The 72,089-nt window shown below is 35.3% G+C and overlaps 2 protein-coding genes across 2 annotated transcripts in view; one reads left to right on the top strand and one right to left on the bottom strand.

Moving 5' to 3' along the window:
* Positions 1-15,434: 15,434 nt before the first annotated feature.
* On the bottom strand, positions 15,435-20,035 carry LOC113108872 (adhesion G protein-coupled receptor E1-like). Its single transcript, XM_026272243.1, has 8 exons — positions 19,984-20,035; positions 17,338-19,131; positions 17,226-17,257; positions 17,068-17,145; positions 16,772-16,961; positions 16,050-16,166; positions 15,728-15,909; positions 15,435-15,620 (listed from the first exon to the last, which is right to left on the bottom strand). Exons 1-8 carry the CDS (start codon positions 20,033-20,035, stop codon positions 15,435-15,437), a joined length of 2,631 nt encoding a protein of 876 aa, XP_026128028.1.
* A 51,045-nt stretch (positions 20,036-71,080) lies between these two features.
* Positions 71,081-72,089, top strand: part of LOC113049368 (GTPase IMAP family member 8-like) — an 8,958-nt gene continuing 7,949 nt past the window's right edge. Inside the window, exons 1-2 of the mRNA XM_026211700.1 lie at positions 71,081-71,481; positions 71,591-71,854. The gene's annotated coding sequence lies outside the window, so the exon portion shown is untranslated. The remainder of the gene's footprint in view (positions 71,482-71,590; positions 71,855-72,089) is intronic.

Raw genomic sequence — 72,089 nt, 5'->3', positions numbered from 1 at the left:
ATAGCTGTGCTTTAAACATGTCTTGTCCCAGGAGGGCGTTTCCTGTGGAGCTAAAAGGAGAGACATGAAAAGATGTAAGCATCTGCTAAATACTGTAAAACAATGTACATTCAGTTTAGTAGACTAAATCAAGTACAGGCAGCTTTAACACATGTAAATTGTTAATAACAGTCATAAAGACTGAAGATTTATGTTCATGGAGAATAAGCTCCATCTAGAGGTGAAATTGGGTGGTAACCAGAATTTATTGAAAGTGCACGTAGGTAGTCAAAATTAGAGATCTGTGCAAGATGTTTAGTCCCACTATTGTCTCACAAAAATACATGACTTGCTTCTGCTCCCAACCACAACATTTAGCCCCAAGTTACAAGTATATATATTTATATATATATATAGATTTTTTTTTCAGTATGTCCTTATCAAGACAAAATCTGGTTACCTATGTCTCATATGGAATTTATGGAAGACTTTAATTTGTGAAGCAAGTTATCGCTGAAAAAACCTACACCTGCCCACTCTGATAACTCCATAAACTTGATTTATTTATGAGCAAAATGTAAAGAACATGGCTTAAAACACTTATAATAAAGTATGTGGATCTGGCAACGCTGCAAGAGCAGTGCTGTGAAGTGACCTTCCAAACATAAACTGTCATGCGAGGCTTTACTTCAAATTGGTTTTCGAGCTGTAATTAATTGGTAAAAAAACAAAAAACATATCAACTATTTTTGGCACCTGAAACTGTTCATAGACAAAATCATAGACACCTGTTACTATGGCTAGAGTGCTGTCAATCATTGTAATTTTGGGAGTAAGTCATATTCCGTACACACGCTAAAGAATAATTCATGGGATTCTCTCCCATATTCAAATGTGGTTGTTTCTTCTGAAACTTTACAGCGTATACATTTAACCTTAACTGATAATAAGTCTGCGGGCATTTTTGATGATCTTTTCCTTCCGTTCACATTGTTTTATTACAGCTGTTTTTTTTTATGTGTGTTTTGTCTGACACTGGCAGCAGGTATGCAATAAAATTACTAATTGAAGCCTGTACTCGCATCGAATCGGACACTGAAAGTTGACACATTTAAACTCCTTCTTTAGCCGACTCTGTGCTGTAAATTTCTGACCTCACTATTGAGGACACAATAAATTAGGATGATTAGAGTTCAAGATCAGGAAGAGGATCTCCAGCACCTTGCTGCCATTAGTGAAGAAACCCAGAATCCAGGAGCAACCAAGAACCACACATTGAGCCAGTGTTGAAAGACTATTTCATGTTAACTTTTTAATTTGGTATGCAAATTGCATTTTTATCAGAAAGCAGAAAGATTACATAAACCCTGAGAAGTTGTATATCCTTTTACTGGTTTAGTTAGTGTAGTATTGGTGGTTTTGGGAAGAGTAGCTGAGATCACAGTGGACATGGTTTTAATCGTGTCCTTTGGTGTGTTGAAGAAGTCTGGCTTCAGTAGATTCTCCATCGTGTTGTAGCTCATGAAAGCCACAGCAGCTGATCCTGTGAGACAGAAACAGAAACTACGGTAAATGCAATACTATGTAAAAACAATAATAAAAAGTAAGATAAAGTAAATATGGTTTAGTGGTAAAGGTATGACTCTGATGAGGTATGGTCTTTTTATTAATTTAGTTCACACTGAAACATTTTTCATACCTTCATTGTTGTTGTTGGCGATCTCAATGAGATCGATGTCCACAGAAGAATTTGACGTGTCGAGTCGAGGGATTTTATCTAAAGTGACCTACAGCAGCAAGAGTAAAACTGACACTGTCACTTGTGTCTGTCGTCTTCACTAGTATAGAAATGAGTTTCTCGCTGACTTTTAACAGACGGTTTCCATAGGAGGCTAGGTAAGCTGGGTTTACTGATGAGAATGACTCTAACATCATCTCTGAAGTGTTGAAGACCACAGTCAAAATGCTCATCAACATCCATTGATCAGATAAATAGTTACTGTACATGAAAACATCAAGAACAAGTAAAACAGCACTGCTAAGTAAATTAAATATTGATTTTGATATTGACAGATTTTTTTTTTTTTTTTTTTTTTTACAATCACAGAAAGCTCTTGATATTTAATGTTTTCATTTTGAAGATATTCTTCTGAGAAACAAAAACTAAAATATTTGTGTGCTGGGTAAATTGAAATATTCAGCTTACCTTGCATCGATTCGGCAGGGTGATATTCAGTCCTGAAACAAAAAAAATTCATCACTACAATATAGCTACAGTAAAATCAAACAGCACATTCCAGTCTAGAAACATGGTCATCTGCAGTTGTTGGGTTGGGTGTGTGGTTGGGATGGAGATGTTACACTCACAAAAGCAGAATGAGGGGCTATGATGGTAGCATGTGCACTATTACCAGTTCAGTTAAAGTATTTACCCTAGCAAGCATTCATATTGCACATAATTAATAATTCACATACAGCCGGGAAAATAAGTATTTGAAACATCAGCATTTTTATCAGTGCGGGGATTTCTAAGTAGGCCATTGACACAAAATGTCCACCAGATGTAGCCATCAGGCCAAATATTGAATTCATACAAAGATATCAGAACAGTTAAATTTACAAGTTGAATAATAATAAATAAAGTGAAATGACTATTTCTTTCAAGTAATTAATGTTTTTTTTTTTGGCCAATGCTTAGTCATTTGTCATACTTAACGTACTTAACACACACACACACACACACACACACACACACATATATATATATATATATATATATATATATATATATATATATATATATATATATATATATATGTATATATATATATATATATATATATATATATATATATATATATATATGTATATATATATATATATATATATATATATATATATATATATATATATATATATTATTATTCATCAGAAGTAAATTTCACAGTGTATTACAAAGAAAAAGAGGTGGATAGACTTAGAAACTTAGAAAGTATAATTCCAGCCATATTTTCGCTCCACCCATGAACATGAACCGAGTCATTCCTTCCAAGTCACAAACGAGTCTTGAGTCAAATCCCAAGTCCTCAAAGAGTTAAAGTTATTGAGATAATTAAGTAACTAATTAAATGATGATTGTGCATTAGTGATGAATACCTGCTGTTATTGAGCATTATAGTGGAATAAATGTTGAGGTTTTATTGGTTTAAATGATGCCACCATCATGGAGATCAGTCAACTGTGTCATTCATCATTATGCGCAATGCATGATGGACCTCTTAAAACAAAAAATACAAATAAGAATAGCAATAATAAGAATAAAACTTGCCTTGAGTTGAGTGCCCCACAGGCTAAGCAAGTGCTACCCTTCAGCACAACCACTACATTCAAAAACCTGCTGAAAAAAAAAAAAAGGTTTTGATCTCCAACTAAGCTCATGATGCTTTTGGGAAATGCAGCCTTGGACAGTGGATCTGTACTTCCCAGCATGCTTTGCAAGGGACTGCACTAGAAGTGTAAATTTAGGGACTGAGTGTTATTTTATGTGTTTTCATTTTTACCTAATCATGTAAAGAGGGTCTCACCTAATAGGAATTGATGTGTGTGGTCTTCTCCCAACTAGACTGACTGAATATTTGAGTGCATTGAGAATATTTCACAATTTTATATGACACTTCACTGCTCAGCTAATGAGGAAACATATTATAAATACTTTTGTCTTCCAGGTAGTTCAAAATTATAATACAATTTATACACAAAGACAGCACACATACCAATAAGTATTTACAATATATCAAGAGAATGCAAAATCACATTTTAAATATATTCATAACCATGTATATACACATTTTTTTTTTTAACTTTTAAAAAGCACAATTTCTCCTTGCGCTTTCTCCTTGTTAACATCTTAGATCTCCATATTTGCCATGGTACCTGACAACAACTTCTGTAACAGAAACCCAGGAAAAATGACAAAACTGCTTCTCACTAAACCTCCAGCTTGTCAGATATTTATGTAGATAGGAAATATAAATAAAACATAAAAGTAAGTTTCTCTACTGTAAAATGCAATACACATTTAGTTTTGATTTGAATATTCATAAAAAAAAAAAATGTTTCTGCACAGACTATTTGGGATCTGCATGTAGAAGGGTGTTTAAAGAGTAACAAACTGACCAACCAACCAAAATTGGGCTTAAACTTACATTTATTTACAGCTTAACTGGCTTTTAAAGGGAATGTGAGGTGAGAAAACCCTTCAGTAGAGACAAATCTATATAATAACATAACATTTTCCAAAATACAGGTCTTGCCTGCTGAAATAATACAGATTTAATTTCGAGGGATCTTAATACAACTTGTCTCAAAGGATGAAAGTAATCAAATTAAATGAAAAACTCATTGTTCACTGCTGTAGTCTTCAGGAACCAGACCGACATACACTTACTCTGCATTCCTGCAGTGCACTCAGTTTGCTCCTCCTTAATAATTCAGTGTCTGGTTATGGTTTCAGTTCACTCAGGTTGCTTGAGGCTGAATTCCATTTAAATGTTTTTCATTTCACCTTAATTTTCCTTTACCCTTCTTTATGGTTGAATGTCACATACCTGTGTCAGAAGCCCTTTGTGCTCGAGTGAACAGGTTTGTGAAATGTGAGAAAAAAAAAAAAGTTCATTCAGATTAAAAATACTGGATTAGGCAATCCATTTGCCAAATATCTGCACTTTGCAACTTGCTAAAGTGCATGCAAACAGTAAAATGAAAGCTGATGGTTACAGAGTGTAAGTTTGATAGCAACCAATCTATTATCATATAGGTGAGAAATGCAAATATCTCTTGGGTGTGAAATAGTCCCCCACTGATTACGCATGACTATATTCTAGTATTTAAAGGGATAGTTCACCCAAATAGCAAAATTGTGTCATTAATAACTCACCCTCAATTTGTTCCAAACCCAAAAGACCTCCGTTTATCTTCGGAACACAATTTAAGATATTTTAGATTTAGTCCGAGAGCTCTCAGTCCCTCCATTGAAACTGTGTGAGCCAGATAACGAACAACAGACTGACTCGTTCTTGAGTCAAGAACCGTTTCTTGTAAGAAGCGTCCGATTCTTGAACCGAGGAGCTGATGATACTGCGCATGTGTGATTCAGCGTGAAGCAGACCGACACAGAGCGTCTGAACTGAACTGATTCTTTTGGTGATTGATTCTGACCTGATTCTGTGCTAGTGTTATGAGCGCGGGTAAACCGAAGGATTGAATCAAGGGCAATCTTCGCAAATGACGCCATTACGTCTAGCGCAAAAGAACTGGTGAACCGTTTTCTTCAAGCGGTTTATTGAATCGAATTGTCCGAAAGAACTACTGGTGATCCGAACACCAATGCAACCGGTTCTTTACTCGTGAACGAGTCAGTGTTTCGTTCGTTATCTGACTTGGCTCGGTGCTCATCTTCAGTTCTCTCTTCACAGCAGTTCAGTCAATGTACTGTTTGAGTAAAAGAATTACTCCGTGATATTGGTTTGTTTGAACTCAGAGGGAGTGTCAGCCAAATTAAACAAGTTATCAGCTTAGGTCATTTGTGGATTAATGCGTATTGGAGACACGAACCGTTTAAAACGATTCAGTTCGATTTGGTGAACTGGTACAAAAAGATCCAGTTTCATCGGAAGAAAAGTTTTTCTTCTGGACATGGACAGTATACTGTACACACAGTTTCAATTAGGGCTGTAGTAGACACTCGAGACATTTTTCTGTCGTCTCGGACTTGTCTCGGACTCGTTGAATTTGCACTCGGACTTGTCTCGGACTTGGCCATTGGACTCGCCAAGTCTTCTAGTTGATCTCGACCGAGTCCAGCAAAAAAAATAAAATGAAAAATTTCTCCTTCAAAACAAAACCACATTTGCATGATGTCGCGACTGAAAAGGTGTGGAAAACGCTAGGCGCGCCGCTCTCCTTATTTCGTAAACACTGTAATCTAAGCTCGCGCTCCAGTGGCGTCTGCTGTTGCTGGGCAACCATGACCCGCTCTCCATGAAGACTACGAAGTTTCAGCAAAGAATAAATGGATTTCCAGCGCTAAACATCCCTTGTAGTAGCTCTGCTAATAGATTCATTTACAAAATGGCTATCCTTGTACAGCTATGATCATCTGTTTCTCCATCTTAGCTTTCAGTATTGTTCCGGGAAAGGATGTGCATGACCAGCGGTGCATTTGCTGCGACCTGAAAAGTTTAGATGTTTCTAATTTAATTTTTACCTGTTAGATTGTGTTTTATTTACGTCTACACCTAGATAGCCTTTTTTTATCAATAAACGAGTATTAATGTCTAGCCTTATGCAACAATTACATATGTACATTTTAAAAACTTTATAATTATGACATTACATATTTACATTTTCATGTAACAGCCAGTATTTGTATCTGTAACAATCACAACATTTTTCCTATCTGCATTCGAATACAACATCGTACAGTTACTTGATAAGACTGTTATGACTTTTTATATATTTTTTCGTAGTTATCACTGAATAAGTATGTCATGTTAAACTGAAATAATTATTAATTTGTAAAATAATATTTATCATGCAAGCAGAGAGAAGTCATGACAAACGTTTAGTGATCATTTGAACATGACTGAATCCATTCAATGCACACATTCTCATTACGCAGAACATTTTGAGCGAGTCTTAATGTTAATGAACTTCACTAAACAGATGTGTGTGTTCCGCGCAAACCAGCAAAAGGTAAATATGCAAACATGTAGGACAAGTAGACAATGTATCCGTATCGAAGCTGATTATTAGCCTACTCTTGAGAGAGAACTGGTTTGGTTTTTGAGAGACTGAGACGCGCAGCGCGGCTGTTTGATTGGTGAGCGCGCTATGCTTATTCCATTCATTCGTATCATATGGTAGCCTAAGCTTTCAATATTTGCCTTTTAAATATATACAAATAATATAACGTGTAGCTATGATGTATTATTAAAGGTAAAATTACTCTTGCAACGCTCTGATTTCTGAGAGATGCACAGAGAGGCGACAACAATGCGGTGTTTGATTTGCTCTCTTTTCACTCATAAAGTTTACATTCATTCACTTCTGGCGCTGATCCCCCTGGCTCACCTGTTATCTAGCAAACACCAGACTGTGTCAGCTTCAGCGAGTATTCAGTAAGAATTATTCCTTGTCCGTTTTTCGTTTTTTAAGCCATTATCCGTGCCATTCCGAACAAGGTATTCGGCTTCAGGCACAACCCTAATTATTACATTACATGTTTTATTTTTACATGCAACATAGATAAGGTCATATAGTAACAGCTCCACGCAATATTGTAATTCTAAAATTCACGTCATACTTGCAAACACTTTGTATGCATTATGGTTAATGCATGCTGGAGTAGTCGATTGTTTCCGACAGCGCTCGACTAGTCTATGCAAGCCCTAGTACAGTAAGACAAAAATTTTGTTGTATTTATGTGCGCATGTCCAGTAGAACCAAACATATCCATTCTAGCCTTGCTGCGCGCATTTGTCATATCCCGAGCTTTGCGTGTGTCTGTGCACTGTGCCAATTAGGCATAGTCATATACATTTTTGACCACAGATATAATGTCAACAAAAAATAAAGTACATAAAAATAATTTGACTTTACAGTTCCAAACTTTGTTTGTTTATCCAAGTTTAGCTCCCAGGGTCGGACTGGGGGTAAGACCAGTACTCATTACCAGGGCCCCAAAGGAAGAGAGGGCCCTTGAAAAGTATGAATCTGAAATATATATTTTTTACCTGGATATTTTCATGGGTGGGGGGCATGGGGACCCATCAGGACTGCCTATAGGGACCGGGATCTTGTTTAAGGCCCCTGTTAGCTTTAACCCTAATTATACACACTTGAACCAGCTAATCAAGCTCTTACTAGACACATTAATCTTCCAGGTGTTTTAAGGCCAGCTGAAGCTAAACTTTTCAGGACATTGGCCATCCAGGATGTAGTTTGGAGACCCCTGTCCTACAGAGTTTTTACTTTGCACATGCTTTTTGATCATTACAAATAATAATGTAAAATTATTTTCTTAGAATAAGAGATATGCTGTCTCTCGCATCACAAACATTATCAGTAGTTAAGTATGTGGTCTTGAAGAGGACCCTTTTTTCTTTCATTTGGACTCGGTCTTGGACTTGGACTCGAAACTTTTGGACCTGGACTTGACTTGGACTCGAACCTCTTTGGACTCGGTCTTGACTCGGTCTCGACTAGTCCTGGACTTGGACTTGACTTGGACTCGACAAAGCTGGACTTGACTACAGCTCTAGTTTCAATAGAGGGACAGAGAGCTCTCGGATTAAATCTAAAATATCATAAACCGTGTCCCGGAGATAAACAGAGGTCTTACAGGTTTGGAACAACATGAGGGTAAGTTATTAATTAAATAACTTTGCTATTTGGGTGAACTAGCCCTTTACTGAGTTTATAGACGAAAGGTTGTATAGTTCATAGTTGATAGTGGAAATTGGTACTGTAGCTAAACTTGAGTGTGACCAGTTTGTTCATTCAGTTTTAAAATGTTGAATTGAGTTCAGAAGCTACATATTTCCCCAGAAAACCAAAATAACAAATCATGTGGCTGTTAATTTTCTGTTTTGGTCTTGAACATCAGTGAACAAAACAACAACAACAACAAAACTAAACACTTCAAAAGTATGCCATTCCTTCAGTAATGTTAATGATAAACAAAATACCTTGTATTTTAATTAGTTTAAATAGCATTCACATGACAACACTGACAATTTACCTTACATTACACCTGAATGCAACTCAACTGAACAGTTTTCTTTAAAACATTTTTAATGTAAATTGTATAAGTAGTCTTGTGTCATGAAAGGGTTATTTAAATAACATTTGACCTCCTTAATGTTCTTCTGCTGATCTGCTTTGTTCACTTACGGGCAGATGAGCACCTTTATCATGCTGAAATGATGTCAGATGTGATAAAATTTAATACAGTCCATACTAATTACAGTCCATAAACATGTGATTTTAAAATGAGCCAATATAAGGTGATTGTGACGTCTTTTCAAAACGAAACTGAAAATCGTTATACTTTATAAATATGCAACACGTTACGGTCACTGTTGAGTCAGCATCTGCATTAACTGAGGAGTTGCTACAATTGAGCTCATGCCACTGGATACACACATAGTTGGGCAGACCGTGGGATGGTTGGATATCCTTGAGGAACATGCCAATTGCCCTCCTGAAGGAGCTTTTATGCAAATCACATTCTGATGCAAACAAGTTGGATTTGAGAATATTTCAAATCAGCTCAAACTGAGTTAAACTTGCTAGAGAAGTCATGGGTAGTGGGAACAGCAAAAGAGGATGTGAGGAGTGCATGGAGACTTGCAATAAGAAATGCAGCTGCAGCTGTCATGAAACCACCAGTGAATTTGAGGAGGAGGTTTGGTGGTATCCTGAAAAAACGAGGCACGTGGAGGATGCAGGTTCACCATGTAATGAAAACACAGGTTACACTGAAGATGCAGGTTCAGCGTGTCACGAAACACCCAGTTACGCTGAGGATGCAAACTCGGCATGTAATGAAAACACAGGTTACATTGAAGATTCAGGTTCAGCGCGTCACGAAAAACCCAGTTACGATGAGGATGCAAACTCGGCATGTAACGAAAACACAGCTAACATTGAGGATGTAGTTTCGGCATGTGTAACCTGTATGGAGTTTATGACGGCATTATGGGAGTTCCTGCAATCATGTACTGAATGCATTTCACAAATGTGAGTGACAATACCTTTAAATTCTCTATCATTGCTAAAAGGTCACTTTCCAGTCTGTCCAAATTTATTTAAAGTCTAATGACTGATATTGAGTTTTGAAACAGGCCATTTATGGGTGATTCGGAAAATATACGAAATACAAATAAGAACATAAAATATGAGTAATAGGAAAATACAATATGAATTGGAGCCTAAATCCAGGTTTATCTTAAATTATTCTGTAAATGATGTGTGTGTGTGTGTGTGTGTGTGTGATGGTGTCATGACAAACATTTGATCTCAATATTAAATCTTTTTTTCCCCAAGATCAAGTGAGTGACTGGAGTGATGCAGCGAGCTGGACGTGTTACAGCTCCTGAGGAGAAGAGCATTATCATCATGTGCATAAAAAAATAACACAATTCATTTCAAAATTCAATGTCTGATTATAGATCTAAAATTATGTGTGAGAGGAAGATAAATTAAAATTGCATTAATGTAAACTGATTGCTGTCTGTTAGTTCTTTGTTACTGATTGATGGCACTCATATACAGGCGTAGAAACAGTTCAAGTCATTGTTTGCACAGAAGAGTCTGTTAAAGTTGAACCAAAATTGACTATATTTAATTTCTTAATGATTGTTGCTGGTCTTTTGTGAATAATTCTCTATTAATGTATGAAATATGCAATGAAGTAAAGTCAATTAACAATAAATCTGCAATAAGAAATGCAGCTGCAGCTGTCATGAGACCACCAGTGAATTTGAGGAGGGCTTGGTGGTATCCTGAACAAAAGAACTACGTGAGGGATGTGGGTTCACCATGTAATGAAAACACAGGTTACATTGAAGATGTCACGAAAAACCCAATTACGTTGAGGATGAAAACTCAGCATGTAACGGAAACACAGCTAACACTGAGGATGTAGTTTCGGCATGTGTAACCTGTATGGAGTTTATGACTGCATTATGGGAGTTCCTGCAATCATGTACTGAATACATTTCACAAATATGAGTGACAATACATTTAAATTCTGCATCACTGCTAAAAGATCACTTTCTTTCCAGTCTGCCCAACTTTATTTAGCCTAAATGTGCAAAATGTGAGTCTAATGAGTGATACTGAGTTCACATCTACCTCTATTCTAGTATGGACCACTAGTGCGGGGTAACAAGATTTTTCTTTCTTTTTTTTTTGGGCTGTATCTCAAAAAATGCAAACATGCTTTCTAACTAGACTTATATAGACACAGAGCTCTGTGTATATTTATGGTCATAATACGGACAATATCCACAGGCTTTATACATGCATGGAAAGAGGTATTGAGTAAACTGATTGCCTCGAAGTAAGTTTAACTAACACAGAAACTCCACTGTGCTTGTGCTGGGGCTCTAAAATGGATTCTGAGAAATACTGATTTATTATTTTACTGTTTATGTTACTGGAATGGGCATTGCTGTCTCGATTGCACCTTTAACCCTAATGTTAGTTTATGTAGCATTTTTATGACATTTCATCATAAACATGTTTATCATAAAACCAAAGATAAACGGGAAATACCTTGTGCTCTTTGCTCTTGCATGAATGTATGTGATTAAGCAGCACGAGACCTTTTCAAGCTCGGATCACTATCATTTAAAACACTCTTTAAGCAGCATTTCATATATTGTGTGAGTCTAGATCACGCTGTTGCGCTTCTGGACAAAAAAAAAAAAAAGTATTTTTTTCTAGTTTCTGAACAATACATTTTTGCTGGACTCAAGTCCACCCCTGATAATGTCTACATTTAGAACACACTGCAAATAAATAAATGAAAAATTAAATTAAAATAAATTAAATTAAATTAAAAAAATACAATATTTATAAAGATAACAAAGATGACATACTGTTTCCCAATAAAAAAAGAGAGAACGGAAGAACAAAAAATAAAAAACAGCAACTAGAAGTGACTGCGTCTCTTTGATATAAGTTTATATATTTATTTTATTTTATTATTTTATTTATTTCTGGCTTCCAACAATTATGAAAACATGGTTGCAAACTGAGCTGCTGAAGACATGCGCTTACAGACAAATGCACAAGTGTCAGTCTTTGTGAGTTTTCTACATATATATATATATATATATATATATATATATGTATATATATATATATATATATATATGTATATATATATATATATATATATATATATATATATATATATATATATATATATATATATATATCTTAAGTATGGTGTTCGTGTTGTGTTGTGGAGATTTAGTTGTGTTCTGCACTACTGGGCCAATGTACTTAAGTGAACATAAACAGTAATCAAATGCTTGTTAGTATATTAGATATGTTCATTGAGTCTTAAAGTGACAGCAGCCTCATAAACCTACTGCTGTCTCTGTCTTAAGAAATTGAGAGAATCAATCCCTGCTCTTCACCGAAAAACTTAGATTACAAAAAAGATGAAATTACAGGTTCAGTTAGGTGGAGTTGGGGTTGGAGAAGGGAGTTGATTTTAGAGCAGAGATGCAATAGAACAGATGCTGCCATGATTTTGCGAATTAATACATGTTCCTAGATCAACATAACCGTCCAAAAATATAGACTTAACCCAATCCCTACCCCTAAACCTAACCCTATGATCCAGGAACATGTTGTACTTGGTGAAATCACGTTCACTGACTATCAGTTGATGCAAGCTTGACTGACGTAAAAAAAATATGAATAGGTGGAAGCAATTGTCACATCTGACAATCAAGTGTATTTTTCTTTATCCACAAACCAGTTCAGATGACAAATTTCCTTACATACAGTATAGAGAATAGAAAAAAAAAAATGCAGTGGAAATATGAGCCTAAGTCCATTAATTGTTTCCTTCACAAATTTAAATAATAAAACAATAGTATATCTAACAATTGCTTACATGCCCAGTGCATTTCATTGACCCCCCACAACATTATGTAACTCATAATGTAACAGTTATGTAACAGTTTTAACCCAATTTAACCACATGGACTGTGATGGCTGCTGTAACGTTAGCAGCTGCTGGTCATTGCTCACTAGTTTTTGTTCAGCTTCCCAACATTACCTTCTTAACTTCCTCAGTAAAATGGACCTTTTGAGTCTCATCCATCCCTCAAACTCAGTTAATTTACTTATATTGTAAAAATAATAGAACATGTGCACATACAGTTCTAAGAGTTATTTGTTTTGCAGTTTAAATACTGAATTGCTGTGGAAAATGGCTTGATTTTAAACTGGGGTATCCTCTGAAATCAGGTCAGTATGTTAAAAAGTTTTTCTTTTGTGGACATGAGAGAGAGAGAGAGAGAGAGAGAAAGAGAGAGGGGGGCACGTTTACAACTGCAGTTATTATTTATTTATTTATTTATTTATTTTGTTAATTAAGATATTTGTATCAAAATAAACAAAGATAATACAGGAAAATGTAGTTTATGATTATGATTAGTTTAAGGTTTACATCAATACATAAAAAAAAAACTTGTATTAAATGTTGTTACAAATGAACAGTCATCTAATCAATATTTGTCTAAGCTTGACAAAATAAAATATAAATGCATTTAACAGTTAACAATAAAATATGATCGTTTAGTTTAACAGTTTAAATTTATTACTAGCATTAATTCCATATTCAGCTTTAATGTTAAATAACAAAAACTATTAATCTGTAAACATATTTTTGCCCTCCACCACAAAAATAAAAATAAATTGTGTGAATAAAATAGTTAATTAATGTACATCATTAATATTGATAGCTGTAATATTAAGAAAGGTAAATAACATTTTAATATAATTTGCAGAAAGAAATCTGAGATTATAGGTCAATTCACACTAAACCAACAGACAGTGACATAATTGTTTGTTGGTTTTGCCTGATTAGTGCGTTATCGCTGTCTGCATCTGTTGGTGATGGTAGGCCTTTTTTTGCCAACTGAACATGCTGAATTTAATGTTTGTCGGGTCGAGGAACATCTGAGGAGTGATGTACAGTAATCTGGTGTAAAAAAGCATTATTGATTATATTTCCCCTAAACTGTACTCATGTATACTTTTTTAACAGTCATGAAGCCGTCAGATGCATATGATTTCAGATGCGGTAGATGAGTGGAGAGAGGCCACAGCAAAAGACAGCTGACGAACCAAACAAATGAAGAGACTTGAATTCTGCCCAAAAGATATGCTTAGAAAGCATCAAATCTGATGCAAAATGTTCTGTCTCTGCCTCAAAAGATCATTATCACAAGATCTGTGAGAAAGGGGAGAGTGAAGGTTCAGTCGAGAACATCATTTAGATCTAAATTAGTTTGGAGTTTGTTTAGGGAAAGTATAACTGCATAAAAACAACATACATACATACACATATAGAAATGGACAAATAAAGATGTTTGATTATATTAAAACATTTGTATCATCAATTGTTTTATATATTTCAATAAGGATTTTTTTTTTAATTATTATTCCATTTTGACCCCTTTATGCATTTGTAATGTATTTTTGGTTCATGCATTCTAAGGTTAACATGAGGTTGTGTTCCTCTGTGTTTTTTGGGACACTTTTGTTGTTGTTGGGTCTTCATCTGCAGCAAAGACATCTGAAGCACTTCTTGTACTGCTGCGTAGCCTGTACAAGAATAAAACAAGAGGAGCTCAGTGACTTCATGAGATCAATTTAACCTCTGAAACTCATAAACTAGAATAGAGTGAGTTCATAATAAACAGGTAAGAAAAAGTAGAGTTGAATTTCTGAAGTAAATATTGAAGATTTACTCTTCTTCCATATAGAATAAAAGTAAATTTCCTGTTTATTTCAAAAAAAAAAAAAAAAAAAAAAAAAAACAATTGTGAAATTCTGATGCTGGATTGAGAAAGCTGGGCCTGAACGTTGGAGACAGTTTTAAAAGTTTGGACTTTGAAAGGAGTAATACTATGCAGATAATTACTCAGACTTACCGCAGATCAAAGGCATTCTGTGTTTGTTTAAATTTGAATTTTTGACAGTTTGTGTTTGAATAGTTTTGGCTCATTTGAACATTCCATCAAAGGATAGGAAATAGAAAAGTTTCAGATTAAACAAACTGCCTCTGAGATGCCTTTCTAAAAGTCAAACACTACCAAAACAAGAACAGGACCTCAGTGTAAACAACTTCAAAAGTATTTTATATCTGGATTTATTATGGAATATGATGTAGTTCTGACCTCTCTATTGAGGACACAATAAATCAGAACGATTAGAGTTCAAGATCAGGAAGACGATCTCCAGCACCTTACTGACATTAGTGAAGAAACTCAGAATCCAGGAGCAGTCAAGAACCACACATTGAGCCAGTGTTGAAAGACTATTTCATGTTAACTTTTTAATTTGGTATGCAAATTGCATTTTTACCAGAAAGCAGAAAGATTACATAAGCCCCAAGCAGGTTTCATTCCTTCTTAAAAAATACAGAAATAAATAAACTCACTCTTCTCTGTTGTAGCCTTCAAGGTTCAGCCCAACACAACTACGCATCCAATCATGCAGAGGACTCCACTTATAAAGGGCAAAGGTCAACACGACCAAACTGATGAACACCAGCCCCACGATTACACACACCAAAATAACCAGCAGTGAGTTGCTCTGAGAAAACATGTGAGAGAACATGAGATCCAAATCTGTGCTGTTCTTCACTGTTCACTAGAAATGTTTTGTACCTCTGGTGGGCGGCTGGTTTGCATGAGAGCGAATGTGGACAGATGATCACAGGAACACACAGTGTGGCTGCTGTTGGACTTTAAAACAGAACAACCATCTACAATCCACTCGCTGATATTCCAGTACACACAGGACAGAGAACTGCTGGGATCAAGCTTCTGCAAAAACAAGAATGAAGATACAAGAAATATCCGAGCACATTATTAGATGTTTTCAGATGTTAATCAGTGCTCTGATAAAACAAAAGCACATTTCAGTCTCTCACTCTGATGTGTTTGAGGGTGAAGTTGACTGGTTTAGTTAGTGTAGTGTTGGTGGTTTTGGGAAGAGTAGCTGAGATCACAGTGGACATCATGGTTTTAATCGTGTCCTTTGGTGTGTTGAAGAAGTCTGGCTTCAGTAGATTCTCCATCGTGTTGTAGCTCATGAAAGCCACAGCAGCTGATCCTGTGAGACAGAAACAGAAACTACGGTAAATGCAATACTATGTTAAAACAACAATAAAGAGTAAAATAAAGTAAATATGGTGAAGTGGTAAAGGTATGGTCTTTTTATGATTTTAGTTCACACTGAAACATTTGACATACTTTCATTGTTGTTCTTGGCGATCCCAATGAGATCGATGTCCACAGAAGAATTTGTCGTGTCGAGTCGAGGGATTTTATCTAAAGTTACCTGTGGTCCAACCATGAAGACTTCTATATCTGATTACACACAAGAGCATAACCCTGTAACTCATTACTGAAATACACTGCACTGACTTTCTGTTTTTCTCATTTTAGTGTTTGGTAAATGTCTCGTGTATGTTCACTGTTTTTATGCTCAAAGCAGCAAATATTCACATAAACACATTGTGCTCTCCATAAACCATTAACTTCCCTGTATGTGAACCTGCGTTTAATGTTGTGTTTTCTTTTCTTTCGGCTTTTAAAGATGAGTTTTAAAGACATTTATACCTAATGATGGATGAATTTGCATATTTGTTTTCTGTTAAAGTATTTATAACTCTAGACAATTATAGAGTTACTGTATCTGCATTTATCATTTTTTGCTGTCTGACCCAACACTGCTCAGGGGTTTTCAAACCTGTCCTGGAGGACCCCCAGTCTCTTTATTCAAACAAACCCAATTCAGGTCTTTCAGTCTCTGCTAACGAGCTGATGAGTTGAATCAGGTGTGTTAGATGAAGGAGACCTTCAAACTGTCCAGGGCTGGGGGTCCTCCAGGACAGGCTTGAAAAGAAAACTATAAAAAGCCACTGACATCAAATCTGTGTTTTATCATCAATAATAATTGTGTCTCCACTTACCTACAGCAGCAAAAGTAAAACTGACACTGTCACTTGTGTCTGTCGTCTTCACTAATATAGAAATGAGTTTCTCGCTGACTTTTAACAGACGGTTTCCATAGGAGGCTAGTTCAGCTGGGTTTACTGATGAGAATGACTCTAACATCATCTCTGAAGTGTTGAAGACCACAGTCAAAATGCTCATCACCATCTATTGATCAGAATATCAAGAGAGCCATTAAACAGCACTGCTATATTAATCATCTATTATATTGATTTGATTCAATTATTTATTGATATTTATATTGAAGACATACAGTCACAGGAAGCTCTTGAGCTGCACTGTTCTCTATCTGCTCAAGAAGATTTTGAAGACATCCTTCTGAGGTCTGACTCTGAAACACACATGAGCTTTAGAAATAAAACTGAAAGACTCTGTGCTCTGTCTAAATAAAAAAAACAATATTCAGCTTACCCCACACTGATCTGGCAGTGCAATAATCATATCTGAAATGAGGTAAATAATCAATACAACATGAATAATGTAAAATTAAACTCCACATTCAGGTCTAGAAAAAAACGCTCACCTGCAATAGTTGTGAAGATGTTAGTCTCACAGAAGCAGGAGGACAAAGTGCTTCTGTAGCATGTACAGGTGTCCTCATCACCAAAGCAGTAACAGTCATTACCCCAACATTCATATTGGTTTTGGTTACTATATGTCCAGTAGTAGAAATAATGCATTCTTGTATTGCAGAACATGCGGTACTGAGCACCAGTGCAGATGTACGTGTCATTATAAAGCCCACAGTCATAAACTGGACTAACTGCTGCAGGGATAGGGATACTACTGCTGTTATTGGTACAGAAGCAGGAGGACAAAGTGCTACCGTAGCATGTACAGGTGTCCTCATTACCAAAGCAGTAACAGTTATCACCCCAGCATATATAGTGGTTTTGGTTACTATATCTCCAGTAGTAGAAATAATTTACACTTGTGTTGCAGTACATCTGGTATTGAGAACCAGTGCAGATGTATGATGTGCCATAAAGCACACAGTCATAGACTGGACTAACTGCTGTACTGAGAGCAGTGCTATTGCCATAAGTCTCACAGAAACAGGAGGACAAAGTGCTACTGTAGCATGTACAAGTGTCCTTATTACCATGGCAGTAACAGTTATCACCCCAGCATTCATAATTATATTCATATTGGTTTTGGTGCTGATATACTGAGTAGTAGAAATAATGCATTCTTGTGTTGCAGTGCATGTGATACTGAGCACCAGTGCAGATGTATGTGTCGTTATTAATCAGACAGTCATAGACTGGACTAACTGCTGTAGGGAGAGCAATGCTATTGCCATAAGTCTTACAGAAACAGGAGGACAAAGTGCTAGTAGAGCATGAACAGGTGTCCTTATTACCAAAGCAGTCACAGTTATTATTCACACACTGGTATTGGTTTTGGTACTGATATCTCTGGTAGGAGAAAACATGCATTTGTGCGTTGCAGTACATGTGGTACTGAGCACCAGTGCAGATGTACATGTCATTATAAAGCGCACAGTCATAGACTGGACTAACTGCTGTAGTGAAAGCAATGCTTTTGTCGTAAGTCTCACAGAAGCAGGAGGACAAAGTGCTACTGTAGCATGTGCAAGTGTCCTCATTAACAATGCAATAACAATTATTACTCCAGCATTCATACTGGTTTTGTTTCTTATACCTCCGGTAGTAGACCGAATGCAGTCTTGTATTGCAGTACATGTGGTACTGAGCACCAGTGCAGATGTACGTGTCATTATAAAGCCAACAGTCAAGGCCTGTGACTGGACTAAGTGATGAAGGGATAGTGATATTATAGCCATAATTTGTACAGAAGCAGGAGGATGAAGTATAACCGTAGCACTGACAGGAGTCCTTATTAAAACGGCAGTTACAGTTATTACTCCAGCAGCTGTACTGGTATTGGTTTTGGTACTTATATTTGTAGTAGCTAAAATAATTCACTGATGTGTCGCAGTACATGTGGTACTGAGCACCAATGCAGATGTACGTGTCATTATTAAGCTTGCAGTCCAAAACTGGCCTGACTGCTGGAAGGACGGTGGTGTTATTGCTAAAGTCCTCACAGAAGCAGGATGAAGTATTAGAGTAGCATGCACAGGTGTCCTTATTACCAACACAGAGACAGTCATTACTCGTGCAACGGTACTGGTGTTGGTTTTGTTCTCTCTGGTAGTAGAAATGATGCATTGTTGTGTTGCAGTACATCTGATACTGAGAACCACTGCAGATGTATGTTTCATTATAAAGCACGCAGCCATAAGCTGGACTAACTGCTGCTCTTGGTTCAGCAGCAGTGGTGGATATGAGACCTGAGGATGAAAAAGATGAGATCTAAGTCAGAAAACACAAATACCAAATCAGCTGAATTTCCAGCATGTCTAGCACATTTAAATAAACGTGAAACATCTGTGGACTACACAGTTCATTTATTTTGATATGTTGTATCAGTCCTTTAAAATGCATTAAATATTTTGATTCAATATTTTCTGAATATTTAATTTAGACATGTATGCAATTGGAATGCATTTGGAAGTGAGATTAACTGGTCTGTTGATGTGTGTCATTATACTTATGTGAAGAATTTTACAATGACTAAGTGAGAAAAAAACTTAGCCAATGGCATAAAAAAATGTTATAAAGTTTGAAGAAAACTATCGCTTACACTTACACAGGATTAAAGAGATGACAGCCAACAGTGACCATGCACCACCTGACATAGAAAAGACACAATTTTGTTTTTTTACTATAAGAATTTGTTCACAATACACACAAATATTAAATGTTTTTCAAATCAGATATTTAGGATTTACATGTGCACCAAAAATGCTGTTATTTCCAATAATCAGAGTAACGACTAAAAGGATTAGTTCACTTTCAAATTTCCTGATAATTTACCCACCCCATGTCATCCAATATGTTTATGCATTTCTTTCTTCAGTCGAAAAGAGATTAAGGTCTCTGATGAAAACATTCCATCATGAAGTAGATGTCATGGACTCCAAATGGTTGAAGGGCAAAATTACAGTTTCAGGGCAGCTTCAAAGGGTTATAAACAATACCAGACGAAGAATAAATGTCTTATCTAATGAAATGATGAGCTATTTTTAACAAATACATAAAAGTGTATATGCTTTACAAACTTTTCTCTCACTTCTGCCGACTGTCAAAACCAGAAGCCACTCCGGTGGATGATGTAGCACGCCGGCATTGCATGATTAGTGATGAGTGCAAAGAGAGAACAAAACAAAACACCATTCACAAATTAGAAGCACAAAAGGAGGATTTATTAAGGAAAATGTCTGAGGATTTCGATATAAGCCAAGAGGAGACTGGTTTTCCTTTGCTAAAGTAAGGAAATGTTTTTTCGTTTTCTCCTACATTTCCCAGAGGTGCACGCACGACCCATACGTGCTACGTCATCTGCTGGAACGGCTTACAGTATGTGGTTTTATTAACAAAGTTCGGGAGAAGCACGATCAGATAATCATCCAATTTGGCACAGGTGCATCTCGTTTAGCTAATCATCTTAAATAGCACACAAGCGTATATATATACAGTCTTCCTACCTCCTGTCCCACGACAGTTTTTCGGCATCCCTCCTCCACCCCAACTCCTCACTTCTAATCTATTTATCCCAAATTGGGGATAGGGGGAGTTATTTGGGTTCGGGCTGTGCTCCGGGCCCGGACCCCTCCCCCAGGACAGCATGCCAAAATATCCCTACTATTCACCTTCAGATTAGATGTAAGGGTGAACTCGTGAATTGACAGTCGGTAGAAGTGAGAGAAAAGTGTTTATAAAGCATATACTTTTTTAATGACCCATTGTTTCACTAAGACCCTTAATCATCGTCTGGTTTAGTTTATAGCCATTTGAAGCTGTATTTTGTCTTTGAAACTGTCATTTTGACCTTCAACCATTCGGAGTTCAAGTCCATTGAATTCCACTATATGGAAAAAACTCTTGGAATGTTTTCATCAAAAACCTTAATATATTTTCAAATGAAGAAATAAATACATAAACATATTGGATGACATGGGGGTGAGTAAATTATCAGTAAATTTTAATTTGAAAGTGATCACAATAAGAAACATGCAAACCTCTCTACTTATCCAAAAAGTGGGTCTGTTTACTATTGTTCTCTTTTTAGAGCTGAATTTAATTTAGTTTGTATTACTAACACACTTTTTTTTTTTTTACATGTTTACAAGTTTCATTATTCTGATTAGTGAAGTGTACTAATTTTTACTGCCATTTGCAAACCCCACAGCACAAATGATGAACTTCCACACAGTTGGTGTGTTACTGACCACTGTTTTAATCTACTTACATCTAAAGCAAAAAAAAAAAAAATCTCTGTGGACAAATTAGAAGGTTATGAACATTGCAATGCTTCTGTTACTGTATTGCCTCTGGATGAAGATACAGAGCTAAGACTGCACAGTGAGTTTTATTGTGGCAGAAAATATCAAGGAAAGAAATATCTGTTCTGCTTCCTTAAAAAGACAAGACCGATAAATAGGATTTTATTTTTCAATCAGTGAAGGAGTAATATTATTCCAGAAGATGGCATAAATGCAACTTCTAGGATGTGATGCTAGCTGCCATTAAAACCAAAAGAAAAAGACGATAATTATGAGACGGTGGAGAAGAGCTGTGGTGTGGTGAAGAGGGACGCATTAAAGTTTCATGATGTTGCCTCTGAGTCTCAGTTTATGTTAATGACTTGTGTTGGTGAAAGTAAAAGAACATGTTTTCCGTCACCCTGTGTGTGAAGCTGTGCAAATGCTAGCGGTTAGCCAGTGATTTGCCATTGTTTTCTTTGTGTTCAAATACATTTTTTGTCCAAACAAACTTGAAACAGTAAATGCTGTTACGGATCACATGCAAAAGGTGTTGTTCATCTTCTCAGTATGCCTGCACCAGCTGGGATTGTGGCCTCGTTGATCAAGCTGCCATCTCAGAATTGCAGCGACAATCAAGATGGGTTATTGGGTGAAGAGACAACAACAAAAAAAGAACTGCTTTTTTAAATATCCTAACCAAAACACAATAAACTAGAAGGAACAAATATGGTGCTAAAACAGTAACATGGGTATTGCTCATGTTCAGTCTATTCAATGCTACATTCAGTGCAAGTGTGTGGCCCTCTATTCTACATTTGACTTGCTGCTTTCCAAAACATAATAATTTTTATTTGGCCCCAGCTGCAGTATTTAACGTTGTTTTATATTATACATATTATACAGATCTCAAGGCAGTGCTCTAAATGCAGATCTGAACATTTTGTCATCAAGTTTTTACTGATTACATTTTTGCTTGTACTTACTGACATACACCTCTGCATGCAGACACACAACTGTACAAATTCATTTATAGATTTAAAACACAGTCCTGAACCGGGAGAACCATGTTCTGCAATGTTCAGTTCCAACACACTTGCTTGGACAGTGTTCCTGATCCTGAAGACCTTGCTTAGCTTAGGTGTGTTTATTTGGGGTAGCTAAACTCTGCACGACACTGGCCCCGAAGCAGGACTGAGAGTCCTGACATTAGCATTTACATTCAGTGCATGTGATTTATCAACACAGAGTACATCTTAAAATATAGAGCTCATGAAAAATAAAAGTTCCAGATGGACAAACAATAAATGCATAAACCAGTGTGAATAAACAATATCTTAAAATAAATTTGGAGGTAGGTTGAAAAAGCCAGAATGGGAAGTTTTAAGTTGTTGTACAGCTTGAAGTGTGAAGTTTATTCTTCTACACAGATATGGCATATTCATGGCAGTACACAAAGTTAATGTATTTATTTGTCATTTAAACTGATGTAAACAGAAAAAGAGTAGACTGGGTTTTTTAAACCTGTCGCCCCCTATATAGATGGGATGGGACAATATTCACACAATACTATAACATAGAAATAATTTAAAGGGGTCACTTGTAAGTCACATCAGCGTGAATCATGTTCCCAGCAACATCTGATTCAAATATTATTAACCGTAAGTGGTGGTTTCAGACATAGACATAGTAGTGACTCTTATTCTGTCTGAAAGAATGAAAAGACTTGCTGACTTGCTCCGCCCACAAGTGCATATTAAATATTTAACCCATAAACCAATTTGTAAACCTCAAACGAAAATTGAGCAATCGAGCCAAAATCTCATTTGTTAAACTAAATGGAAAAACGAATAAACAAGCCATTTTCCATTTTTTCTTATTGCATTCTAAATAGGAAATGAAATTATCAAAATGTACACGGACCAATCAGAATGATCCTCTAAATATTGATGAAACGTCTATGAACTATACATTACATAAAAAAAAAAAAAAATATATATATATATATATATATATATATATATATAAAACAGGAAAAATCTTACTTTTAAATACAATGAACATCATTATGGAATCTGACAGTCCACTGTGTTCAATATTTCTTCAGCATACCAGATCAGGTATTGTTGTTCTGAAATTATATAAGAGACAGGAAACTAAAATTAGTTGTGATGAGGAGAGCAAGGAATGAAGTAACACGACATGAGGGTGTGACACTGTCGGTTTATCCTTTTAGTTTGCTACGGTGTGAAATTACTATCATTCTCCAGATAAACAGCACCCTTCTGAGATGACAGAAAAGTTAGGTCTGTTTGATCCTGCCGCTCATTAAAAAGCATTTAATTATGAAATATGTTTGGGATCCTGGGTCCGTGTATATTTTGTCATTCGATTTTCTATTTAAAAATAAATAAAGATAAATGAGAAACGGTTATTAATTCTGCGAATTCTTTGCTAGTGGTGCTTGCAAGATAATAATAATAATAATAATAATAATAATAATAATAATAATAATAATAATAATAATAATATAAATAATTTATAAATTAATTAAATTAATAATAAAATTAAAAATAATATTATATTTTTCCGGCTGCTGCATGTTATTGACAAAGCAGACTTGACAACTTTATTCATAAAACACCATTAAAATTTTATTTAAGCCTGTGATCTACAACGACATGGCATAAAATATAGGCCTACTGCTAATTTTTTGCCTACTTATTTTATTCTAGGCCATTCATAAAAAAAAAAAAAAATAAATGGGAAAAATCCAACCCCACATTTATAATAAAATTAAAATTAAAATCAAATAAATAAAATAAAATAAAATAAAATAAAATAAAATAAAATAAAATAAAATAAAATAAAATAAAATTAAAATAAGTTAAGTTTTCCCCATAATTAGTCTTCTTTAATTGTTTTAATTATAGGCTATAGGCTACTTAGAATTATGAACTGAATTCACAAATTCTGTAGATGACTGTATGAATATAGTGATAGTGTGACATCATTACAGATAATGAGTTCAGACAAGAAACACTGCACCTCTGGTTGGTTTCATTTGAATTACATAGGCCTAAATATAAAATTATTATTATTATTATTATTATTATTATATTTAAATGGCTTATTTTAAAAATAGACATGTCCAACTTGGTTCGTCTGATGCATGAGCCTTGTTCATTACTGACGTTTAAGAAAGAAGTTAATGTAGACCGAGATGGCAGAAAGCAAATCCTGTTGAGTTTTGTAAGGTTTTCATGTTATTTAGGGTGTCTTACGACCCAAACTGACGGAGCTGAAGCTCTTTCCTCTGTTATCGGGATGGAAGCTGTGGATCGGGATCCGCCGATCGGAGAAGTGCAGCAGACTACAAGATAAAGCTTAATTTGCTGTTGTTTGTAATAGCAAATGAAAACATCTTAGGCTTTGAGTTTTTTCTTAAAAAGGCATAGAATAAAATTAGTAGGCAAAAAATCTGCACATTTCATGTCATTGTAGATCCTACAGTAAAGTTCAAATGTCATTGAATAAATTAATTTCTGTTTGGTCAAAAAAAAAAAAAAAAAAAATAATAATAAATAAATCATTTTTTACCCACAGACAAAAATACAAAAAAATCCAGCTAAATTTTCGTTTTCCGTTTCTTAAACAAAACGAAAAAACGAAATTCAAACCGTTTCTCATTTATCTTTATTTATTTTTAAATAGAAAATCGAATGACCAAAATATACACGGACCATCATGACATAGATATTCAACACAGAAGAAAAATGAACCAACTGATCATGGATTTCAAGATTTACACATTTGCCTCACAAGTTTCATATAATATAATATAATATAATATAATATAATATAATATAATATAATATAATATAATATAATATAATATAATATAATATAATTCATTACATGACAAAATCCTTCAAAAAATAAAAAAAATAAATAAAAAAATAACCATTGTAAGGTAGGTTGATTTAATAGGTTTTGTTATCATTGATCTCCAATTAACTCACAATTTAGGAAATGTGCCCTGGGCAGTGGATCTGTAGTTCCCAGCATGCTTTGTAAGTGACTGCATTAGAAGTGTGAATGTAGGGATGGAGTGTTATTTTATGTTTTTCAGTAAAGATGTTGAAGCAGAGTTCACCAATCAACATAGAGCAGGTGTGCATGCTTTGAATGTGTTCATCCTGAGTTTTATTGAATGTTGTATGCTGGGTCAATAAAATGAATGTAAGTTGAATCAGCATTCTCTCATTTTATGATACTCAACCTTGATTACAAGTAGTTTACAGCAACAAAACTATAATGTATAGGTAGAATGAGATAAAAAAGAACACCTTCTTAAAACAAGTACACATGTTCACTTTTACAGCAAATAACCAGTACTGTCAAATCAATTAATCACAATTTGGCAATCAATGTAACACATTTAATTCATTTCTATATTTAATGTCAAAATTAATTCATATATTAAGATAAGATCATGTTCCATGAAGATGTTTTGTAAATTTCCTAATGTAAATGTATAAAAACTTTTTGATTACTGATATACCATGCTAAGAACTTCATTTGGACAACTTTAAAAGCAATTTTCTCAGTATTTCAATTTTGTTGCACCCTGAGATTTCAGATTTTCAAATAGTTGGGTCCTATCATAACAAACCATACAGCAATTGAAAGCTTTCATATGATGTATGAAACTAAATTTTGAAAAATGACTGGTTTTGTGGTCCAGGGTCACATATTTGTTTTGATAAGGCTAACAATTCATCCTACGGAGGAATATCAGGAAATTAGATTAACTTAAAATAAAAGTTTAATTGAGAATTTCAATGTTTAGCTTAAATAGCATGAACATTATTACAAACGGAAGTCAAAACTGCAAAAATGCATTAATTTATAAATATGTTAAAGCAGTTAATTCTCATTTAAGCATGTAAAGAGGGTCTCACCTGATAGGAGCTCACATGTGAGATCTTTTCCCGACTAGACTGAATTAATATGTGATTCACAATTTTATATGAGCGTTATCTGCTCATCTAATGAGGAAACATACTATAAATATGTTTGTCTTCCTGATAAAATTCAAATTAATATGAAAATGTATACACAAAGACAGCACGCATACCAAGATGTATTTACAACATATCAAGATAATGCAAAGATCACATTTTAAATAAGTCATACACATTTATAGTGCACAGAAACCCAGGAAGAGTGAGAAACTCATAAACCCCCTCATTAAACCTCCAGCTTGTCAAATATTCATGCCCAGTGTGAATAGATAGGAATACATATTGTTTATTGTAAAGTGCTATAATAGTTTTTGTTTTAATTTGAATATGCATAGAGATGTTGTTTCTGAACAGACTAGGATCTGCATATCCAAATCTACAGAAGAGAATCTAAAGAAGAACAAACTGACCTACCAGCCAAAATCACATTTATGTTAGCAACTAAACAATCTCTCAAATTCTAAGCACAGGTTTTCTAATCACACTACAACATGAAGCTCTTGCTGTCAGTGTTATGATTTATAACATGGATAACTATTTGGCCTATTGCCTAATACTTGATAAAGAACTGTCAACTAATTGTAAAGTTATATGTCATTGTGAGTATGCCTTTTGAATGTGCCTCAACAAGTAAAGTCGTAACATAATGATACCTTGGCGAATTATTAGCTAATGAATTAAAGCAGATATCTGGAAGTTGAAATGCATGCTTCAACACATTGTGGTTATGAACATATTAATTTACTTCATTAGTTAATATAATATGTTATTAGGTAATTCATTATAATCTATGAATCATATAGAATTTCCATTAGTTGCTGATGCAGTAATCATTAATAAATGGATTAGTTCTTAATGAGTTATACATTAACTTATGATTGTCTATGCATTAATAATAATAAGCATGAATATTAGTGCCACGGTATTGTAAAGTAGTGTAAAGTAGAGTGATTAAATCATAATATTTGTTACTTGGTTTATTTCATTTTTGAAACTTCAGCAATCAGTTTTGTGAGAGTTGAGCTCAGACATATGATGATGATGATGATGATGTTATGAAGAAAATCATGTTTAACTCCAGAAAACCTTTATCCATTTTCATCAAGAAGCTGTTTAGAGAAAAATCTATATAATAACATTTTTTTTTTTTCAAAAATACAGGTATTGACTGGTGAAACAATACAGATTTCATTTTGAGTGATGCTAATGTAGCTTGTGTCAAAGTTGTGTTTTTATCTGATAGCATAAATGTCACAAAATTCCCCAGCTTTTTTATTTCCTTCCAATCAAATTAACTTATAAATAACAACAACAACAACTCATTGTTCACTGCCGTAACCTGTGTGTGTACTGTAAACATTTGCTATAAATTTTCGATTTTGGTTGCCAATAATCCTGTATTTTATGTATATGCTAAACATACATTTTACTGTAAATTAGACTTTGACTGCTACAACTGTAATTAAACACAAATTGAATATTCATATCAACATATTAAACACATTATCTTTTAGTTCTGCAGCAGTGTTTGCACACACATGTACATTAAGAATCAGCACATGAATCTCAACAATGATGAGGATCGAAAGCTTAATGGTGCAATGCGTGCCGGGGACCAGCTCAGTACAAAACTCAACCTTGACTTCCAGCATGCATTGCAACGTGAATAAATTATGCTGAATTGTCTAAATTGTTTTAGAAGAAAAAAAGGGCAATTTAATTTGCTAACTCAAGCTTTTAATTCAGCAATGTGTTAAAGTTTACTATGTAACACAACTGAAGGCGTGCTTAAAAGCAAATTACTTTGAATTCTTAAAAGGGTCAAGAGCCCAACTAAAGAAAAAAACTGATCTCCATGATGGTGGCATCATTTTAAATAATAAATCATCTGATCCTCTGTAATTCTCAATAACAGCAGATGTTCATCACTAATGCACAATCATCATATAATTGGTCACCTAATTATCTCATCAACTTTAACTCTTTTAGGACTTGGGATTTAACTTGAGACTCATTATTCCATTTGTTACTTGGAAGGAATGAATTAGATCCTCCTCTGATGAAATCAGCTGCTGAGTTCATGAGTGGAGCAAAAATATGGCAGGACTTAATATATCTGCTTGTTTTACACTCGTTGGCCACCAGATGGTATTGTGAGCAAATTAAGTCTCCAGAAATTAACCCTTTCGTGAACATCTTGGCTGAAAATCTTAAAGCTTTAAAAGGCTTCATCTTGCCATCACTACTTGGAAGGAATGACTTGGTTCCTCTGGTGAAATCAGCTGCTGAGTTCATGGGTGGAGCAAAAATATGGCAGGACTTTCACTTTCTGACCCCTAAATTACCCACCTCTGCCTTTATATGAAGATTCATTTTTTTTTCCTCTCTTTTATATTTTCTTGTTGTTTAGAGTCTTTCTGTCCAACTGAATCAATTGAATATTGGAAACTAGAATTCCCTGTTCTTCCTTATACTTCTTTTATGTATATGTTGAGCGTTGCTCACCCCATGGATTCAGCATTGTTTATTGGCTTCATATTTGACACTAATTACAGTATGTTTATACACGTCTATAGAATGTGCAAGTCTTTTTCTCAGAAGTTAACCGTTTAGTAGTAAATAGACTAACTCAGAATGAATCATAATCATAAGGTGAGTCAAGTCAGATCTAGCCTGAACCATAAAGCACTCACGTGGCAAGTAAAGACTTCATTGTTCTGATATATTCTGTATTATAATAATTATATGCTATAATATATTCAAATACTATAACTAATATATATTTTATTTTGTAATGATTTTTTTTTTTTTTTATCACCATTGGTTTATTTTCTTCATTATATATGTTGCAGGTTTCCGAACCAAGTAAATAGCATCTTATACTAGGCAAATTACTTTTCTTATTTTAGTTAAAACCAGGTGAGTTTCATTTCTTGAAATATACAACCAACTATACAAGAAACTGTATATACCAAAAAAAAAAAAAAAGTTAAACTTTTTTAAGTTGATCTTCCCAAAAAAACTGGAGGTCAGACAATATAGGCTCCCTTTGAAGTTAAGACTCATGGTGGAATAACCGGTGATGTCCACTTCTCTGGACACTTACGTTTTTACCAGTGTTGTTTCTTAACACAGGTCTGTGTCTAGATAAGGACAGCACATTTTGTATTACTTTTAACTCAACCTGTGTTATTCCTGCTAGCACAGAAAGTGTGTTGACTTTTTTTTTTTCTTTTACAATCAAAATATAGTAATTTAAACATTAGCATTGTTGCTTGAGTTGACCAAGTTTACTTAAATAAATAATCATATTTGACAGCTTCTTAAACTTTCATCGTTTTTGTATGTATTTTGATCAGGAAGCGATGTGATGTGATGATGAAGGGCGTGGAATGAAGTCTCTTGTTTATCTTCCTGTCACATGCCAACTGACACAAGCACCTCAGGGGATTCCTCCATTGAACTCTGCAATAATACAAGACACCTTTCGTGTATATACATATAACAAGTATAGCAAGGTCACGTTGGTTAAAAAGCCAAGAAAAACATAAGTGATGATGTATATGTCTGAAGGAGTTTCGGCCCCAGATGAAAGATTGGCATTGTGAAACAATCATGATGATTTCTGTGATCGAGGTCGACCATCCACAAATGATCACAAATGACTTTTTGAAAGTTTCTAATGCCAAATTTTTGTACTTCCATGCATGGAAGATATCCCCCAATGACAGGAAGTTGAAGCATGGTAAAGCTTACTCTTGAGAAGAATATGGTTCATGAAGAGACGCAAGCAGCAATGTGATTGACAGATAACTAACACATATTGCGTTGGACACAATTTTGTCAGTGTTTTTTTTTTTTTTTTTTCTTAAATTTTTTACACAGATATTACACACACAAACAAAATTGTCATAACACAAAATAAAATTGTTGAAAATAAATATATCCTTTTTGAGAGTCAACAAAAGAAAACAAACGACAAGAGACAAAAGATTGGTTTTAGAAGTAGAAGGATATATTCAATGTGAGATTTAGAAGAAATGCCAGGATCCTTACATTAGACCTGATATTTAATTTGATCCACTTTTCACAAGTATGTTCCATACTTATACATTATTGTTAGATATACAGCCTAAATATATTGTCACACATTTTTAATATATGAAAAGCATAATTTTCTTATGTTTTATTTGATATATTGTAAAATAATAACACAATATATTATGTAAATCATTCAATATATAAATCACTCATTTTCATCAGTACTTTTACATGAACATTTCCAGGAAAACACTAATGCAGTTGCTTAGAAGCAAATTTATCAAAGCTGCTCAAAGGCTCAAGAGCTCAACTGAAGCAAATATTGACCACAATTATGGTGGAAAAGTTTTTTTTTCTTCCAATTAATATATGAAAATGAAAATTTCAGTTGTAGTTCTTGTGTTTCTCTTTTCTTCAGCAATGTTGATTGTTAAAAGCAGGTGTTCATCACTAATGCACAATCTTAATTGAATTAGTCTCTTAATTATCTCATTAACTTTAACTCTTTGAGGACTTGGGGTTTGACTCAAGACTAGTTTGTGACTTGGAAGGAATGACTTGTTTCCTCCTCTGATGAAATCGGCTGCCGAGTTCATGAGTGGAACAAAAATATGGCAGGACTTTTATTCTTTGGCCCCTGAACCTTATAAACCTGCCTTTATATGAAGATGCCATTTTTTTCTCTTTTATCTATTCTTTCTGTCTGACTCATTTGAATATGTGGAAACTAGAATTTCCTGTTCTTCCTTATACTTTTTTTTTTTTTTTTTTTTAATGTATACGTTGAGCGTTTCTTTTATTGGCTTCATATTTGACACCTAGTCACAGTATGTGTTTACACACGTATGCAGAATGTGCCAGTTTTTTGTCTCAAAAGCTAACTCAGAATGAATCATAATCTTAAGGTCAGTCAAGTCAAGTCTAGCCTGAACCATAAAGCACTCACCTGACAAGGGAACACAGCAAAATCCCCAGTGTTAATTTAACACTCTGAGTGTGGACTCATATAAACACTGAAGCAGTGTTAAAAGTAACACTGAAGCAGAGTTGAAGTTAATGAGATAATTAAGAAGTTAATTGAGTTATGATTAAGCATTACTGAGGACACCTGATTTTATTTATTTTTATTTAATTTTTATAGGCTATGTTATGAACATAACATTTCAACTTTATTAAATGCTCGGAGCGTGGAGGGAAACTGTTGCTGCTCCACTCTGCTCACAGATTGTCCTCTGCTGCCGAGTGAGAGATGTTTCACCCGACGAAATGAACAAGACCGTCCGGTGTAATCACGGTTATAGCAGTGTCTGCTATATTTACAAATAATTTATATAAGAAATAAAAATAAAAACATAACCTAAAGCAGCGGCATAACGAGATGGAAATCTAGACTAGAAAATATATTTCCACTTGCTCTGTCCTCCGTCAATGACACTGACTCTCTGTGGAGCTGTTTTAATCTGAACAGCTCTTAACGCCAAGTGGAAGGTCTTTCCATCATTAAGGTAATAATATTTTCAGTGTTTTTTATCATCTTGTCTCAGTTATATTAAATTATATATTATTATTATTATTATTATTATTATTATTATTATTATTATTATTATCATATGTTCTTATATTAAAACTTGTTTTGAACAATTTCTTTGTCATTTGAATATTGATTAAAAAAAATGAATTGGAATTGGATGATAGTGAATTGGATTTTCTATGAAAACAATTTATGCCATATAGCCAAGCCCTAATGCAACAGTTTGGATCTTTTTTTAGTTAAGGTAACTTCCTCTGAAATTAAGTTATTATGACTAATAAACTTTATTGCGCTATACAGTAGTCAACATTTGAGTTAATCAAGTTAGTTTAGATTTTACCAAATCAGTTTGAGGCAAATAGAACTTTGGCAGGAAAACTTTCAGTCTACCTGAAGGAAGACGTATTTGATTGAGCTAATGCTGTTAAACAGAGTGAAAAATAAAATTAAAATAATAACCTTTAGTGTAAGCTATTCTTAAACGTGGAGCTCATTATATTGAAGTACAAATCCATTTTTTTATGTTTAGAATACAGCTCGTAAAAAATGCTACGATGAAAAAGTCATGCAAACTTTTTAATTCATAGAAATAATTTAAGCAATTAAAACTTTTTTTTACACTAGAGTCAACTTGAATGTCAATACTATTAAATGCACTATAAAATCTTAAGGAGTTTGAAACGGTAAAATGTCACAGTACATATTAAATAGCCTAAATGAACCTGTATCTTATAGTATCTGAAGACTTTGATGGCATGTTAGAATAAAACTAAACTAAAATTATTTTGACGTTTTTTCTTTTTTCAGTGCATTCATGCGATCAATTCTTACCTATCACGTGTTCCCGGGGAATCAAACCCCCAACCTTGCACTTGACAACACAACGCTCTACCACTCGAGCTACAGGAACACTATAGAATAACATTTATTTTTTATTGCTAACCAACATTTTACAATTAAATTCATTTCACAATCCGTCCCTTCGTAGACACCTGGCGGGAGTTTAACTCACGACTGACTTTCAGTTAACACTGCAACCCTGTATATTATCCATTCTGGTTGTCTACATACTGTACACAGACCTAGGATCATGCTGAAACTCTGACACTGTCAGAAGATGATCGTAGGTTATGTTTGGTCACAAGATCGTGACAACGGCAGTCTTTGAACCTCTCTCACTAAATGAAAGAAAACCAAAGGAATCATCATGATTGTTTCACAATGCCAATCTTTCATCTGGGCCAGCCGAAACTCCTTCAGACATATACATCACCGCTTATGTTTTTCTTGGCTTTTTAACCAACGTGACCTTGCTATACTTGTTATATGTATATGCACGAAAGGTGTATTGTATTATTGCAGAGTTCAATGGAGGAATCCCCTGAGGTGCTTATGTCAGTTGGCATGTGACAGGAAGATAAACAAGAGACTTCATTCCACAAAATACATACAAAAACGATGAAAGTTTAAGAAGCTGTCAAATATTATTATTTAAGTAAACTTGGTTAACCATTAACTCAAAGAACATTTTACTAAAGCAACAATGCTAATGTTTAAATTACTATATTTTGATTGTTTTTTTTTTATTTTGACTTTTTTTTTAGCAGGTTAAATCAATTCTGCATAAACAATATCTTATTTTGCTGTGCTTTATTGCAAACAAGGTCTGTTCAAAAATAACACACTCTTGGCACAAACTGTGTAACTATAACACATTAGTGTAGAAAAAATATGTCACTTTCTGTGTTAGCAGGAATAACACAGGTTGAATTAAAAGTAACACAAAATGTGCTGTCCTTATCTAAAATGTGACGTAACATTCAGCCAAGTATGGTGACCCACACTCAGAATTTCTGCTCTGCATTTGACCAATTCAAAGTGAACAAGGTGTTGCCCACCCAAGATTCAAACCCACAACTGTAGGGTTAGGAGTCAAACTCTCTAACCACTAAGCCACAACTTCCCCACAAAGACACAGAGCTGTGTTAAGGAACAACACTGGTCTAACCTTAAATGCCCAGAGAAGTGGACATCACAGGTTATACTATGGGGCCATTGAATGATTGAATCTGATTGGCTGATGAACGTTCTGAGGTGTGTAATGCATGAGCATCACAACAACGGTGACCATCAAAAAAGCATGTTGTAGCCAATAAAAACTCATCCATGGCTCCCATCATGCATTGCGGCATGCATAAATTATGAGCTGAACTGTCTTTTTAACTTTTTATTCTAACTATATTTTACTTTTGCTGTTTTTATGTTCATTTTTAGTATCTAGTTTTGTGATGTTCAGAGTTGGTTTGTTTATCTGAATATGTTGTTTGTCACCGTTGTTGAGATTTATACGCTGATTATTGTTATCTGTGTGTGCCTAAAATAAAATAAAAAATAATTTAAAAAAACAGAATCACTTGCAAGAGATACCTACAAAATGTATAGAAAATACAGATTTTTTCATTGTGGAATCAAAGCTGTGACAATCAATAATGGAAGTTTTACTTTGAGAAAAGACTGTAAATGAGTTCAGTGATTCATGTCAAACAACGATTACATTAAAACATAATCATCAACACGCAATGATTTTTGCTCTTGGTTTGACAAACAAACTTTAAAAGTAAAAAGTTACAAGCCAAGATCCCAACTAAATCAAACACTGAACACTATAATGGTGACACACAAATTGTGATTTTCTCGTTTGGTGATTCTGCTTGTTAACATCAGGTGTCTTCAATAATGGTCAATCATAACTCAATTAACTTCTTAATTATCTCATTAACTTCAACTCTGCTTCAGTGTTGCTTTTAACACTGCTTTAGTGTTTATATGAGTCCACACTCAAGAGTGTTAAATTAACACTGGGGATTTTGCTGTGAAGACTTCATTGTTCTGATATATTATGTATTATAATTATATGCTATAATATAGTATATTCAAATACTATAGGTATACATTTGTCAAAAACTAGGCAAATGTCCTTTCTTATTTTACTTTAAACTGGGTGAAACTGGAATTGTATCCTGTTTCTTCCAAAAAAGAAATACATACATGGAGGTCAGACAACAGGAACAGTGTCTTCAAGAGTTGCAGAACTTGTAGAATAAACAAAACAGGTAATTAATTAACAAACAGACCACAGTCCTCCGGGTCAGTGCCAGACAAAGCAGGTTTTGAGGGGGTGCAAGTTCATTGACAGGAGTAGCTGGGCAATTCAGAATCATTCTTTCCACCAGTCGCACTTTTGGACAACTTACAACAGAGGTGGAGAGTCCAGGGGTCAGAAAGTAAAAGTCCTGCCATATTTTTGTTCCACCCATGAACCCAGCAGCTGATTTCGCCAGAGGAGGAATCAAGTCATTCCTTTCAAGTCACAAACAAGTCTCAAGTTAAATCCCAAGTCCTCAAAGAGTTAAAGTCAATGAGATAATTAAGTGACTAATTAAATGATAATTCTGCATTAGTGATGAACACCTGCTGTTAACAATCAACATCACTGAAGAAATGAGAAACACAAGAACTACAATTGACTTTAAGCACAACCTTGGATGAAATCAACTGGAAGAAAAAAAAAAAAAAAAAACTTTGTCACCATAATTGTGGTGAGTCCACCATCATGGAGATCAGTGTTTGCTTTAGTTGGGCTCTTGACCCTTTTAATAATTCAAAGTAATTTGCTTTTAAACACTTGTGGTTGTGTTATGTAGTAAACATTAACACATTGCTGAATGAAAAGCTTGAAGTAGAAAATTTAATTGCCCTTTTTTCATCTAAAACATTTTAATTAACTTCATGAAGGTGTCTCTCTTTGGTTTGTTAAATTATGTTCAGCAATTACTGAACTACAAAAAAGTCCTATTAAACAAACATTATTGTAATGCTTAAATATTGGGGGAAAAAATTGTACAGGCTCGGGATTTTAGACATGAGCACTTATCATATGATCCTCAACAGTGGTTACAATAATTATTCATGCTACAGTGCATAATCAGAGTTTTTACTATGGTGTTACCCAGCATGCACTTCAACTTGAAGCGTTTTGTTGATTGTCACCATTGTTGAGATTCATATGCTGGGCCATGATGTCTGTGCGTTTTATTAGGAAAAGATTTCGAAAAATTTATATTTATTACATACATTAGGAAATGTATTCATTATAGTGATTAAACCAACGGTTCCACAAGGTAAGTTATTTAAAAACTGAACATTTTTAATAATAAATACATAAAATTGTTTTGGAAATAAACAGGCTGATGCCTAATAATTACTTCATCATGTAAAAGGAGCTAGTAACGGTTTTCTGCAAAGCACAGATCGCACTGTTTTATAACAGCACATGTACTTTTACAGAGAAATATCTAACATAAGAAACCAAAGGTCAAGAGCCCAACTGAAGCAAACACTGATCTCCATGATGGTGGCATAATTTTAACCAATAAAACATCAGCATCTGATCCTCTGTAACGCACAATAACAGCAGGTGTTCATCACTAATGCACAATCATCATTTAATTAGTCTCTTAATTATCTCATTGACTTTAACTCTTTGAGGACTTGGGATTTGAGTTGAGACTAGTTTGTGACTTGGAAGGAATGACTTGTTTCCTCCTCTGGTGAAATCAGCTGCTGAGTTCATGGGTGGAGCAAAAATGTGGCAGGACTTTTACTTTCTGACCCCTGGACTCTCCACCTCTGACTTACAACATACAACATATACAACATATGGATTAGTCAATGCATGCAAATTATTTTTTATCTTCTAAAGAATAAGGTTAATTTACCATTAATTTACAACTCTTATTTTTTTTTTATTTTTTTTTTACAATGTTTTACCGTAATTCTACCATGGAAATTAACTCCACTCCCAAGTTCAAACAGTTCAAGTTTTAAAACTAGCATTCATACAAGGTTAGTACTGTGAACGTATTTCATTTAAGTCCACTGAGAAAGAATATTTCAAAATGCAAACACTTAACGTGTAATAGTACAGCAATGCCCAAATATTTATCTGTTTAAATCCAGATAATATAAAAAATATAAGTTGTAGTAAAATATTAAATGTACAGTACTTCAGCTGTCGCTGCACATTGAGTTGTACTACAGGTGCTGGTAATATAATTAGAATATCATCAAAAACTTTATTTATTTCATTAATTCCATTCAAAAAATGAAACTTGTTTATTATATTCATTCATTACACACAGACTCATATATTTCAAATGCTTACTTATTTTAATTTTTATGATTATAACTGAAAACGAAGGAAAAACCCAAATTCAGTATCTCCGAAAATTAGAATATTACTTAAGACCAACACAAAGAAAGGATTTTTAGAAATACTTAGTTGTGGCTCCTTTTGCCTGAATTACTGCAGCAATGCGGTATATATCAGTCTGTGTGTAATGAATGAATATAATATGTTAATATATTATAAAATCTGATTCATTCAATAAGTAAACACCATCCATTCATTGCTCAGAGATGCAAAACAGTGCAGTGATCTTTTTGTAACTTTTATCGTTGGAATAAATTAAGCAAAAACAAGCAATATTATGTCCAAAATAAGTCATTCATTGCTTTACTGAACTTGCATAAAATGATTTAATGTAAATGCATCTGCAGAAAAACTTGGTGTGGTATAGATTAAGTTAACTAGGCCTACATGAAATTAAATATAAAAAGCATGCAGAAGCATTTTTGCTGTCTACAATTTAGAATGCCAGGAATTTTGAGTTTTAATAGACTAATAAATCAATGTGCATGCACTCTGTGTGGTTGGTGATATTTGGTGGCACACCCCTGACTCGACTTGAGTGGAAAATGTCATGAAATCATCTGTGGTTTTGCACAGCGAACACTTGTGTTCACATGAGCAAATGTGTTTTTATGAGTCTAACTTGCAAACACTAGACCACTGATTCGTCAAAACTTTGTTCTTCTGACTATTTTGTAGTAAGTCACGAACATACTTAGCAGAAATGTAACTGAATAAAAGTATGCATTTTAATTAGGAAATGTAAAATTTGTCTGCAATATAAAAACTCAAGTAAAGTACAGATACTCCCTCAGAATATTTAAGTACTGTAACAAAGTATTTTTACTATGTTGCAATACACCACTGAACCAGAATAAGATTTCAAGAAAATAAGTGGACAATTCAGGGGCATAATGTATTCATGCCACAATGCATGCTGGGAGCCATGGATAAGTTTTGTCCTTGCATCATGAAACTTTTGATTATTAACCTTGTTGAGCTTCATAACTACTCTGCTGTAACAAGTAAAAAAAAAACACTATTATAGAATTCAAACATAAATGAATGTTCAAGAGTCTAAAGCAAACACTTATCTCCACAATGGTGACGTAACATTATCATCTAAATCTCTGTAATTCTCAATAAGATCTTTTGATCTCTGTTCTCTGATCTGACAGAAATAAAGTCAGTCTGGTTAGTAATGTGTGAAGTTGGTGAAGCTGTTTGTTGAGTTGTTTAAATCTTCAGTTGATTTTATCTAACGCTGTGGCTGAAGTCAGTTGTAGTTATTGTGTTTGTCTTGTTTCTTTTTTCTTCAGTGATTCTGCTTGTTAACAGCAGCTGTTCATGTGTCTGAATACTCTCATTAGTTTTCATGTCTCTGTCAGGTGAATAATAATAGGAAACTCATGTAGGGAATAGTGAATGAGGGTGTAGGGTGTGATTTGAAACACAGTGTAGACTTTGAATGCTGTTAATTCATGATATTTTTACGTTTTAGTGCCACGCTAAAAAAAAAAAAAATCTAAGATTACGAGACTAAAGTTGAAGTTAAAGTTATTTTGGCTTTATTTTCATAATATAAGAAGCACAAATCTTATTGCTATTGGGTGGCTGGCACATTACAAATAACAAGTGCAATGGAAGATATGAAAAATTTTCCAAGCATACTGTCCCCGCGAGTATGACACATGGTTTGATTTCTGCTAATAATCCCACATAGGCAAAATTTATAGTGCATTTAAAAAAAGTATTAAATAAGAGAGCTACAGCATACCCTGAAGTAATGTCGATTGGGTGTGTGAGCTGATGTTAAAATAAAAAGTTGTTCCTGTTCTGTTAATAAATATGTTCTTGATATTTAGATGTTTCTATGAGTCCTTACATCCCAGTAAGAAGCTGCGGCTGCTCAGACGCAACAATATTCACATCAATCCTGTACGCCTGCAACTTCTCCCTATGTTCTCAATCAGGGATATTTCCATGCGCAATAAAGACTATACTGTCAAAATATTATAACTTAAATTCCTACTTTTTAAATCCTTGAAACATTTCGACTTTATTGTAATATTATTAAAACTTTATTCTTGTAATATTTTGACTTTATTCTTATAGTACTGACTTTATTCCCGAAGTATTTATATATTAAACTTGTTATCTTAGATTATTATATTTCAATGTGGCACTAAGACGCAATTGTACAGTACCGTGAAAATTTGGCCATTTTTTTTACAGCGATTTTTAATGGTGGAGAGAAACAGTCATTTAACTTTGTACATGATCTCTCAGTGGTGTTCTTTAAATATCATCATCCATAGTTAAGATGTGTTTTATGTTTGAAAACAAAACTATATTCTGCTGTATACAGAATATAGCACATGAAAATGTTAACAAAGCTCAATTAATCACCTAATTATCTCATTAACTTTAACACTGCTTCAGTGTAATTTGAAACTTTTGAATGTGGACTCAAATAAAAGTTGCTTTAACACTGGGATTTTTGCTGTGCAGTACATGATGTTTTCAACAAACGTACATTTTAACCAGGAGAGTTTTTAAGCTATTTTATTAACTGATGCACACATTTGAATAATGAACAACCAAAAGCCATTGATGTACAGATAGATGCTGAATTTAAGACAATGAGTTCAATAACTGTGTTTCAAAAACTTGATTTCATAACATCGTCAGCAACAGTCAGTAGTAGTACATAATAAATAGTAGATAGCCATAAAGTAGTATTAGTTTTGGAATGAGTATCAGAGCACTTAACAGTTAATTTAACTTAATTTATTTATTTACTTTGTAATCATGCCTGGATTGTTTATCACATCCTGCTTAGATTCTCCCACCCTTAACTCTGTGAATTGGCCTTGAGTAATTAGGTAATGCAGAATGTGCAACCAATTATATCGTGTTTTCTTTATTTCTCTTCTGCTCCTTGCAATCTTTCAATGCATGTTTGATAGTTATTGCACCTCCCTCTGCCATGAGAGAAACTCCTGCAGCAATTAAAGCTACAGGTGCTGCTACTAAACCAACTGCTCCATGTGCTGCTCCTCCAACAACCGCTCCTGCTACTCCAGTGACTCCTCCTAACACACCTGCTCCCACATACACTGCTTTCTGAGCCAAACTCAATGGTTCTTCCTCTCCCGATTTTTCCTCCTCTTCCAAACTCCTTTGCTGAGCTTCCTTGTACATTTCATTTGTGTAATGCTCTCCTCCGTTCTCCTCCATCTTTTTGTCAATCTTCTCTAGCGGTTCAGTGACCTCTGATCGATTTTCAGCATCTGTGTTACTGAAAGCATTGTAGTTGCCTTTACCTGCTTCATTAATCTGCTCATCTCTTGTCAGGGACACATGAGGACCAGGAAGTTGTTCTTGATTGATTGAGGTATCATAAAGTCCTAGAGTGTCAATCACTGAGATTGTTCTACCCTCTACCTTCTGCTGATACTGTTCGCATTTCTCAGTCACAGATTCAGAATATAGGTGGGATTCAATGTTTTCTCTCAGGATGATGTTTCCTGATGCGATCTCTCCAGCTCCGGTTTTTCCATGAATCCTCAGATCTGATAATATTGGAGAACATCAAAGGAGAGAAGGAAATTTATAAAAACATGCTTAATAAAACTATAAGCATTATAGTTAAAATAAAAATTCATTTCTGGGTGAACTATCCCTTTAAAGTGTCAATTATTCCGCTTATACTATGGTTACCACACCTCAAGACATCGACCATAATATATTTTTAAAGGGATTCATCCGTTTTTTGTACTTAAATCACTATTGTGGGTAGGACTATTTGTTCTGCATTTCATCCAATGCCTCATTTGCTAATACCAAAACCTAATTTTAAAGCTGATAATGGAGGCTTGAGCAGTTGATAGCATTCTACTGCAGTAATTAAGTTATTAGAAAGACATCGAGAGCGACAGAAACACACACAGAGAGAGAGAGAGAGAGAGAGAGAGAGAGAGAGAGACAGAGAGAGAGCTTGTGTGAACATACCTCTGTGTGTTTCTAAACAGACTAAACAGTCCCTCACTAGTGATAAATGTCATGTGTAGCCTTTAAGTCACTACACTATATGATATGTCTAACTGATAAAATCATCAGGGCAGTGCTGACACCTTTTTATGCAAACTGCATGACAGTTATTACGTTTAACTTTGCGTAGTGATATGGAACTGTAATGCAGTCAAGAGAGTTGCCTGGAATTACGTTGGGCGTGCGTTTCCAAGAAAATAATTACACACCTCAGAACGTTCATCAGCCAATCAGATTCAATCATTCAATGGCCCCATAGTATAACCTGTGATGTCCACTTCTCTGGGCATTAAAGGTTAGTCCAGTGTTGTTCCTTAACACAGCTCTGTGTCTTTGTGGGGAAGTTGTGGCTTAGTGGTTAGAGAGTTTGACTCCTAACCCTACAGTTGTGGGTTTGAATCTTGGGTGGGCAACACCTTGTTCACTTTGAATTGGTCAAATGCAGAGCAGAAATTCTGAGTGTGGGTCACCATACTTGGCTGAATGTTACGTCACATTTTAGATAAGGACAGCATTAATTCAACCTGTGTTATTCCTGCTTACACAGAAAGTGACATATTTTTTTCTACACTGATGTGTTATAGTTACACAGTTTGTGCCAAGAGTGTGTTATTTTTGAACAGACCTTGTTTGCAATAAAGCACAGCAAAATAAGATATTGTTTATGCAGAATTTATTTAACCTGCTAAAAGAAAAATCCAAATTAAAAAAACAATCAAAATATAGTAATTTAAACATTAGCATTGTTGCTTTAGTAAAACGTTATTTGAGTTAATGGTTAACCAAGTTTGCTTAAGTAATAATATTTGACAGCTTCTTAAACTTTCATCGTTTTTGTATGTATTTTGTGGAATGAAGTCTCTTGTTTATCTGCCTGTCACATGCCAACTGACACAAGCACCTCAGGGGATTCCTCCATTGAACTCTGCAATAATACAAGACACCTTTCGTGCATATACATATAACAAGTATAGCAAGGTCACGTTGGTTAAAAAGCCAAGAAAAACATAAGCGATGATGTATATGTCTGAAGGAGTTTCGGCTGGCCCAGATGAAAGATTGGCATCGTGAAACAATCATGATGATTCCTGTGGTTTTCTTTCATTTAGTGAGAGAGGTTCAAAGACTGCCGTTGTCACGATCTTGTGACCAAAGATAACCTACGATCATCTTTTGACAGTGTCAGAGTTTCAGCATGATCCTAGGTCTGTGTACAGTATGTAGACAACCAGAATGGATAATATACAGGGTTGCAGTGTTAACTGCAAGTCGGTCGTGAGTTCAACTCCCGCCAGGTGCCTACGAAGGGACGGATTGTGAAATGAATTTAATTGTAAAATGTTGGTTAGCAATAAAAAATAAATGTTATTCTATAGTGTTCCTGTAGCTCGAGTGGTAGAGCGTTGTGTTGTCAAGTGCAAGGTTGGGGGTTTGATTCCCCGGGAACACGTGATAGGTAAGTATTGATAGCCTGAATGCACTGAAAAAAGAAAAAAACGTAAAAATAATATACAAGTTCATTTAGGCTATTTAAAATGTACTGTGACATTTTACCGTTTCAAACTCCTTAAGATTTTTGACATTCAAGTTGAATCTAGTGTAAAAAAAAAGTTTTAATTGCTTAAATTATTTCTACGAATTAAAAAGTTTGCATGACTTTTTCATCGTAGCATTTTTTACGAGCTGTATTCTAAACATAAAAAATGGATTTGTACTTCAATATAATGAGCTCCACGTTTAAGAATAGCTTACACTAAAGGTTATTATTTTAATTTTATTTTTCACTCTGTTTAACAGCATTAGCTCAATCAAATACGTCTTCCTTCAGATAGACTGAAAGTTTTCCTGCCAAAGTTCTATTTGCCTCAAACTGATTTGGTAAAATCTAAACTAACTTGCTGTTAGAGCTCGCACTCTCTGTGATGGAGGAATCCGCTTGGTCTTTAAGCCTTCCCCAAATGAATACAATCACTAATAATGATTTCATCATTATGAAAAAAAAAAAAAAGTTTTGTAAAAAATGATTAATTATCAATTGATAATTTGTTATTATTTTGGTCTAATGAAAATAATAATACAGGCTGTGAGAAAATAATGAATACAAAGAGTAAGGCTGCTGAGTGCAGGCATGTTTCAGCCCAGTAACATAGCAACACACCGTTCCTCACAGCAAAAAAACAGAGCAATTTCAGTTCAGCTGGAGGGGGTTGGGTTTTTCAGAGGTAGTTATGTATGGCTTGTTCATATGCATAGTGTCTTGTGAGGGTTTCAAACTTGCAGAACAGGTTTTAGGACATATTGGTTTTAGAAAAACTTTAAAGAAAGGTTTGATCCACTTCAAATGTTGACTACTGTATAGCGCAATAAAGTTTATTAGTCATAACAGAGAGTCAGTGTCATGGACGGAGGACAGAGCAAGTGGAAATATATTTTCTAGTCTAGATTTCCATCTCGTTATGCCGCTGCTTTAGGTTATGTTTTTATTGTTATTTCTTATATAAATTATTTGTAAATATAGCAGACACTGCTATAACCGTGATTACACCGGACGGTCTTGTTCATTTCGGGTGAAACATCTCTCACTCGGCAGCAGAGGACAATCTGTGAGCAGAGTGGAGCAGCAACAGTTTCCCTCCACGCTCCGAGCATTTAATAAAGTTGAAATGTTATGTTCATAACATAGCCTATAAAAATTAAATAAAAATAAATAAATAAATAAAATAACAGGAGAGTTTCAAAGGGGATTAGGCTATTGTGTTCAAACATTTTCTCCTACCACACGCCAAACTAACATTGTTAGCATTAAAAGGTATAATCCCTGCTTTCTGCTGTGCAAATTTTGTTTGGGATGAAAATACCAGTACATTTGCATCAGTTATTTTATCTACAGATGAATGCATTTCTTACAGATTTCAAAATCAGATACAGATGAAGTTTGCTAGCACTGTAAGATTATGTTTGATAAAGCTTGCTCTTGAGAAGAATACGGTTCATGACGAGACACAAGCAGCAATGTGACTGACTGATAATTAATTCATTTTGTGTTGGCCACACTATTGCATTTTTTTTCTTTTTAACAGATTTAACACAAAACCTAATTTTTCAAACATAAAATTAAGTAAAAGATGGTACATTCATAGCTAGATTTTTTTTTTCAATCTGCAGGAACCTCATATGCTTTCTCCCAAACACTTACTTAACTAAAAGTGTAAGAACAAAAAGTATGTGCATAATTTCTTAATTTATATGAAGAAGAATATAATATCAAATACGGATGGAAATAATTAGGATAATAAAAATTTTGAAATTTGAAAATAAATTGCAACTATAGTGAATATGCCTTGTAATGTAGAGTGTAGATCATTTAAGTAAATCACACATAATACAATGGTGTGTATCAAATGAACTTATTGCAGAACTCAATTTATTACAGACTGTAGTAAGAGGCAAAAGATTGGTTTTAGAAGTAGTCTGATAAACTACATCAGCATAGTCATGAAGACGGAAATATACATTTTTAGATTGATACAATACACTGGTTCCAAAATTAATCTCATAAAGAATATAGTCAACGTGAGATTTAAAAGAAATGCCAGGATCCTTACATTAGACCTGATATTTAATTTGATTCACTTTTCACAAGTACGTTCCATACTTACACATTTTTCAATATATGCAAAGCAGCAATTTTATATCTATTATTCAATATATTGTAATATATAAACACAATGTATTATTATGTAAGTTTTCATTATATTGTTAAATCGTTCAATATAAAAATCATGAATTTTTATTTGAATCTTGATATGTACTTTAGTCAACCTTGGGTTGTAGTTTTTTTATTTTTATTTTTAAAGTGCTTTATAAATAAATAGTGAATGAAAGAACAACTGAATCATTCATATATACTTTTTTATTATTCTTTTTTTTAAAGCAAATATAATGTCAATTTGCCTTAATGAATTAAGCCCTTAATAAAAATATTTTAAACAAAATGTTGGAAATAACCTATTTCATATTTAATCATTCTGTACTTTTATACTAATGTATAACACTCTGTACTTTTATACTAATGTATAATGAAATAGTAAAACAGAAGTACTGTAAACTCTGAATGTAAAAAAGTTGTAACATAATTAATAAATACTTATGAAGATACAATCATATAATCTATATAATTCATCATGACTCACCTTTATATGAGTATGCCATTATGTCTCTCAAAGTTTGTTCTTGTTGGTTAGAGGTTCTCTGTCTGACTGAATCATTTGAATATGTGGAACTAGAAGTGCCTGATCTTCCATTTACCTTTTTTTTATGTATATGTTGAGCGTTGCTCCCCCCATTGATTCAGAGTTGCTTATTGGCTGCATATTTGACACTAATTACAGTACAGTATGTGTTTACAGTAAGGGGTATGTGCACATTCTTTTGTTTCAGAAGTTATCCGTTTAGCATTTGAATAGATTAACTCAGAATGAATCATAATCATAAGGTCAGTCAAGTCTAGCCTGAACCATAAAGCACTCACCTGACCAGGTGAAAATACAGTAGAAGACTTCACTGTTCTTATGTATTCTATATTACAATGATTATATGCTATAATACAATATGTTCAAATACCTTTTTAAAATTTTAATTATATAATGTTTTGCAGGTTTCTGAACCAAGCAAATAGTCTTTTTATATTGTTTTATATATTTATATATTGCATTTCTTGTCAAGCTAAAATTTGTCTTAAACTAGGCAAATGTCCTTTCTTATTTTAGTTTAAACTAGATGAATAGCAGTTGTTGAAATATACAACCAACTATACAAGAAACCTTTTTAAAGTTGATATTCTATAAAAAAAAAAAAAAAAAAAAAAGAGAGAAACATGACAGCTCTTGAAAAGTCTACTGCTGAACACTGACACTGGAGGACACTGCAGTTATTTCTTAAGTGAAAGTAAACAGTTGAGGAAAAAAACTGGATGTGTATTATATTGGATGCGTTCCTCGTCTCTTAAAGTGACCGCGCCTAATTTAGCCACTAGCTGCTGTAATGTTAATCCAAGAAAATGAAAATGAAAATCACTCACTGCTCTTGACTGAATTACTTAGTTTTAACAGTAAAACCAAAAATTATTCAGACACCAGATCCAGATCGTCGAGAGTATTGAAGCTGACTTCTGCTGATGAAATTGCAAACTATTTTCTTCAAGTAAAATTATTATTATTAATTGAACTCATCTCTGACTCCTGGTCTTCATTTCCAAATATCTGGTCCTTGGGTTTTAACTGTAAATTCCCCTACAATATATATATATATATATATATATATATATATATATATATATATATATATATATATATATATATATATATATATATATATATATATATATATAGCAAAACTGTAATAATGTGAGAAATGTTGAAGGTGTCTGAATTAATGTAGGTTTGATTGTATATTTCATTTTTACGTTGAAGACTATCCAGTGCTATTTTACATTTAATAATTTGGTTTCTGTATCTTGACACCTACAAACTTGAAAAAAAAAAAAAAAAAAACATTGTGTAAATATCACAAATAAATAAAAATGAACGAACATACAAATTGAACAATTTCAAACAGGGCCCACTGTACAACCTTCACCGGGTCCCTGCTCACGCCTGTTTCCCACATACTCTGTCTGCAGTCCGTGTGCGTTACGTATGTGGTGTAGTACGGACTCGATGTTCTTATGCAGCATCTAGCTTGATAAACCCCTTCTCAAAGACTTACTGTTTGTCAATTTTATTTGGGTAACACACATATTCTGAATGCCATCGGCAGAATTTGAATGAGCCTAGATTAAAAATTTGTGTCTATGCCCACCTCTAATATATATATATATATATATATATATATATATATATATATATATATATATATATATATATATATATATATATTCTTATAAGAAAACTGTTTCCATGGCTCAGTTTGTCCTGGGTTAGGAGTAAGCCGAGTCGAGTGGGTAAGATGACTATCTGGCCAAATCTGATTCAAACCAATGTGAAATAAATGACAATATAAAAACTAATTAATAATAAGAATTTCCTCTTACAAAAAGTTAGATTTCTTTTTAGCAACATAAAACCAACCAAATTAAAGTGCCTTATGGTGGGGTAAGTTAAAATGTTGACTCAATTTACCCCACAACACACAGAAGCAGGCTCAGAGAGTGAGGGAGAGGCCATTCTTATCAAAACATTTTCAATAAAGTCTGAAATTATTACAGAGCTTTCTTCTCTTTTAAGTGTATATTTGTAACAACTGTATCTCTTGTGTTAACAAGCACCCAACCCATAGTGCCCCTTTTTTGGTTAAGGCCACTGCCCCTCAAAATGTCTGTGCACGTTCCTGGTGAAATGCTTCACGTGAAACCTGTGCGTTGCATTCATATTCTGGTCTGTTCTGCTTGTGTATAAATAGTATGCTATGCTTTGATAATAAGCTGTATGCTTTGCCTATTAAATCACTGTATTAATGCATTAAGCCTTTGGGTATTAAGCAGTTTCACATAATGGTTAACAAATGGAGGAAACCGCTTGAGACTTTGCATATCACATTCATACTCTGGTCACATCTGCTTCCCATTAAGCCAAGCAATGTAGTTTGCAACATTAATAAGGTGTATACAGAATTTGGCAATACTTTTAACACTTCTTCTTTCATAAGCAAATGGTAGGATAACAGTTTAGCGTGTTGTTCATATTGTCATCTGCATTCCTGTACCTAGTAACCAATACATTATTAATACATTGTATTAATAAATATACAGAGTTTGGGATTTTTAATTTATACCACCGTCTTCGTCCACTGAGTCCCATATTTTTCTTTAGGTTTTCAGTTGGTCACAAAACACTTAATTTGCAATTTAGAGCAATTTGATTTCATTTTCTGTTGCTTGTCTGTAAATAATAGCTTATATGTTTGTAATCTAATAAGGTGTGTCCTCCAGTGTCACTGCACTGTAAAACAAACAACTCAAAACAGATATATTGCATTCACTGACAATAAAATTGCTAGTTGGAACTTGAACTATCTGTTGTAAGCCACTTACTTTCAGACGGTTCTGAGGAAAAGTTCATCTTATTTTATAAATTGAGTTGATTTTATTTTGAAGTTGTAGTTGACAACCAGTTAGAGTGAGGTCATCTTATCTTACATGCTCACTTGCAATTTGTCATGGCAAAAATATTCCTTCTAATTCTAGTTCAGAGAATTCAGAAAGTTCAGATCATTTGGCTTTTTCAGGTGGGGATTTACACATTTCTGAATTAATACTAATACAACTGTTTATCGGTCATCTTTGGCAATATTGCATTATTTGTAAGGTCTCAAGAAGGATACATTAAGCCGCATTAAGCATTTGTGAAACAATCTGTGGCACACCCCCACGCTAATGGTACAGTCCACAGTGCAAAATATAAACAATTTAAATTTAGTTAAATGAAAAAAAGGAGAGAAAATGGCAATTATTCATTTAATAAGTGAAATAAAACTGAAAAAAAAAAAAATGAATGTTTGGTTTCATTTTTGCATATGCACTATATGGTCTGAAAATTGAATTGTGAAGCATTACAAGGACCAGGTGAGTGAATTTCAGGTACACTGTAAAAAGCGATACTCTATATTTACTCAATTAAATTGTGGCAACAGATTACAAGCAATATTGTTAATTACATTTAACACATTAGAATTAATTGGAATTAATCAAATGAGATGCTTGAAAGAAATTATTCAAAATGAGTAAAATAACATGAAAAAAATAATTAAAATATATTTAAAAATATCGGTTTTGTTGGATAAAACGAGAAGCACCCAGCTGCAGCCTGCATATAGAGGCGGGGTGGCACAAATTAACCCGCCCCATACCTACTGTGATTGGTTTGACCATCTTTCATAGGCATACATGATAGGAAATGCGTGTGTAGTTGGTGTACACTGTTAAAAATAATACATTATATTTAGTTAATAAAATTGTGGCAACAGATTACAAGCAATATTATTAATTAAATTTAACACATAAGAATTCATTAGAATTAATCAAATGAGATACTTAGAAATTAACCATTCAAAATGAGTTAAATAGCACAAAAAATAAGCTAAGTTTAAACAAATAGAAACAACAACAAAAAAATAACATTTCTTTAAGAAAAACAACACACTATGAACATTATGTTATGCATACCAGGCCAGTAGTTGGCGACTAAGAAACACAGCCCAAAAATGTAATTTACAAAGTCATGTTTTAGTTGATTACATGGAGATGATACAGGCATCATGTTCAAAAGCTCATGTTTTCAAGCTACCAAAACTGGAGACACCTGATGTTAACAAACAAAATCACTGCAGGAGAATAATCTAAATTTTGGTTACCATTACGGTGGTCAGTGTTTGCTGTAAATGGGAACTTTACCCTTAACCTTTCAAACAAAACTTTTTTTGGTTGCTGTAATTGTGAGATTGCCGCTAGATAAGCCAATAAAGAGTAAGATCAGGTGGTGTTGTTTGTTTTGACAGCATTTGGTCTGGATTTCAGTTGTCCTATGTTTGAACAGCATAAGGTCTGGACATTTAAAAAAAAACAAAAAAAAAAAAAAGAAAATTTTATTTAGGCACACAAACATCAAGAATCAGCCTGAGAATCTCAACAATGGTGACCATCAAAAATCTTGCTGCACTGCATTCTGGGTGCCACCAATCAAAACTAATTTATGGATCCCATCATGCTGTCTGTCACCATTCTTGAGAATCATATGCTGGTTCTTGATGTCACTTAGTGCCAAGGAGAAAGTTTCCCTTCTCCATCACATTTTTTTTCTTAATCAGAATTCTTAAACTCTGGATTTCACATAAAAATCCAGGTCTTCTATTGCAGAATTACAGATGTTGCTTTAATGAATGTCAATTTGTCTCCGAGAACAGACTCAATTTATAATGCTCAGGCCAAACAAAGATTGTGCTAGATTATAACCAGGACCACCGCAATTCTGTCAGCAAATCTAGCTGTTATAATTCAGTTACAACAGCAGTACAAAATATAACATTAAAAAGTAAAGGGTCAAGAGCCCAACTAAAGCAAACACTGACCACTATAATGGTAACCCTATAAATGTACCTTTTTTTCCTTCAGTGATTCTGTTTGTGAACCTTAGGTGTCTTTAATAACTTTTGGGGGACTGAAGACACAAACTTCTGAACATGATGCCTGTATCATATCTATTTAAGCAACAAAAATGTGAACATGTATAGTGTTTCATGATCCCCAACTACTGGCCTGGCATGTATAACATAGTATTCTTTAGCATAGTGTTTTTTGTTTCTTTGTTTTCAATAAAATCAATATTTTTGTGAAAATTTTAATTAATTTTTTCATGTTATTCTACTCATTTTGAATGGTTGGTTGTAACCATCTAATTTGATTATTAATAATTAATTATAAAGTGTTAAATTTAATTAATAATATTGAATGTAACATTTTAAACAATTTTATTGAGTAAATAAAGTGAATCATTTTTTACAGTGTAAGTCTTGCACATAAGACTAAAAGACCAGACAATGTGAGAACGTAGATGCTGTGTCAGATGCTTATTTGATGTAAATTTCATGCTAATATTTTCTCTGAACCCATTTTAATGTTCAGACTCAACATACGTCAGTAACTGGTAGTTTCTCTTTCTAAAGAGTGAAACATTGAGATGCTTTCTTAACGTTGATCGGTTTATTTTTTTCTCAACATGTCAACTTCTGACTCAACCAGTTATGTGAGTTTCGGTCGGGCTATCTGTCCGACTGACCAATGGCAGACAAGAGTAGAAAGTGACCAGCTACTGTCCAGTGTTATTGTACTTTTGATGACTGCAGGCCACAGAGCACGTTCACAATCCTGCTGGAGATACTCAAGAGTCCTGGTCTTCAATTCTGAGTCGTCAACAAAAGTTAACATAAACAATAAACAACACAATATAATAACTACATTTTTTTAAAATGTGCATATTGTTAAAAGTTATTTTGAAATTCCATTCTTGATGTTGGGATTAGTAATAACAGGTGGAGCACTTGAGTTAAAACCTAATGGAGAATTGCACATGATTAAATGAAGGTGATCATATTTTTAGATGTTAATGGTGTTATATTGAGCAAAATCATGTTCATCTGAAAATGCACTCACTGATAGGGAACTGGATATGTGAGTTTGGAACTGGAACTTTATTCATTTGAATTTGTGCTTAAAATTGAGAAGGAAACAGTGAACTTCATCAGAATCATGGAGAGATAGCATATCTAAAATGCACTGTCAACACACACAGGCATTTTAATCGTTTAGCAGTCATAAGTGTCAAGTTGTTTTTTGTTTCTTCTAAATCAAATGAATGCTTTTCCTTTGGGAAGAATTTATATTTGTGATTGATATTAAACCAAAGTGCAAGATTTGAACAAACCGTAATACAAATGGACCTGTGTTAACAGCACTATTTTTAATCATTTATTTAAGTGAGATTGCATTAATAGTTCTCAGCTCTGTCGCTCGAGATCCACTTTCCTGCAGAGTTTTGCTGCAATCTTGATCAAAAGCACACATCTGATTCTTTCTGTATCTTTTATAGTGATCCTGAAGAGCTTGATGAGCTTGTTCAGGTCTGTTTAACTAGGCTCTGAATGAAACTCCCGGAAATTTAACCTCAAGGGCAAGAATCATGCATTAATGGGTTATTAACATATTACATCAGCTAATTAACTTCTTAAATTCTGCACAAAGAGTTTTTCTTGACACGCAAGTTGTGAAATTAAATATTTCTGCCCCTATTTGACTGACAGGATTCGGAGCATTGGCTGTTCATAAAACTGGCTGATGGCCAATAGTGCAGATAATTCCTTTTATTGAGAACGTGGAAAGCTGATTGCATTAAAATGATTGCACAACAGCCCCTAGTCATTCTGGTCATTGACAAAAGAAGAAGAAAAAAATGAGTTTCATGGTTATTAGTGTTTGTTTCTATGGTGACTCCTGATATTGGTGATCCACTGACAATGGGATTTTGCACTCACCCTGCGGGACATACACGACATAACCTGAGTAAGCAAGGCTTGCGTTACTCATCTGAGAGTTCAGGGTATATGTAATCGTAAATGAACCTTACTTTCTGGAAAACACCCTCAGGTGTGATTATATAAAACTGTCAGTTGTGTTGTTTTTCTGCTGTAAAGTAAAAAGTCAAACAGGAAGTACACAGTGGAGTGGAGTGGAGTGGAGTGGGGTTCAGTTCTTTTTTTATGCAAATGGCACTGAACTTCTTTAAATGATTTTAATCAGAAAAATCACTTCTCACTAACTCTCACAAACAAAACTTTTTCTTTTTTTTAATAAAAAATCAACATCTAAGATGTTTAGATGTTGATATCTAATTGAAAATAATGTTTTTCATAGTTTCACCTCTGTGAATTCTCAATAAGATCTTCTGTAGATGTCTGATAGAAACCAAGTCAGTCTGGTTATTAATAAGTGGAGCTGGTGATGCTGTTTGTGGGGTTGTCAGATCTCAGGAGATTGAATGTCGTCTTATATTTCAGATTTCATCTAAGGCTGTGTCTGAATTCAGTTGTAGTAGTTCTTGTGTTTCTCTTTTCTTCAGTTCTTCTGCTTGTTATCAGCAGCTGTTCATCAGTGATGCTCAATCAGTTTTTAATTATCTCAGGTTCATCACTGCTTTCAGTTCTCTGTAGTGTGGACATAGGATAACTGAGCAGTGTTCTTTTAAAACTAGGGATTTTAATGTGTTACAGGCTTTGTGACTCTTGATAACTTACAGCAGGGTTGTCAACATTCTTTACATTAAGCATTTGTGAAACAATCTGCGGCCACACCCCTGCACTAATGGTAGGCCTACAGTGCAAAAGCGAAACATTTTAAATTTAATAACCAATTCAGTAAACAGAAAAAAAAATAATAACTGAAAAAAAAGAAGCTCTTTTAGAAGCTCCCTTGCTATTTTAAGGAGCTGAAAATAGGCTGCGCCATAGACCAACACAAACCTGGTCTAAAGACTGGTGCAATGTTTTTTTTCTTTATTATTTAAAGAGTGTCTTAGTATAGGCGGGTAATGGATAGTCTTAGTATAGTAATGGATAGTCATTGCATGTATCAGAATTAGGCTATCTATTTGCTCACACACAAGCAGCTCCGTTTCATTTCATTCTGTCTTTGTGCTTGCCAAATTCCGCCGTGTAAATAGCAAATCCGTCATGGCACGAGCACAACTGGCTCTTAAAGGGAATGGAAGATGAAACTCTGATTGGTTTATTGCATGCTATGCCCAAAAAACACCCATTACTAATTGGGGACACTGCGCCCGGGAGCACCAACCAATTTTTCGTCTTTAAAATAGCAAAAGTGGATTTGGACACGCCCTGAGTGCACCTGCGCCTTGTGCTTTACAACTTTGCATTAAGATCGTTAAAATAGGCCCCTATATCAGTTAGAATATGAGGTAACACTTTAGAATAAGGTTCCATTAGTTAATGTTAGTTAATGTAATAATTAACATGAACAAACAATGAATAATACATTTATTACTGTATTTATTCATCTTTGTTAATGTTAGTTAATGAAAATACAGTTATTCATTGTTAGTTCATGGTAATTCACAGTGCGTTAACTAATGTTAACAAGCACAACTTTTGATTTAAATAATGCATTAGTAAATGTTGAAATTAACATGAACAAAGACTTATAAATGCTGTAGAAGGATTGTTCTTGCTTAGTTCATGTTAACAAAGTAGTTAACTAACATTAACTACACTGTTAAAAATCGCTGTAAAAAAACGGCCAAATTTCGACAGTAAAATACTGTTTTTCATTAAAACAGTGCATTCTGGGTAATATTCATCGTTTTCGAGAAGTAGCCTGCTGCTATATATCATAAATTAACAACGTTCAAAGTCGACACTCAGCGGCTGTGTTTCAAATCACACCCTACTCCCTCATTCACTATTCCCTACATGAGTTTACTAATATAGTCCACCTGACAGAGAGAATGAACACTAATGAGTGAATTCAGACAATGATCAACAGCTGCTGTTAATGAGTAGAATCACTGAAGAAGAAAAAACATAACAAGACAAACACATGAAATACAACTGACTTCAGCCACAGCCTTAGATGAAATCAACGGAAGATTTAAACGATCAACAAACAGCTTCACCAACTTCACACATTACTAACCAGACTGACTTTATTTCTGTCAGATCAGAGAACAGAGATCAAAAGATCTTATTGAGAATTAAAGAGATTTAGATGATAATGTTACTGTTTCGTTTAGCGTCACCATTGTGGAGATCAGTGTTTGCTTTAGTTGGGCTCCTGACCATTAACTTGTACACTTTACATTTTGTTTTATTGCTGTATTTGTATCTTTATGATGCATCTGTTACAGCAGTATTAATTTTGATAGTCAAGTGATTATGGTTGTTTCTAACAGGCATGATCTACTAGACTGACTTAAAGTGTTGCTATAATAATCAAATATTAATTTGGTGTTGAAATATTTGAGTCAATGACACTTAAATTTAGTAAGATTGAAAAGTAGTGAGATAACCAGTATTTATGGATTTAACGACTAGTTTTAGTTAAAAAGTATTTCGGGCAGCAGTCCCCACAACACTCAAAGAGAGAAATCAACAATGGTGACAATCAAAAGGTTCATGATGCAATGCATGCTGGGTACCAGCACAGGATAAAACTCATCCATGATTCCCAGCATGCATTGCGGCATGAATAAATTATGCCCATGAATTGTTCACTTATTTTCTTGAATTCTTATGTGCTTATAATTTTGCATTTGTTTTAAGTTTTAGTAGCATGTGTTGTGATGTTCAGATATCAGATTTTTTTTCTTCTGTGTACTTTTGTTTTGCTATAACAGGTTCCAAAGGCGCATTGTTACAGCATGAAAAAAAAAAAAAAAAAAAAAAACCTTAGTTGTTGAAAAGTCACGTTCAAGAGCCCAACTAAAGTAAACACTGATCTCCATCATGGTAGTGAAAAAAACACCTAAACCTATTTAACTCTCCATAAGTTCTTCTGTAGACATCTGACAGAAATAAAGTCAGTCTGGTTAGTAATGTGAATCTGGTGAAGCTGTTTTAGTAGTTGTTTAATCAGATCTTGAGAGATTTGATGTATTCTTTTATTCAGTTGATTTCATCTAAGGCTGTGGCTGAAGTCATTTGTAGTTCTTGTGTTTCTCTTTCCTTCAGTGATTCTGCAGGTGTTTATCACTAATGCTCAATCATCAATTAATCACCGAATTATCTCATTAACTTCACTGATTCAGTGTTACTCTAACACTCTGTAGTGTGCACACATTATAAGTGTTCATTTAAAACTGAGGATTTTCTTGTGGGGTTTAAAAGGTTAAAGATTTAAGATGAAGAAAAAACAGAATGAAACATAATTTAACAGTAATAAACTGTAATTAATTTACAGGAAACAAACTGTAGAAAAACAGTTATTTACTGGCACCCCTGCTGCCAGTAAATAACTGTTTTTCTACTGTTTCTTGCCGTAAATTAATGGTTGCCAGCAAAAAAAAAAAGTGTTTTCTACAGTTTTTTGCCGTCAAGTCAAGGAAAAACAGTAATATACTGTAAAATGTAAACGTCAGATTTACCAAATGAAAAATAAGTTAATTTAACTAAAATATTTGTGAACATCCATAGAAAAAAAAATTAGGCAAAGTCATACACTGATAATGAGAGTAAATACTGAACTTGACTGTATTAATGTGTGTTTGCACAAGAAAGATCGTTTAGTTTAATGTAGTTTTGTTGTTCACCATTGTGCTGGAGAGTAGAGCCTGTGCTTCAGTCAATGATGAGCCACAAATTCTGATTTTCTGCTGTTTTATATAAAGGCAGTAAATGTGGAGTCGCTGATACAGTGGTGATCTCTGTGTTAAGTACTTCAGCACATACATGTGTAATACAGCTGACAATGAGCTGCAGTGATTTGAGTAAAAGTCATGTATTTAGTTACTTTATTACTGCACATTAAGTGTAAGAAATATTCCTTCTCAGTGGACTCAAATGAAATAAGTTCATAGCACTAACATCGTAGGAATGCTAGTTTAAAAACTCTAACTGTTTGAAGCAGTGGGAGTGGAGTTAATTTCCATGGTAGAATTTACGGTAAAATACTGTTAAAAAATAAGAGTGGTAAATTAATGGTTAAGAGCTGTAAATTAACAGTACTTTACTGGCACCCCTGCTGCCAGAAAATTACTGTTATTTAATGGCAAAAATTTTTACAGTGTAATGGAACCTTATTCTAAAGTGTTACCGAATATGATATTAAATTGTACATTTAAGGTAAAACTGTTAAACCTAAAACGGTGTTATATTTTGTACAGTAAAGTTCTGGCAACCATAACCAGTTTATTTTATGGAATTTTTTTTTTTTTTTTTTTTTTTTTTCAGAGCGCCTTCAATATTTTCATCTACAGGTGCTGGTCATATGATTTGAATATCATCAAAAAGTTGACTTATTTCACTAATTCCATTCAAAAAGTGAAACTTGTGTAATATATTCATTCATTACACACATACTGATATATTTCAAATGTTTACTTATTTTAATTATGATTATTATAACTGACAACTAAGGAAAATCTCAAATTCAGTAACTCAGAAAATTATAATTTTGTGAAAAGGTTCAATATTGAAGACAAATGGTGTCACACTCTAATCAGCTAATTAACTCAAAACATCTTAAAAGGCCTTTAAATGGTCTATCAGTCTAGTTCTGTAGGCTACACAATCATGGTGAAGACTGCTGACTTGATCGTTGTCCAAAAGACGGCCATTGACACATTGCACAAGGAGGGAAAGACACAAAAGGTCATTGCAAAAGAGGCTGGCTGTTCACAGAGCTCTGTGTCCAAGCACATTAATAGAGAGGAGAAGGGAAGGAAAATATGTGGTAGAAAAAAAGTGTACAGGCAATAGGGATAACCGGACCCTGGAGAGGATTGTGAAACAAAACCCATTCACAAAAGTGGGGGAGATTCACAAAGAGTGGCCTGCAGCTGGAGCCAGTGCTTCAAGAACCACTACACACAGACGTATGCAAGACATGGGTTTCAGCTTCACATTCCTTGTGTCAAGCTGCTCTTGAACAACAGGCCATGTCAGAAGCATATCGCTTCAAAAAGGACTGGACTGCTGCTGAGTGGTCCAAAGTTATGTTCTCAGATGAAAGTGAATTTTGCATTTCCTTTGGATATCAGGGTCCCAGAGTCTGGAGGAAGAGAGTAGAGGAACACAATTCACGTTGCTTGAGGTCCAGTGTAAAGTTTCCTCAGTCAGTGTTGTTTGGGTTGTCATGTCATCTGCTGGTGTTGGTCCACTGTGTTTTCTGAGGTACAAGGTCAACACAGTTGTATACCAGGAAGTTTTTTTAGCACTTCATGCTTCCTAATGCTGACCAACTTTATGGAGATGCATTGTAATTGCTGCCTCAAAGTTTCTATTTTCTGTCATAAAGGGTTGATGTATATTTCCTCTAGATGGCGCTTGTTTACTTCAGCACTAATTTACTTAATCTACTTTTGATTAGTTCAGTTTGTATAATTTTATATTTTGTTTATTTTTTCATGTTTATTGTGATTTCTATATTCAACTGTTGTTTATTTGAGCAAAATTGAATCTTTCTAAGAGTTTCCTGATTATTTTTTATTTTATTCCCAACATGCTTTTGTATGTCACTTCCTATTTTGTCATCCACATGATGAGATGGAACGATGTAATTAATCATCGCAAAATTAAAAGGTGTTTTTCTGTATAATCGTAAGTCATCTGATCAAGAATCTTCCAAGATATTATCCTCTCTTAGCACACAAGCAGGCAAAAGTGGTATGTGGATGTATTTTCTGTTTATTTACGAGTTTAATGTGATGTGTGTTTTACATGTAACTGAATGTGTGACTGGTGTTTGTTGTATATTTTGTCCTTTTTACTCAGTTCTACGGTGTTGGTGTAGATGTTGATCTCGCTTTCTATGCTTGGCGTCTATATCGATGAGTGCATTAAACATCTGTGAAGAAAGTGACGTGACATTCAGCCAAGTATGGTGACCCATACTCAGAATTTGTGCTCTGCATTTAACCCATTCAAAGTGCACACACACAGAGCAGTGAACACACACACACACTGTGAACACACACCCGGAGCAGTGGGCAGCCATTTATGCTGCGGCACCCGGGGAGCAGTTGGGGGTTCGATGCCTTGCTCAAGGGCACCTAAGTCGTGGCATTGAGAGAACTGTACATGCACTCCACCCACCCACAATTCCTGCCGGCCCGAGACTCGAACTCACAACCCTTCGATTGGGAGTCTGACTCTCTAACCATTAGGCCATGACTTCCCAAACAGCGTAGTTGTGCCTTCGCATTGTGACTAAGTATAGTAGAACACTTCACTGCATCGGTAAAATGGTATGGTAAAACTGCACGAGAAAGTCGGCCAGCAAAAGTCGCTGCATATTGGATAAGGGAAGTACAACTTTTCAAAGATTGCAATTGACTGACTGATGAAGCCAGTGGGCAAGTAAAGGCTGAACAAGCAAGCACTTTTAAGTTAGAAGCAGCACAAAGTCTTGTGAACTGTGCTAAAGTTTCAATTGCACTGGTAATTTCATCATCTTCATTCCAAGATAAAGTTGGACATTTTCCTAATATCGGCTGGCTTATTAAGAAACTATAAGGACTAAATAGACAAACAAATGTGTTGTATGTATTATTGAGAGAGAAATTGAAATTTTCTGTGTGTTTAAGATTTGTATACTTTATTATTTGGGATATTAATTGTTTTACAAGTTATATTCATGCTTCTGCTACTTCTAGTTCTATAGTTTACAATCCACAAGGTTGAATCATATGAGTTTAGGTGAAATAGTTGCTTACACTTGAACATTAGACTGTTCCACAACCTCAGTACAACAACCTCAGGTGGGCGCAGCTACTACACAGTTCCCAGACATTAAAAGAAGCCAGCGTGTACACATGCTTACTTAAAAGGGTAAAACATTGCAAGACACTAGACTGAACAATCTGAAAAGAAGCTTTGAACAGAAGTATAGAAGATGGAAGTATCACATCAATGGGTTGAAAAGAGCCATGAAGAACAATGATGATGCAGATTTGATTTCTGAGGTTGTGAGCACCATTAATGTTACTAGCACAGCAAATGAAAAGGCGAAACGTTTTCTTTGTGGAGATCTTGAGGACATACCCTGGCCTGTTTCAGATTCAGTGTTTGAAGCCACTGTGTCCAGCATCATCTCTGCAACTTCGACTAAGTCAAAGTCTGTTTCTAAGATGTCCAGTCAGTCTTCCCATGATTCCTTGCAGAAAAGACAAGAAGCAGCGGCGGAAGTAGCAGCTACACATGAGGTGATTAAAATAATGAACACACAGCATCAATATGAAGAGGAAATCAGGAAACTTGAGGCAGAGGATAAAAGGTTGGAGGCCGAGAGAGAAGCTCAAGAAAGGGACATGGAAGCGGAGAATGCAAGAAAAAGGGCTCAATTTATCTCACAAAGTAATGTCAGAAAAATAAAGTTGGAAGAGAAGAAAAAGGAAGTAGGACGATTGGAAGAATGAAAAAGACATAATGCAGCACAAGCAAGGCTACACTGAGAGCATTGAAGAGGATGAAGGAAAAATGTGTTCTGTTCCTTTTCAACCAAAACAAGACTATCTCTCTCAACCAAAACAACACTCTTATTCTCCTAAAAGTTTTCCAGTCATTCAAGCTCATGTAACTCAGTCAGATGCATTAGCTTCACCCAATGAAGCCTCCAATGACCTTGTGAAGGCACTTGCTGAAGCTATTACAGCCAATAGGATTCCAATTCCAGAACCTGCTGTTTTCTCAGGGAACCTATGAAGTTGGAAACTGTCTTTTCAGTCGTTAATTGATCGCAAGAACTTACCAGCCCAAGAAAAGCTCTTCTTTCTACACAAGTATGTAAGTGGTCCAGCCAAGAAAGCTATTGAAGGACACTTTCTGGTTGGAACAGAAGCAGCTTACACGGCTGCCTGGAACATACTTGGAGACAGGTTTGGCTATCCATTTGTAGTTGGCAAGTCATACCGCGACAAAATACAGTCATGGCACAAAATTGCTACCAAGGATAGCAAAGACCTTCAGGAATTTGTAGATTTTTTGAGCAGCATTGAATCAGCCATGCCTTATGTTCAAGGTTTACAAGCTCTGAATGACTGTGTTGAAAATCAAAGGATATCAGCTAAATTGCCAGAATGGTTGAGTTCACGTTGAAATAGAGGAGTCACTAAATTCCAACATGAATATAAGGTTCCCTGATTTCAAATACTTCATTGAATTTCTTAACAAGGAAGCTAGAATTGCATGCAATCCTATCACTTCACTGCAAGCAATAAAACCAGTATGCAAGAGAGATTCAAGCAACCTGATCAAGATCACTGCAAGTTTCAACGAAATCGTAACTCAATTGCTAAGACATTCACTACTGCACCACTACTTCACCATTACTACTTCCACTATTAATGCAGTCTCACTTAAATAAATGATTAAAGTTGTGCTGTTAACACAGTTACATTAATATACATTATATCATGGTTTGTTCAAATCTTGCACTTTGGTTTAATATCAATCATAAATATTATCATTATTATTATTTTCCCCAAAGGGAAAGCATTAATTTGAAGGAGATAAAAGGGATTCATAAAACTTAAAACAATTATTTATTATAAAGGCAATATATTGTCCAAAGAACATTAAATCATTTATTTAATTTAATTATCTCATCATTTTAGCGATGTTATCTGTCCATGATTCTGATGAAGTTCACTGTTTCCTTCTCAATTTTAAATTCAAATTCAAATGAATCAAGTTCCAGTTCCAAACTCACATATCCAGTTCCCTATCAGTGAGTGCATTTTCAGATGAACATGATTTTGCTAGCAAGAATTTAACACCATTAATATCTAAAAATATGATCACCTTAATTTAATCATGTGCAATTCTCCATTAGGTTTTTATCAGTTTTAACTCAAGTACTCCACCTGTGATTACTAATCCCACCATCATCTTTTAGGAATATCAAAATAACTTTTAACAATATACACATTTTAAAAATGTAGTTATTATATTGTGTTGTTCATTTGTTATTGTAAACTTTGTTGTCAACTCCGAAGCGGAGACCAGGTCTCGAGTATCTCCAGCAGGATTGTGAATGTGCTCTGTGGCCTGCAGTCATCAAAAATCTAAAACTAAACGTGCTCATGAACCTAGTTGACTTGAATAGAGTCCGTATGTTTGGCCCCTTTTTGCTGATTTTTTTTTCATGTTATTTTAAGATTACTTAATTTGTTAATACTATTCCTGATGGCTTGCAATCTGAAACAGCAGGAGATGTCTCCGTCGGCTTCTCCAATTGAGAAAAATCTAAGCCACTGACCATGGGTGATATGGTGGATAGGATGGCAAACACTATTGTGGACTTTGAAGACATTCTAAGATCTGAGTTGACGGCGATGCGGAACAACATGTCAGTTGTTCAGTCGTTATGCTCTAAAATGGATCTTCTTACAGGGGAGATGAGAAAACAAAAGAAAGAAGGCGACCCTATGGGCTTTTTGAAAAGTTTGCTACCGATGTGGCGGGCAAAGAGATTGAAGTGGAACGAGTGCATCGCGTTTACACCAGGCTCTCCTCAGATCGCGCTAAACCACGGGGTTTTCATCTTTAAACTGTTGCGGTACACGGACAGGGAGTGCATTTTGTGCTCCAACATCCGATGGAGCAATGCTGTCACTCTTTCCGGATTTTTCTCCGGTCACTGCAAAAAGATGCATTAGTGCCAGTTAGGAAGGAAATGAGAAAGGCAGGCATCCAGAATTTTCTTCTCTATCCTGCAACGCCGAAGGTCATTCTCAATCAAGGCGAACCCAGATTGTTATACTGCCCAGAAAAAGCAAGAGTTTTTCTCAGATGCCATTCATTCACTTCAGTTGGCCATTTTCTATCTAATTGGAGAAGATATGCTCTAAATGGTTAGGCAACTATCTTTCATCATTCCCTCTGATGTTTACTTCTGAACTTATAGTTACTAGATAGTTTCATTGAGCATAGAGTATCGCTTACTGATTATGGTAGTATCATATTTGTTTTAGTTGTATTGCTTCTCTTTTATGTTTTACTTTTTTATTTTTATTTTATGTATTTATTATTATTATTATTATTATTATTATTATTTATTTGTATTTTTATGTTATGTATTTATTATTATTATTATTATTTATTTGTATTTTATATATAAAAAATTCAATAGAGATACTATCTAGTCAAAATGTGACTTTGGGGGCAATGTTGGTGCTTCAGTAATGTGCAGGTTTTTGTTGACGCCATGGATCATATTAAGGGGTACTGGCAGATCAAGGTTTGTTCTTTGGTTGATCTGCCATAGTTCATGGAAATGTGTTTATTTATTTATTTATTTTTTTGAATACTGACGGGAAGGGTGGGAGTGGGGGGTGGTTTGATGGTAGACTTAACTGGTTGTAATGACGCGGAGGCGGCGTTAGAATCCATTTGCAGTTTAATAACATCCACAGCAGACAAATCCAAACAGTAGGCAGAGAATCGTAATCGTAGAAGGCAGAGAATTATACACAGATAGGCAGTCCAATCCAAACAACAAGGCAGTGGGCAAATCCAAAGGCAGAGACGAGGAAACCAGGCAAAGATCATACACAAGAAGGCAAACTATGGCAATGGGAAAAACGCTCGGTAAGGCAGACAGGCTAGCAATACTTCGCAACGGGATAGTGGTTGCGGCCATGCTTATATATATCACAAACAGGAAGTACAGGTGAAGCAGAGGGAGCGGAACACAGTCAGTACTCGGGAGAGGGCTCCCTCTGCTGGCGTGGCGTTACACTGTTTTTTTTTTTAAATGTGTATTTTGTTTTATTATGCAGTAATTCTGTTTTACACTTATGACTGACCTTAATATTCTAAGTTGCAATATTAATGGCCTAAATAGCCCAGCCAGCCCTACAGGTTTTCTTGATTTTTTTGCGAAGAAGAAAGATTGATATAGTGTTAGTTCAAGAATCCCATTTGAAAGAGCAGGATGTAATAATACGTTTTATGAAGTGGTATCTCGTTCATGTTCGGATGAGTCCTAATACTGGTGCGGAAGACTTTTACTAAAATATTACTATTTTAGATAAAGTTTATGATTCAGATGGTAGAATAACACATAAAAACAAAAGTGGAGAATATAAATATTGTATTTCTTTTAGTTTATGCCCCTTGTACTCCTGACTCTACTTTTTTTCTCTGTTTTGTCTACCTATTTCTTAAAATTGTCATATTTTGAAATTGTATTAGATATAGACACGGGTTTTGTAATGTTGCATATTCTAGATAGATCTGGACCAAAGGAATCACACTCCAAAAAGCCTTCTGTTCTGACAAACTTAGACAATGTGTAACCTCATCTTCATTGGTGGTTAGTTGGCATTTATTAAATCCTTCTGTTAAGTCTTTCACTTTCTTTTCTGCTACTCATAAATCCTATTCACGAATTGACTATATTTTCATATACTTTATCTTCAGCTGTCTGTGATGCCGATATCCGGTCCTAATCTTTGTCTGATCATGATGGAAATCTGTGCAGATTATCTTTGATCCCTTGACCGTCTCATGCGACTAGATGGCGATTTAACCCTAAATTGTTAGAAAATGAAAACTTTTGCAGTCAATTCAGAAATAATTTTGCTGAGTTATTTAAATTAACCAAGGCTCAGTGGATGAGCCGAAACACTTTGGAATGCAGTTAAAGAATTTATAAGGAATAACTAAATTTCATATTCCTCTTTCCTTCAGAAAAACAGACATAAAAATATAGTTGAACTGGAATCACAGCTTCAGAATCTAACTAGAGTCAATCAACGGTTTCTCAGAAAATTCACTCATTTTTTTTTTTTTTATTATTAGTAGTTGTGCTTGTCATAGGCAAATATTATTATTTTATGGGTTTTGGAGTCTGTATGGGTTTGTTCTGCCTCAGCTAGGGATGGGCAATATGATAAATATCTAATAATTATGATTTTTTTTATACTGATTCTTTATCATGTTGGTTTTTCTATTCTGCAAGCTGTTTGAGCATCACACCCAAACTAATGTTTCGATTAGCATGAGAAAAATGCTAAAATGGATGCTGAGTAGGTGTAACGGAGGCTTGCCTCTGGCGAATACGATTTGGTTGCACCATTAACTATAGCAAAGTCTGAGGTGTGGAAACGTTTTGACCATTTTTATAATGAGAATAATGAATGAATATGACGCACCATCAGTGAGTGCAGTGGCCTAGTCTACGTTAGTTATGAATAAATTATGTAAAACATGTATAAATGAGTCATTCTTGACAAAAGGCAAAAGAGCTGTGTGTGTGCGCTCATTTGAATAATGTCAGGCTGTAAACGGGTTTGGGCTTTTAAAAAGCTGTCAATCAAAATGTACTTGTCGGGCTCAGGTCCTGTCGGGTCTAACTTTTATGGCCTGAAGTCCTGCCAGGACAATAGAGAGGTCCCAGGAGGGAATCAGGGGTGTCCTAGGAGGATCTCTGGGGGTCTTCTCGGTGAGAAGAACACCAAATCTGACTCCACTTGAGAGCAAAGGCCAGCCTCAGAGTGATAGACCGCTGGTGGCAGATCACTTAGATCTGCCGCGTCCCGTCCAGAAGCCACACGTGGAGGTTCCAAAGATCTGGACGCTATTGCCAAGGCCCTCAGAGAGGAGGTCCCTCCCCAGGGGGATTTGCCAGTGAGGGGCTGTCACGAGGAGCATGTGTTCTGAAAACCAGGTCCGGTTGGGCCAGTAAGGCGCAACCAACAGGACCTGTTCCTCGTCCTCCCTGACCTTGCACAGCATCTGTGTGAGCAGGCTCACTGGGGGAAATGTATTCTTGCTTAGAGCCCCGAGCCCAGCTGTGTGCCAATGCATCCATGCCCAGGAGGGCCTGAGACAGGGAATAGTACAGCTGGCAGTGGGAGGACTCGTGGGAAGCGTACAGATCTACCTGGGCTTCCCCGAATCGACTCCAGATCAGCTGGACCATCTAGGGATGTCGCCATTCCCCGGGAAAGGTGAGCTGTCATGTGAGTGCATCAGCTGCACGATTGAGCTCCCCCGGGATGTGGATAGCATGCAGCGACTTAAGCTGCTTCTGACTCCAGAGGAGCAGATGGCGGGCGAGTTGAGACATTTGACCTGATCATAGACCGCCCTGTACAAAACAGCCACAGTGTTGTCCATGCGGACCAACACATGTCTGTCTAGCAACAGCGGCTGAAACCGCTGTAAGGCTAGATGCACTCCCAGCAACTCCAGACAGTTGATTTACCAAAGCAGTTGAGGTCCTGTCCAGGACCCTGAAGCTGCCTGCCCATTGCATGTTGCACCCCTGCCCATGTCGGAGGCATCTGTTGTGACAAAAACATGCTGGGACACTTGTTTTAAGGGCACGCCGGCCCATAGAAAGGCAAGTTCCGACCAGGGGCTGAATCGGTGGCGACACATCGGTGTGATGGTGACACGATGTGTACCACGGCGCCGTGCCCATCTCGGGACTCGGGAGTGCAACCAGTGCTGAAGTGGTGGAGGAAAGGGAAATTGCTCTTTTATGAAAAAGTGGGTGCAGAAGAACAGAAGAAACAATAACTGTGGATTCTCCTCAGAGGGAAGGAGTCGCGATGTCTCCGCCAGCTCCTGAAGAGCAATCTCCCACATCTCCGAGTTGCCTGTGTCAGGGCTGCTTAGTCGTCTTCCTAGAGGACTTCGCAGCCAAAAGTGACACAGGGGCGCCGCTCTCCTGCGCGGGGCTCGACGCGCCAGCCTCGAAGAACTCTTAGCACCGGGCGGAGCTGGTGTGGAGGATGCAGGGGGTCGCCCATGGCGACGAGCAGGCTGAGGCACTGCCCGTGACGGAATGGTGGCAACCGGAGGATCACGTCGGGGTGAGATGTGCTGTATGGCCTCAATCTGCTGTTGTTCTGTCATGAAATGCTGGGCACAGCCCCTGACAGCATCGTCACACAGGACAGCCTGGGAGATGGGAGCATCGAGAGAGTGTACTTTGTCAGCGTCTTTCATACAGACAAGGCTGAACCAGAAACGGCACTACTGGATCACTAGGGTGGACTTCGCCTTCCCAATGGACTGCGTTGTGACTTCCGTCACCTGGAAGGGTGAGGTCAGTCACCGTGCACAGCTCCTGCATCAACCTTGGGTTGGTTCTACCCTCGTGCATTTGTTACCCAGACACAGAAGACAATGCTCGTGGCCGTTGTCAGAGAAAAGGAAACGACCGCATCCAAAAGGACGCTGACGAAACGGCATCTTTAAAAAGACGTGAAATGTCCGTGATTTGCTCTTTTAGGAAATCAATCACTCGGCTCCGAAGCAAAAATCTAATTAGTGGATGCACCTGTCGCCCTATTTATACCCGTTGGCACAGGGAGTGGCTCAGGTATGTTAAATCCACTAGCCAATTTTCATTGGTGTTTTCTCTTAAACTCACAGATGATTGGCCTCCCAAGTGAGACCCCATATGTTGTTCGACATAACTCGTAGTGACCGACAGATAGGGAACTAATTGTTCATCCTCCCCTTGTACAGTATTATCTCTAGATGCAATGAAAGCTTTCGACCAACTAGAATAAAACGGGGCGGTTCTACAGCATCTGGGTCTAGGACTGAGTTTCATAAACATGATAAAAGTTCTGTACGCCAATCCAGAAACCTCTGTTCTCACAGGTTCTATCTGCTCTAACCAATTCTTTATAAATCAAGGTACTCATCAGGGTTGCCCACTTTCTCCTCTGTTATTTGCCCTACCTTGGAACCCTTAGCTCAAGCGGTCTGATGATCTGAAACTATTTCTCCCATAAGTATAAGGAAAACTCATCATCATATTTATTTATTCGCTGATAATATACTTTCTTTTGTTGTATTGTTTTTGGAGAAACTGTCCCATTCTTTTCCCCATGTTTTTAATTTATACGACCATTTTGGATTTCTCTCAGGATTTAAAATTAATTGATTATTTAATTTTAATTATTCATTATTTATTGATTAATTAATAGGAGGTGGTGTTGGCGCGGTGGATAAGACACATGCCTTTGGTGTGAGAGACCTGGGTTCAAATCCACTGTGAGACACCATGTGTCCCTGAGCAAGACACTTAACCCCTAGTTGCTCAAGAGGTGTATGACATCTATATAGCAATTGTAAATTGATAAAAGTGTCAGATAAATGTAAATGTAATTGGATTAAGTCATGTCTACTTCCCCTCAGTTCTAGATTTGATCCTATTTCCGTTTCTGTAATTATTCCAGTGTTTCAAAATTTTAAGTACTTGAGGATAGATGTTTTTAAGTGAGATTGCAAAAGAAGAAGAAAAAAAATAGAGCACTCACCCTGCGAGACATACACAACATAACCTGAGTAAGCAAGGTTTGCGTTACTCATCTGAGAGTTCAGGGTATATGTAATCATAAATGAACCTTACTTTCTGGAAAACACCCTCAGGTGTGATTATATAAAACTGTCAGTTGTGTTGTTTCTCCGCTGTAAAGTAAAAAGTCAAACAGGAACACTCCACAGTGGAGTGGAGTTAATTTTTTATGCAAATGGAACTGAACTTCTTTAAATGATTTTAATCAGCAAAATAACAGAATTCTAACCAAACAGACACTTTTATCACTAACTATCACAAACAAAACTATTATTATTATTTTTTTTTTTTATAAAACATCAACATCTAAGATGTTTAGATGTTGATGTCTAATTGAAAATAGTGTTTTTCGTAGTTTTAGCAACCTCTGTGAATTCTCAATAAGATCTTCTGTAGATGTCTAATAGAAACGAAGTCAGTCTGGTTATTAATAAGTGGAGCTGGTGATGCTGTTTGTGGGGTTGTCAGATCTCAGGACATTGAATGTAATGTCGTCTTATATTTCAGTTGATTTCATCTAAGGCTGTGTCTGAAGTCAGTTGTAGTAGTTCTTGTGTTTCTCTTTTATTCAGTTCTTCTGCTTGTTATCAGCAGCTGTTCATCAGTGATGCTCAATCAGTTTTTAATTATCTCAGGTTCATCACTGCTTTCAGCTCTCTGCAGTGTGGACATAGAAGAACTCATCTGTGTTCTTTTAAAACTGGGGATTTTAATGTGTTACAGGCTTTGTGACTCACTCGTGTTATTGTGATGGGATGAATATTGCTACTATAACCCCCTCTGCTGGAGAATAGGAGGAATTCATAAGTTTAGCTGTGTCCCTCACCGCTGGTTAAAGATTAACATGATTGTATCACAATAAAAGTGATACAATCAGTGCCAGGGATGAAGTGAGCGCTTGACTAATTTCCTATACATTACATTGTCCGTGGTGTTGCCCTTGTTGTCCTCATCTGTTCTGATTCAGTTAATCTTCTGTCCCATGGTTCTCCTAGTTTAAACAATCATTTTGCATATAAAGTGTATAATTCCTGATCAGCGCCTGACAACTAAAGTCTTGAAGGGTTGCATACCAAAGTATGCCAAATGTTTCCACATTGACATTTCACATGGCAAGACTGTGTAATATCTTCCCCTGAAACAGGTTGATGACTGGGCTGTGCTGTGGGTTCTCCACATCCAAATGGTCAAATGTGTATTTAAGAATCAGATTAATGTTATGGCCTGCACAGGACAGTTCAGTGTAATCTTTGAAAGCTGCCACCACATTTGAACCAATGTCGGTCACTACAACAATATCCTTGCTTAAGAACTACTATATGTTAGGTTAAAAAAAAACAGGATTCATCCAAACTACAAATCACAGAACATAATGATTTCTTAGTAAGTAATTATTGTTAAAGCTTGAGCTACTCAGAACAATTAACAAGAGACACTTAATAGAATAGTACCATATTACTTGGACAAGCCAATAAAAAGAGTATAACTCAGTTAAGTATATGTACTACAAATTTATGTAACAGGAGACTGGGGTTAAAAGATACCTGAAGGATGGACTCCACAGTCCTTATGATATTATCATGGGTTTTGACACTTATGATCTCCCTTGTATCCAGGAAAGGTCCAACAATTTCCATCCAAGAATATAATGAACCGTGACTGTTATGTAGTGTGTGTTTGTCCTTTCTTCTGTCCAAAGGTCAGTTGTCACAGCACAGTCTGGGCTCTAAAGGAATCGAGTATGATGTAAATGTTATTTCAGCCTTCACAGGATCTTACATTAACAGATAACCGTTTGACCATATGCTTTTAGTTTAAAATCCCATAAAAGTAAGCTCCAAAAATGGCAAAAAAAACATTAAACATTAAACATAAAAAAGCATTGTAGCCAGGCCTACCTGTTGTAGCTCATCCATAAGCTGTTTCTTTACTTTATCGTATTCGTCTTCAACATGTCGAGACACAGTGTGTGCATTCCGTAGCACATCTTCAATCTCAATGCTGCTTCCATATTTAGCCCCGATACTGAGCATTTTCACAACTTCAATGAACCCTCGTCCCTCAACAGTAGCGAATGGTCTTAGATCCTGGCTGCACAGATGAACAATCACGTCTGTGAAACTCGACTTTACAGTCACTGGGACCTTACGCTTCATAAATGAAGAAATCGCCGGTTGCTTTGAGCTGACTTTGCAAAGCAAAAACCACTTGTGCCCGAGTCGGCATGGTATTTGATAATGTGTCTATGATCTGTCTTGCAGCTAGCGTATGGCGTTTTCATGCCGTCTTTCTCAACTCGTAAAAATGTTTTGGTTACTTCAGACCGACCAGGAATGTCAGTGAGCACAATTGATGTATCATTTTCGGACAGTAGTCGTTGAAGCGTAGCTTTCAGGTCTGACTACATTTTGGCTATGATTTTTTGCTACTAAAATCAAACACACACGAGTTAGCCACGTTTCTCTTAAACCAACTTAGTGTTTTTCTGCAACCAACTGTTATGGGTGTGTGGAGCACGTCACTCACTTAACCAGCCAAACCAAAACAAACAGGGAGAGCATTAAACTAGAATTGAGTTTACAATTAAAATATATAGTTTATTTATATAAAGGCGCAAATTTGTGTATAAAGTTGAGTATCATGTTTTTACGATTCTCTGTCCCTCCCGCTGCCGATGACATTTTTTCCTGTCCCGTCCCAATCACGTGAAGAATAGTGATTATTTTTTTCTTGTGGGATACCCGTGAAAAAATGTCCCGAAAAAATGTCATCCTCTAATCCTTTGATCAATGCTGATAAACCTGTCAACCTTCTGGTGCAATTTAAACCAGTATGTAGATTAAAAAATTTAAAAAATCTGATTTATCCAGTGTGACTTTGATAGGAATTGGCAAGTTGAATTTCATGCATTGATTGTCGTTAATGAAACTTGACACCTAGTGTTGAAACAGTAGCTTTAAATTGACCCTAATAGGACTATAACCCCCCGGGGGGAAAAAAGGGCACAAATTGTGGTTCCACTGTTCGTGCCAGCATGCAGGTTAGGAAAAATCACTAGGCAAATGTTATTTTGAATGTTCTTCAAACACACCTTCCATTGTTTGCTGTGTGGTCACTTTCACTTTCATGTTCATACCTCTCCTCACCAAATGAGCCAGGCATGCAACTATGTTTCTCATCCTGATCCAAACTGAATGCATAAGTTTGCAAATACCCAAACATTGTGTCTTGTGAAGTGTATGCAAATGTGTTGTCAGTATCGAGTTTATCTAACACTCTTGATTAAAGATTGCAACAGACAGTTATCGTGCATTTTAGCACTTTAAATATGGCAATTTATATAACTAATGTAACAATAATGCCTTAATATATTGCACTCGGTTGCATTACACGTACATTATGTGGCAGCCTATTCATTCAAAGTACATATCATTGTAATGTTACAGCATTGTGTCCAGTTCCACAAACCTTACAATGCTTATTGTGACACGGATATGATTATATAACATCAAGGTAACCCTTCCAGTTTCTCTTTCCCCGTCGGACAGTGTAACACAAGTCCTGGTTACCTGAAAAGGTGTTTTTAAGGGTGGGGACGGCGGGTAGGACATCCTGCATTCCCACTGTTTTGTTTGCTAGCTAAATCTTGTGCAGGGGATTATTTCTTGTGTTTTTCTGTGCTAGAACTAATTGTTGTAATGCTCAGTCCGAGTGTTCGTTGTGACTGTTAGCAGGAGGAAAAACGCGACGTTCTCTGCGCGCGCTCTGGTCCAGCGCTCGTGCACAGCTGCAGTCGCCCGCGGCGCATCTCAAGGTAGTTCATTTTATTTTATTTATTTATTTTGAGCGGATACATGGCTAAATAGAGACGCAACGGAACGGCTTGCCTGGATCAAAAATAAAATTGCTGTCCTTTTTGCCAGTGCTTCATTTGAACACGTTGACAGACTGTACAAAAACAGGTCGACACTGGCTAATCTCCAGGCTGAGAGCGGTAAGAGTCAGAACGAAGTTATTAAAAAAATTTTTTTTTCACATTTTCTTTAAAAAATGAACAAGCACTGCACTAAAATAGTTTAATACAAGCCAGATAAGCAGTTATATGACCTACTTTGTGGCACCTGCGAAGTGACGCCCATAGTTACCTGTATTGAAAACAGCAACTTCACATAACGAGGCAGACCAAGGTAATATTTTCACACACAAATCACACATAGAATAAGCAACTATGAATTAAACAAAATCATCGAGTGTTTTGTACATCCCTGTTATTTGAAATGAAATGTTATCCTATGAAAAGTCTCTGAGAATGTCCCATACCACATTACACTTAAGCTTTGTAAATGTTTTTGTTGTTGTTGTACATCTTTCTTTCTTTCTTTTTTTTTTATAAACAAAGGTTATATTTGTAACTAACATTGA

This window comes from Carassius auratus, chromosome 1, assembly GCF_003368295.1.
Source record: "Carassius auratus strain Wakin chromosome 1, ASM336829v1, whole genome shotgun sequence".
Classification (NCBI taxonomy): Eukaryota; Metazoa; Chordata; class Actinopteri; order Cypriniformes; family Cyprinidae; genus Carassius; species Carassius auratus.
Note: the sequence above shows the minus strand (reverse complement) of the source record. Positions and strands in the feature narration are given on the sequence as shown.

Bases quoted from the DNA above. Each gene is read 5' to 3' on its own strand.
- LOC113108872 (XM_026272243.1), bottom strand. From the start codon at position 20,035: ATGCAATGCCGGCGTGCTACATCATCCACCGGAGTGGCTTCTGGTTTT. The intron at 16,962-17,067 runs GTATGTCTTCAA...TCTGATCAATAG, and splicing joins CTCAAGAGCTTCCTGTGACT to ATGGTGATGAGCATTTTGAC. The intron at 15,621-15,727 runs GTGAGAGACTGA...TTGTTTTTGCAG, and splicing joins TCACCCTCAAACACATCAGA to AAGCTTGATCCCAGCAGTTC.